Genomic DNA, 72,089 nt, shown 5'->3' on the forward strand with positions numbered 1-72,089 from the left:
CATCCTGAGTAACAGAGGCTTGTTTTTGCACAAGATCCGTTGGAGGAGACTCAGGCTCAGCATCATGGGAGAAGTATTTGAACTGAATTTTGGAGAGTTCAGCATCAATATCTTGAGGAGGGGAATCATCCAGAAGATCAATTTGCTTTTGTGCCTTCTTCTTGAGTCGCTTGAACCTTGTTTCTTTAGGAGGAGATAGGTCAGCATGAATATCCTCCTCGTCAGTATCAACTGTCTCTTCTTCCTCAGTTGGATTCTCATGTTGCTAAACATGATCCTCAACAGCAACATTTTCTTCTTCCTCAATTCTCTGCTCAGCATCAGCCTGATGTTGCTCAACATCTGTAGGTTGTTCCTGCACGGTATTGACTTCTTCCTCAATATGAGTTTCTTGCTCAGCATCCTTGACCGGCTCAGCATGAGTTTGGTCGAGGTCAATTCCATGACCTTTTGGAGGTACAACCCAATCCAAGGGATTTGCTTCAACTGTCTTTGAGGTATGACTCTTCTTCCTTTTCATCAAAGGGGATTTCGGAGTTTCCTCTTTTTCATCCTCAGGCTCTTCTGGCCTCTTTCTTTTCTCTGTCGACTCGGCTTTCTCTTTAGCCTGGTCAGTATCGACATTCTTAGCTCTAGTCATAGCCCGCTTCTTCCTAGGCACTGCGTCAATATCTTTTCCACACGTTGCCAGTGCTTTTCTCTTCGGTTTGTTCTTAGGGGACTCAGCAGGAGCCTCCACTTCTTTCTCAGGCTCATGCTCAGGCACATCTTCCTGTTCAGCTTCATCATTTTCCTCAATCTCTTCAATTTCTTCATATCCTTTCAATGGTTGATTGTATAATAATCCAACCAGTAGAGCTGCTGTGATCTCACTTCCTAAGGTATCAGTTTCAGTTATGGTCTCGATCTGTTTATCCTCGATGATCTTAGTTATTAAGGAACCTAACCGAAGTTTCTTACCTCCTCGCTGGAGCGCACCAACCAGAAATACCGGAAGGTTGAGAGGGGTGTAGGTCAACATGTGCCATTTGAAGCGCTGTTCAAAATTGGAGGCAGAGGAAGCTTAGCTGAGTTTGGGGAAGATGAAGTTGGTCAATATGTAGTGTGCCATCTTCTGGTTTTGCCCCATACACGTGCTGGGTATTTCTCCCTTGTGATTCTTAGGTTTGCAGAACCCCTTGATCTGGTCAAGCCTTTCCTTTGGTACCTTTTCTTTTGTTGTCCTAAACTCCATTCCTTCGTCTGGTAAGTTTAGCAGAGTAGCTAGATAGGCAGGGGTTATGGTGATTTTCTGTCATTTGACCGTGGTCTCCAAGTAGTCAGCATCTTCTTCATCAACAAACATATTGGAATAGAACTCTCTGACCAACCTAGGGTATGTTTTTTCGGTGAGTGAGAAGAGACCGGTCCATTTGTTCTTCTCGATCCAGTCACAGAACGGTTTTTCAGAAGTGACGAATCCTGGAGAGAACCATCTGCATTTTAGAACCTCCAAGTTGTTGACCTTCTTATGGACCTTGATCATGTTCCTTTCTACTGGCTTTGATGAACTGGCGGGGTCAGCTTGAGTGGGTTTGCTAGAGGTTTGGCCAAGCTGAGTGGTGAAGTTAGGGATTTTGTTTTTGCCGGAAGCCATTGTTACAGATGAAGGTTTTAAGGTTTATGGAGAGAGAAGGATTCGATTTCAGAAGATTTTAAGCGTAAAGAGTAATGAGTGGGGATCCTTCCACTACTTATAGGGTCTTGAATCATTCCTAATTAATGAACTAGCCGTTTTCTTCTTGGGACTTTAATCGACAAAGATTCTGCCATTTATGACAGGTTTGGCGCATGGGTATTCATTATTACTTGCGTTTTTCTAGGTATGATTTGTTACACGTGTCATTGTTCATTAGTACAAGTGGGCTTTTACTCAGTTTGCCAGAATATGAATCGTTTATGATACTGAGTATTTAATTCTATGTAGACGGATTTTCTATCTCTTAGTAACTCAACATACGTTAACCACTCAGCATGTACATCTACTCAGTATAAGGTGATTACTCAATATGTTCATCTACTCAGCACAAACTATTTTCTCAACATTTGTATCTACTCAGCATAGATTATTAAGCTCAATGTGCAGTAGTTACTAGATTGATATCAGTCAGCATGACAATCACTCAACATTTATTCAAACATTTAGAATTATTGAAGAGGATTAGACATACCGATAGCTTCCCTTAGTATGTTAAATTGCTCACGAGCCAAAGGCTTGGTGAAGATATCTGCAAGTTGTTCATTTGTTGGCACATAGGTCAGCTTGATCTCACCTTTTAGTACGTGATCTCTGATGAAGTGATGCCTTATGCTGACATGCTTCATACTGCTGTGTTGAATAGGATTCTTGGATAGATCAATGGCACTCTTGTTGTCACATTTGATCTCTATTGTCTCAGTTCTTACTCCATAATCCTCAAGCTGTTGCTTTATCCATAGGACTTGAGCTACACAGCTTCCAGCAGCAACGTACTCAGCTTCAGTTGTAGACAGAGCAATTAATGACTGCTTCTTGCTGAACCAGGATACTAGACAGCTTCCAAGGAAATGGCATCCTCCTGAAGTACTCTTACGTTCTAGCTTATCCCGTCCATAGTCAGCATCAGTGTATCCTATGAGTGTGAAGTCATTTGAGGCTGGATACCACAAACCTACATCAACTGAGCTCTGCAAATATCTAAAAATTCTTTTTACAGCAATTAAGTGAGATTCCCTTGGGTCAGCTTGATATCTTGCACAATAACATACCGAGTACTGTATATCAGGTCTACTAGCAGTGAGATAAAATAAGGAGCCTATCATACCTCGATAAAGTTTACTATCTATTGACTTACTTTTCTCATCTTTGCATAGGACAGTATCAGTACCCATAAGGGTTGATATGGGCTTACAATCTTCCATATCGAATTTCTTTAACATCTCCTTGGTGTACTTGGACTGACTAATGAAGATGCCATTCTTACCTTGCTTGATCTGAAGTCCAAGGAAGAAGCTGAGTTCTCCCATCATAGACATTTCGAACTCAGTCTGCATCTGTTTGCTAAACTCTTGACACAAAGATTCGTCAGTAGCACCAAATATTATGTCATCTACATAGATTTGTGCAAGTAGGGTATGTTTACCCTTTTTCTTAATGAACAAGGTTGTGTCAGCTTTTCCTCTGACATAATTCCTGGTCAGCAGGAAGTTGGTCAACCTTTCATACCAAGCTTTTGGAGCTTGCTTCAGGCCATATAAGGCCTTCTTGAGTTTATAAACGTGGTTTGGAAATTTTGGATCTTCAAAACCCGGAGGTTGATTAACATATACCTCTTCGTTTATAAAGCCATTAAGAAATGCACTTTTAACATCCATTTGATACAACTTAAAGTTCATGAAACTAGCATATGCACACAATATACGTATAGCTTCTAACCTAGCAACTGGTGCAAAAGTTTCACCATAATCAATGCCCTCCTACTGACTATAGCCTTGGGCTACAAGTCGGGCTTTGTTCCTAACTACATTTCCATGCTCATCTAGTTTGTTTTTAAAAACCCACTTAGTTCCTATGGATTTTTGATTCCTAGGTTTAGGTACTAAATCTCATACCTCATTTCTCGTGAATTGGTCAAGCTCTTCTTGCATAGCATTGATCCAATACTCATCATGCTCAGCATCAGCAAAGTTCTTTGGTTCATTAACTGATACGAAAGCAACGTTGCTAAGGAATTTCCTAAGCTGGTCTCTAGTCATTACTTTGTTGTTGGCATCATCAAGGATGGACTTTTTTGAATGTCCTTTTGGAATTTTTATCTCCTTGGGTAATGTTGAGTTGTTTGGAACAAGTGTTTCTACAATCTCTGCAGGGACATATTGGTCAGCAAAGGTAATTTCAGTTTCGATTTTACCTTTGGTCAGCTCTTGTGCTGATGGCTCAGCACCTCCAATTGGGTCAGTATGAGCTGAGTTCGGCTCGTCCTTCATGGGTTGAGTTGTCTTACCTGCAGGGTCAGTTTCATCGAAATCTACATGGACTGACTCTTCTACAACTTGGGTTCTTTTATTATAAATTCTATATGCTTTGCTGTTTGTTGAGTACCCTAAAAAGATTGCTTCGTCAGCTTTGGCATCAAATTTTGCCAAATTGTCTTTTGTATTGAGTATGAAACATTTACACCCAAAGGCACGAAAGTAGCCAATGTTGGGCTTTCGTCCTTTCCAAAGTTCATAGGGAGTTTTCTTTAATATGGGTCTAACTAAAACCCTATTCAATATATAACATGCTGTGTTGACAGCTTCTCCCTAAAAATACTTTGGAAGCCTATTTTCACTCAGCATTGTCTTGGCAATTTCTACTATTGTCCTATTTTTCCTTTCAACAACTCCATTCTGTTGAGGAGTTCTAGGGGCAGAGAAATTGTGGTCAATACCATTGGTTTCACAGAATTCATCAAACATTTGGTTTTTGAATTCTCCACCATTATCACTTCTAATGTGAGCTACTCTAAGGTCTTTGTCATTTTCAAGCTTTTTGACTAATGTAGTAAACATCTCAAATGTTTCATCTTTGCTACTCAGCAAGATGATCCAAGTATACCTAGAGAAATCATCTACAATAACTAAGGAAAATTTCTTACCTCCCATGCTGAGTGGCTGGATAGGTCCGAAAAGATCCAAATGTAGTAATTCCAATGGTCTTTTGGTTGAGACAACCTTTTTGCTATGAAAAGACTTTTTGGTTTGTTTACCTTGCTGACAAGCATTACAAAGTTGATCTTTTTCATACTTTAATTTGGGTAATCCCTCAACTAATTGCTTTCTAGCTAGTTTGGCAAGGAGGTCCATGCTGACATGCCCAAGTCTCCTATGCCATAGCCAGGAGTTGTCCTCTTTAGATACTAAGCATATATTATTTGAAAATTGTTTTTCTAAACTCAACATATAAACATTTTCTACACGAGGGGCTGTTAAAATCAAATCGTTTGTTTTTCCCTCGAGTATTTGACATTGAGTATCATCAAATATAACCTTTCTTCCACTCTTGCAAAGCTGAGCTACACTTAGAAGATTATATTTGAGACCCTTAACTAAGGAGACTAACTCAATTCTAAGGTTACCTCCGATAGTTCCTGAGCCAACTATCTTACCCTTCTTGTTGTCTCCAAAGCTTACACTACCTCCTCGTTTAAGCTCTAGTGTGATGAACTGAGTTTCATCACCTGTCATGTGTCTTGAGCATGCGCTGTCTATGTACCAAAGTTTTGACTTCTCCACGCATGTCAAGCTGACCTGCATTTTAAACTATTCATCTTTAGGTACCCAATTCCTTTTGGGTCCTTTCTTGTTAGTATAAACAGATGCAGAGTCATATTTTAGTTTGTGACGGCATACTTTTGTAGTATGGCCACTTTTACCACAAAAGCCACACTGAGTTACCTTTTGAGGGTGATGTTGAGTGTGGTCAGCATTGTTGTGCTGAGCATGCTAGCATACCTTGGTAGTATGACCTTTCTTACCACAGAAGTCACATTGGACAGTCTGTTTGTTATGCCAGCACACAGCTTTTGTGTGTCCTTTCTTCCCACAACAGCTACATTGAGTAAACTGTTTATGCTGACCAGTACCTGAGTACTCAGCATGGAGTTTATTCTTAGTTGAACCTTTTATTTGGTTCTGTAAGGTGGTGACGTCCTTTTTCAGTTTCTTTGAATCTGATTGGACTTCCAAGACAAACTTGTGCATAACTTCTATGTTGCTATGTAATGTTGAGTTGTCTTGGAGGAGATATCGAAGATCACTCAGTTTGACCTCCTCAATCTCGTCGCAGCGCCTGTTGAGTGCCTTAATCTTTTTGTTACACTTCTTAGTTAGTGTATATAAGTCACTCAGGGCATTTACCATTTCGTTTCTAAGCAAAAGTAAGGATGTTACCTCATTGTTGTTTTCCTCCTGCTCAGAATCTCCAGAGAGGTCAGCTTGCTCAGATTGAGATTGGTCAGCTCCATCATCTGCCATGAAACATATATTGGCTGTTTCATTTTGCTCAGTTTCAGATGATGTTGACTCATCACTGTCACTCCACGTGGCCACCATTGCCTTTTTGCTTCCATTCTTATCTTTCTTCAGATTAGGACAGCTTGACCTAATATGCCCAGTTTGATGGCACTCATAACATGTGACAGGCTTGGAGCTGTCCTTTTTGTATCTGGTGTCACTGGACTTAGCTTTATATCTGTCTCCTCTCTTGTATGGCCGCTTACTATTTCTTTCATTTCTTCTGAACAACTTTTTCATTTTTCTAGTAAACATGGCCATTTCCTCATCATCAGTTGACTCAGCTTCTGTGGAGTCAGCTTTCATCACTAGTGATTTCTGTTTCTTATCCTCAGATTTTTCTTTAGCTTTAAAGTTTTTCATGGAAATTTCATGTGTCAGCAAGGAACCGATCAGCTCATCATATTTGTATGTGGTCAGGTCCTGAGCTTCCTCTACAGCTGTCTTCTTAGCTTGCCAGCTTTTGGGAAGACTTCGTAAGATTTTCTTCACTTGTTCTTCTTCAGTGAAGTTCTTCCCGAGTCTTTTGAGCTCATTTCTTATGTTGGTAAACCTGGCATTCATTGCTGAGATGTCCTCATTGTCATTCATCTCAAACAGTTCATACAATCGCATGTGCTGGTTTACTTTGGACTCCTTGACCTTGCTTGTGCCTTCATAAGTCACTTCCAGCTTCTTCCAGATCTTCTGTGCTGACTCACAACCTGAAATCTTATTGTATTCTGCAGCATCTAGAGCACAGTGAAGCATATTGATAGCCGAAGCATTATTTTGCAATTTTCTGAGGTCATCTTCTATCCACTCAGTTTCACTCTTGACAACTTTCTCATTATCAACAGTTTTGTAAGGTATATGTGGACCTTGAACTATTGCAAGCCATGCACTCATGTTTGTGGCTTGAATAAAGTTCTTCATCCTATTCTTCCAGAATGTATAATTAGATCCAAAGAATAGGGGAGGCCGACTAATTGATAATCCCTCAGGGAGTATCTGTGTTGTTTGGTTCCCTAGAAGGAAACGAGTGCTGTTTTCAGCCATTTATCGGGATCAGCTCAAGATTGTTAAATCTTTGAGTAGTGAGCTTTTAGCTCTGATACCACTTGTTGGTCCCTAGTAATTAGTTCCAAGGGGGGATAGGAACTAATGTAACTTTTTCGCTTTTAATTATGCTGACTTAATGTTATTTTAAGAGTTTGTTAACTCAGCGTGTTGGTCAGCACGACCGATTGATTTGTCAGACAGTTTTAGTTCTATGCTGACTAAGACTGCTTGACATGAGAGTTGGGAATTGACTCTTGAGAGGTCAGCTTCCAACTCAGCACTCAGATTTACTCAGTTTCAGTTTTAACAATTTATATGCTGAGTAAATATTACAAGCAACACATGCACATATATATATTGAGATAAAGAGTTTAGAAGTTACTCAGCACGACTTATCCTGGTTCGGCCTTTCTGCCTACGTCCAGTCCCCAGTTCCTCCTGGGATTTTCAATCCAATACTGAGCTCTTTCAAGGTAGAGCACAAACCCTTTACAAGGCAGTGAGTATGCAAGAGTATGTCCTCTATTCGTCTACTCAGCTCCTACTAAGTACTACAACCCAGCACTTAGATTTTTCTACCACTGAATGCTTACAACCAAGCACTCAGCATACACTCTCAATATTACAATTGATAAACTTGTTCTTTCTCAACAGAAGAACACTTTAGATGATTACACAACAATCAATCTAGCATTTACACAAAGAATAGGAGATTTGGTGTAAGATCTTTGTATTTGAGTGCTTTTTAAGATTTCTCTCTTGGATTTTTCTTCTTTGTAATTCGGCTGTGATCCAAGGTTCTTGATTGTCCTTTTATAGATGGAAATCTATAGATGGATCATTTGAATTGTTTTAGCCGTTAACACCAAAACGGCTCTTTTAGGGAACATCTTCTGGTCAACTTCAGACTGTACAGGCCATTCCCTTTCTCTGTTTTCTTCAGGCGTTAGGCTTTGTCTTCTTGCGTCAGACTTGTCTTTTTGTGTAGTTGTCTTTTACCAATAATCCATTGACCCATGTTTCTTGGAATTAGTCTTCTGTGTATTTTCGAGGCTTCAATTATTGGTGCAGAAGATTTGCAGACTTTGTCCTTTAGTGAACGGATCCTTCATGCTATCCTGACTGTCACTCAGCTTTATTCGTTATCTTCGAATGTTCAACTTCCATGCTGAGTTCCTTCTTAGTCAGCTCCATTCTGTTTATACAATTCTTAAGGAGTCTTCTAATTTAGTCAGCTTCGTTCTGGCAACTTTGAAGGAGACTTCTGATACTGAGTTCTACTCCACTCAGCTTCTATTCTTTCATGCTGAGTTTCGTTCCACTCAGCTTGGCTTATGCTGACTTTTGTCCTGTCTAACTTAGTATGTATATTTTTGCACTCAATATTGAACAAACACATTAGTACAATTAAATCAAAGCATTTAAATTTAATTGCCTCTTAATCATGGATGATTTTGTCAAATCAAAATCTTGTGGAAAGGTGTTTCAACACTTGCATCTTCACTGATATCTCTATCAATCTCGAAACCTCGAAGCAGACATGTTAGATGGTTGTGTCAAAGGTTTTCTTAAACTGAAATGCAGCTTTGATCTTAATGCAAGAAAGAAAGTTCCTTTAGGACGCTATCAGTTCTAGTAAATCTTAGGAACTTAAGAACACACGAAAGTTGACTTAAGTGGACATTAAAGCTGATACTTTGACTTCATTGGTATTATCACTGATTTATTGGATTATTTTATGACTTTGCACAACCTGTTTGGCAGTGCCTAGCCTGTTCTATCCTTTAAACTGTCTTCTATTTGTAATATCCTAACTGTCCACACTCAAACAATCAATCCTACTAAGAAGATACCTTTACACACACACTCTGTTCAGCAACGATATTCTCATATCATTTTGATCTCAATCCTTGTGGATACAATACTTGACTTATCACTTTATTACTTGTATCTAGTACACTTGCTAGAATCACATCTGAGGAAAACACCCTCTCCTTATGCTCTTTCTTCTCCATATCCTCCTGCTCTCTCTTCTCCCTCTCCTCCTGCTCTTTCTTTTCCCTAGCATCCTGCTCTTTCTTCTCTCTATCCTCCTGCTCTCTCTTTTCCCCATCCTCCTGCTCTCTCTTTTCCCTAGCCTCATGCTCTCTCTTCTCCCTCTCCTCATGCTCTCTCTTCTCCCTCGCCTCCTGCTCTTTCTTCTCCCTCGCCTCCTGCTCTTTCTTCTTCCTATCTTCCTACTCTTTCTTCTCATTCTCCTCCATCTCTTTTCCTCCAATCTCCAAATTATACATATGAACCTCCCCCTCATACATCCCACGTTCCACATCCCGTTGTGACTTCAGTTCATGCACATCACGTTCTACAACGGACAATCTATTTACAAAGGCATTCATTTTCCTCTCTTGCTGACCAAACTGTTTAGTTATCATCTTCTCTTGCTCAGCAAACTTGTCATTCATTTTCTTCTCGTGCTCAAGAAACATCCTCCTCAGTAGTCGTTTCAAACCAAATTGTTTATTCTTCTGGACAGGTACTCTAGGAGAGACAATGAAGGCATTTTCATCATTATCAGTCTCAGATTCACTGTCATCCTCTACATCAACATCTCCCCCTTCATATGTACCCAATCCCTCATGTTCCTCCTTTTCCATGCCTTCATCCTCTTGCTCCCCTTTCCCCTCTTCTTCCACCTCTTTCCTCTTTGCAACCTCTTGCCCCTTTTCCTCCTCTTTCCCTTTTTCCTTCTCTTGCCCCTTTTCCTCCTCTTGACCCTTTTCCAAATCGGTAAACACTTGGTCATAATTACACGGCAGACCATCCACATGGTTTACTAGATGTTTATACCATGAGCTTTCTTTCTCCATGTCTTCAGCTGTAAGTTGCGTGGCATTTGGTTTTATACCCGACTAAAAATACAAATGTACAAATAAACAAGTCAGTCATATGTATAGCACAATGGTGACACATATAGGCACAATGATTGGTCAACTTACTTCAAAAATGGCTAGAACTTTGGGCAATTTAGCGATACCGGTCCTTTTCCATCGTAGCCATCATGGGATGCGAGTGCCTTTCTTCTCATACCATGCGTGGGTGGCATCCCATACTTCCAACAACCAAGCCTGCAACAAAGTTCCAATTCATTATTTATGCCTATTACCAACATTTCTAGTATACAGAATATACATACATCATACCTGAAATACGTGTGCAAAACCATATAGGTTGTATGAGACACTGTTAGTCCTAAAATTCTCCCTATAGGCGACCAATTGATCAATTCGGTCTTTTCCACCAATTATCCCATTAACAAGAGACTTGTAGGTCACATCCCAGGCACAAACACCCCACGGGAACTCGTTAAACAATATTGGAAATTCAGCAAGTTCCAACACCCAAGGAAGAGCTTTTTTCGCAGCAGTGTTATCCAACACACAGCCAATGACAAAATACAACATGGCACATGAAACTGCATCCTGATCAGATTCATCATTCCAATCAGTTTGCAGCATAATTGTTTCCACGTCTTTAAAGGTTGGTGTAGGGATGCCTGGGAAAAACTTATTCCTAAATCTATATGGCTTATTTATCGCACTAAACCTTTCGGTAAATGCTTCCATGTCTCCAAACCGTAACCCACTTAGGAGTCCAAACTCCCAATCCCCAAATCTTAACTCAACACCTCTAACTTTGAAGCAAAGCTCTCTGGGTTTGAGGTCTTCACGTATGATCTCCCTTGTTAAAAGGGTATGACAGAGGACTCCTGCAAATACTGTATTGGTCATATCCAAATACTGCCCGAAGCAACTCTTCCTAAATAGATTTACTTAGTTTGGTGTTAAAAACTCCTTTATATGTTTTGCTGCTTCTAGGCTACACCTAACTGTGATGACGCTTTCCGTTCCAAATGCCTTTTTGTATTTATATTCAGATTTCTTCTTGGCTTTCTTCTTCGAAAGAGAGCCATGCTCATCTCTCTTCCTCTTGTCTACACGATCATGCTGAAAAATATTGTAGACATATCATCAGGGAACATACAATTAAGCTAATTATAACGTTGAGCTAGAATGAGCTAGCGTATGCTAAAATAAGAGAGTTATCGACAATTAGCTCGACGATATGAATGTTCTATCGGTAATAGATCGTCGATATGAATGTTCTATCGACAATAGATCGTCGATATGAATGTTCTATCGGCAATAGATCGTCGATATGGATGTTCTATCGGCCATTCATCTGTCTATATCTATGTACTATCTACAATTAGGTTGCCGATGAACATACACATCGACGAATTTCAACCAAACCGAATGACTTCCTAACACCAGACGAACCCAGATAAACCATAACACCAGAAAAGTAAACGAAATGAAACGAAATATTCCTTCTCAAACACAACAAATGTACATACAATACAAGAATGTAAAGTCAAGTTATTTACCCTCTTTTTCGTCCTTCCTTCTGAATTCGATTCGTTGTTTGAGCTTCATATTCTCGCCATGTCCACTCGAAGTAACAGAGATTCGCCGGATGAAATGTACAGAATCGGGCAATGAATCGCCGGAAAGTTAGAGAGATGAATAGCGGGGTGTTAGGTTAGAGAGATTATTGTTCGAATGTTAAAGAGCGGGAGCGGAGTGTTAGAGAGGAGGGCAAGGTTGGAATTTTGTTAATGAAATGTGTTAGTTTTGGTGAGTTTCTCAAAATGAGTTAGAAAAGAAAACTAGCCCCTTAAAAGGTGCTAGTTTTGTAATTGTCCCTATATTTAATTAATGAAATTAATAAACATATGTTGATGAATTGAAAAAATTAAAAACTCAAGGAGCGGAGTGGCAAAAGAACCTCCAATAAACCATCACTCCATTCTCAACCATCATTACATCTACATTGATGCTTGCTAATTATGGAGATCATTGTGGAAGTAAAAAAAAATGCTAGGATCAATCACTCCATCTCCAAATTTCACTGAGCTATCAGCCACAATGTCTCTTTGATTTTATTGATAAACTCATATAGATTAGTGCATGTATATGTTATGGATCCTAAGCAACCCAAACCTTTGCAAGTTTATAAACGGTTCTCACATGGTAGAAAGAAGAATTTTGTTAATTAATTTTCAGTTATTTGTGTCTATATTTCAGTTTGTAGGCAGTTTCTTTGTAATAACTGTAAATAAGCAGTTTCCTTGTAATAACTGTAAACAAGCAGTTATATGTATTTTGGGTTGAATTAAATGCAGAGGAAAAAAGGAAGAATACATAAGTTCCATTCCATCAAGTAAAATTCAGAGATCTGAGGTTCTCACTTTAATTGATCCTCAATATTTAGAATCATAGGTTCTAAAGGTAGAAAACCTAAAGAAGGTAGAGTTACCTGGTTCTAGACCCATAACTAGATCACTAACTCAGGACCATAACAGTATAATCTAAGCATGCACTCGTGAACTTAACATTTTATCTAATGTCAACTAGTCTAAATGCAAACCTTAGAAAATCTTTGAAGACCCACTTCAATCCCTTGCAGATTAAATTGAGAATAAAAAAAGCATCATGTGCGCACAAAACTTTTTTTTATCTCAAATCCACTCTTCTCTGGTTCACCTTCTGATTCTCTTCCATCCGAAGCAATCTCCATTAAATCTCATCAAATTCATTTTCATCTTTGTGTCAAATTTTTAGTAAGTTCATTCTAATTTTTCCCTCTCTTTTTTTACTTTTTTTTTATTTTAAGGAAATAAAAACATAGAACTAACGGAGCTAACAGAGGGATATAATTAACTCTTTATTTTTTCTTCCCCAACAAAGTTCGCAGTAATCTCCTCAAACAATAAAATATCCATTGGTCTTTGTGTAGTCCAAATGGATATTGAATCATAAACAGAAGCATAAATATAGTACCTTAGAACCAAAAATGCATCTCTGTTCAAATGGTTCAAGAATGCCCCCGAGTCAAATGAATCCTTAGGCTTCTTTCTATTGGGATCTTTCTGTTTTTTCTTGGGGAGATTTTTTTGTGGGAAATCTTTGTTCACGTTTTTGCACTTGAACCAACCTTCCAAGCCTGCTTTCTCCCACGCGGCTTGTGTTTGCATTGTCTGGCGTTTTCTTTGACAAATGAGCGGGACAACGTTCCAATGAGGAACTGCTATGAATTTCAGTAGCCTCTTTCCTCTGTTGAGGTTGATTAAGCACCAACAGATGTGCATTTTCTTCTAAAACAATTTGGAATTGTTTAAAGCATAAATTAATGTCATCAACATCATCTAAATGTTTAAAGCAATATGACATTCTACTTATAAACTCATGTTGTTTCCTTTGTGTCAAATTCCCAAAAAAGTATGTTTAGATAGTTCCTTCGCTGAGCACAACAGAATGAAGAGAAATTTGTATCATTTAAAATCCCAATTCTTTTCGAATAAAAGGAACGAGAAAAGCCAAAATCTTCCTACTCTAAAAAGAAGTCCTATAGAAAACTACTCTTCTTTATATAGAATTTTGATCCTTTTGATTATTCTCTTCATAGTAAACTGATGGGAGGATGCAAGTAAAAGCAAAATATAGAGAGGTCCTGCGTCAGGTCAGGAGGAAATTCTATCGTATCAGAAAGCTACGAGGAACCATCCAGGAAGAGTTGCATAATCGGGCTCAACAGATAACATTCTAAATGGATACAACTCTCAAACACCATACTGAAGCAATTAACTTGGCTTTGGGTAAAACGATGCTGACTCTACTGCAGGCGTCCCCTTCGACGGCCTATCTGCTACTTAGTCAACAGGCTCTGGTCCCGGATCAAGAAGGTTATCTACTGGAATTGCACCTAGATATGCGTACAAAGGAATACTCATGGCATTGTGCGCCATGGCCTTGACTGGAGAAATTTGCCCTGTGTTAACAAGCGTTTTTTCTGCATCCTGAGACACAACAAAACTTGGATTCACCATTAAATTCATGATTGAGTGTTGGCATCATTTATGGTCTCACTGAGCATGTCAAAATTGTTTCGTCTTTTTTTAATCGAATTGCGAGCGTGCCAATAATTTTGTAGAAAAATTACAAAATTATGAAATCTAAAATCTGACTTCTAATCAAGGATTGTTAAAAGCTTAAAGAATGAAAAAAATTAAAGGTTCACAATTAAATCTACAAGATTAAGATCAATTAAAGGAAATGATATCGAATTGAAATTGAAAGAAATGCTTGAAAGCTTGAAATTGAATGATTACAAATATATCCATAGCAATTCGATAGAGATGCTACCTATGCGGGAAGGAGGAATACTTATCGCTTTGTGAAAGATGGTATTTGGTATGTACTTACACCTATGGTAGGAGAGCCAAAGACCAAGAGGAAAGCCACTTTGCTTGTTCCTCCTACTCACAAGGCGTTTATAAATGAGTGTGAGGAAAGTCAAATGGTCTATATAGTTATGGTTAAGGCTAGTGGGAAGTCTAGTGAATAGAAAGAGGAAAAGTGGGAAGTGCTAGAAGAAGTGGGGCAGATTCTTGAAGAATACAGTCATCTCTTTCCGAAAGATTTGCCTCACGGATTTCCACATTTACAGGAAATTAAGCACCATGTCAACCTAGGGCTGGAGGCTAGTTTGCCTAGTCTTCCTCATTATCGGATGAGCTCAAAAGAGCGTGAGATTATGAGGGAGAAAGTGGAAGAGTTAGTAAAGATACGGTATGTGAGAATGAGCATGAGCCCATGTTCGGTTCTGGCTTTGCTAACGCTAAAGAAAGATGGTTCATGACGGATGTGTGTCGATGGTAGGGTCATTAATAAGGTTACCATTCAGTACAAGTTTCCCATACCAAGGCTTGATAACATGCTAGACCAACTTAGTGGCTCTAAGGTTTTCTCCAAGATTGACTTAAGGAGTGAGTATCATCAAATCTGAATTAGATTCGGGGATGAATGGAAGACGGCTTTTAAGATGCGGCATAGATTGTATGAGAGGTTGGTGATGCCTTTCAGAATGAAAAAAGCACCTAACACCTTCATGAGGCTAATAAACAAAGTACTTCGGCCCATGATTGGTAAATTCATGGTGGTTTACTTTGACGATATACTCATCTATAGCAAGACCTTGGAAGACCATGTTGAACATTTGAAAGTGGTATTAGATTTGTTGAGAGAAAATCAGTTGTACACTAACTTCAAGAAGTGCGGTTTTGTCATGGAGAGCCTAGTGTTCCTTGGGTATGTTGTGAGTGGAGACAGTTTCCGGGTTGATGAAGAGAAAGTAAGGGTTGTACGGGAGTGGCAGACCCCAAGGAATATTGGTGACTTTAGAAGCTTTCATGGGTTGCTACCTTCTATAGACGGTTCATACGAAACTTTAGAGCCATTATGGAACCGCTAACCGAATGCTTGAAGAAAGGAAAGGGCTTCAAATAGGGAGATGAACAAGAGGGTAGCCATGCTTGGTCAAAGAAAAGCTAAGTACGGCTCCGATATTAGATTTTCCAGATTTTGATAAGTTGTTTGAAGTCAAGTGTGATGCAAGTGGAGTAGGAGTTGGAGTAGGAATTGAAAGAGTGATGAGTGTCGAATTCACCAAAAATAAATACCTACTCTTGGAACTAGAAAACTGTAGTAAATGTGGAGTAGGATCGAATCCACAGAGACTGGTCGAATTATAACTTTTTGAAACTAACAATTAAAAGTAAAAAGGGGGGTTTGGTTTGTGGAATGAATTGAATATAAGATAACAAGTAAAAATTAAATATCAATAATTAAATAAATGAGAAATATGTATGAGAAAGATTCTAGCCAGAGATTAGGTTTGAGTCTTGAATTGAACAAATTGATCATCGATCACAGAAAATATAAGTTTCAACCCTTCAAATAAATTAGCTATGGTTATTAAAAAGCATTAACAACCTATCTCTTCTTACAGTTTAGATAATCATGAAACGTTCACTAATTACCTCTAATCAATCAAACAGTTCTAAACAAGCTTTAGAATTTAATTTGATTGAAAGCATTAAATATAAAAGAGATGCTAATTCTACTCAACAATCACACAAGCAGGATTATTTAAAGCATATCAATCTCAATTCACAACATATGTTAAAAGTTTGTCCACAATCAACTATATTATTTGCTACTTATATCAGATGATTTAAACGATTACGTATTTAAACATCTAATTAGCAAAACGATTGCAAGTAAATAATTAAATCAAGGATTCAATTAAATCACGCAATACAAATAAGAACATAATGGAAATCAATTACTTGAAATAGATGAAAAAGATGAAGTAAAGAATGATCTCACAATTCCATTGTTCAAGACCTAAATCCTCTAGCTAGAAGGTAGAAATTAGTTCACCATGGAAGAGAGAATACACAAGAAAGATGACGAAGCTTGAAGAAGAATTGATGTTTCTGCACAAAAAGATGTCGATGATGAAAGATTATGATCCCTGATTCTCTGTTTGTCTTTTAAAACGTAAAATCCCCACTCTTCCCACTCTTCCCACCTTCCACGTTTTTCTAGCTGGAGAGAAACTAAATAACTCCCTCTAAAAATCTAATAATAAAATCCTATATAGAATTAAACTCCTACTAGGATTCTATAATATAAAATCCTAATAGAATTAAATCCTATAATAATGTCTTAACATATTTAAAACTAATAATAAAAGTTACAAAGAGTAAAAATCTTAAAATAGAAGTCTTCTAAGCAAAACCCAACTCCCAAATTCGTACTGGTCCTTACCCATGGGCACGAGTTAGGACGAATCAGCTTTTTAGTGCATAATTTCCTTTTTCAGCATGGCCTAAGCCATGGGCATGGGTTAGGACCTGACAAATTTCTCCAATTTCACTTTAAGCTCCATAAGATTAGCATTTTAATCTCCAATTTGAATTGAATCTCCAAAAACACCTATAAAACACAAAACAAGATAAATAAGCACTAATAAAGTAAAACTAACATTAAACTAAAGAGAATTAAGATATAAAGATGTATATAAATATGGACACATCAAAGAGGGTCTATTTAAAGAGTGTCGACGAACTCCAGACCGAGTAATAAAAAAAATTTATAAAAAAATAAATAAAATGAGAAGATTATGTTAGAAAAAGGTATATATTTGACTATTAACTTTAGTAGAGGGACCATAAAGTTAAATAGAAATAAAATTGAAGGATTCTGTAATTATATATTTTTTGGGTAAATAATTATAAGGTCCCTATATTTTTACCTAATACACTAGTTAGTCCCTCTGTTTTTACAAATAAATATATAAGCCCTCACTTTTTATTTTCGTCAACTCCTTAGTCCTTATGTTCGAGTCAATGGTCAAACTATACTAAAGAAATTTTAAAATACCAAAATTACAATTTAGTCTATGTTTTAATAATAAACATATTATATTTTTTCTATTTTATGTTTTTTTTTCTCCTTTTTCTACATAATCATAATCTCTCCTATATTAAGTAATTAATTTATTAAATTTTATATAATTATAGTTTAATAACGTAAAATTTATTGACTAAAAAAATAAATAAATAATATTTCAAAATTTATTAAAATAGAAGTAAAACTATACAAAATTATAAAAAGTAACCTTTATTTGTCTCTAATAAATTTTATGAATCAAAAACTAGAATCTAATTTTTTTAAGTCATCGAAAATTCAAAATAGTATTAATGTTGGTATTAAAATATTATATTAAAAAATAAAAAATAAGAGAATAAATAATATATTTTTTTTATGATACATTAATTTTGGTGTATATATTTCAAAAATATCATTATAGATTAAATTTGAAACTAAAAGATAATTTTTTATGTATATAACTAGGGGCAATTTTGTACTTTAATCTAAAAAACAAATGAAAAAATTAAATAGTTGATTAAAACAAAACTTCAGAACCCTAAATGATGGACTAACTAATTTGTTATGTAGGCCTACAGGAGGCACATCATGTTGGTCCCGTGTGATTAGTTCCAAGGGAGGGGGGGGGGGGTTAGGAACTAATATAACTTTTTCTTTATTTAATTAAGCTGACTTAAAATATTTTCTTAAGTTTGTTAACTCAGCTTTGGTTTTGCAGGCCAATCCTGTCGTCTGTATTTCCACAGTCGTCAGACTTGTCTTCTTCTTGTAGAGTTTCGTCTTCTTGTGCCATTTGTCTTTTAGCTGAAGAACAATTGACCCATGCATCTCGAAATTGGCTTTTGCGTAATTCCAAGGTTCTGGATTGGTGCTGACAGTTGTCGGAGCTTGTCTTTTAAAAACGGATCATTCATGCTGTCCTGAAGATTACTCAGCTTAATCTTGATAGTCGTTGTCTTTGATTGTTGTCAATCCATATACTGAGTTCTCTTTTACTCAGCTTCCATGGTCAGATTCGTTCTGCCAGACATAGTTCTTAAGAAGACTTTTCTACTTTTGATACTGAGTTTCGTTCCACTCAGCTTCGTTGATGAGCTTGATCGTTAAGCTTCTGTTCTGAAGATAACTTATCTTCTTTCATGCTGAGTTCCACTCTACCCAGCTTGTGCTGTGATCTTATGCTGACTTCGTCCTGTCTTACTTTTTATTTCTATTTGTGTTTATATTTATACTCAACATTGAACAAACATATTAGTACAATTAAATCAAAGCACTTAAATTTAATTGTCCCTTAATCATGGATTAACTTAAATAATTTTGTCAAATCAAAATCATGTGGAAAGGTGTTTCAACAAACTCCTCCATTTTGATGTTGGCAAAATATTTAATTGATGGAACTCAGCATTGAGATTTCCCATGATTGAAATTCTTTTTATGCTTCTGAAATTACTCCCCCATAAGGGTTGCATTTATTGACTTGACTTAACTCTAAACCTTCTAATATTTAATTGAGTAAAGTTAAGGCATGCTTATGCTGACTTAGTTCAGTTCTAGACCTTCCAAGATCTAATTCAGATGAGCCTAGGTCAGCTTTCAAAAGAGGTCAATATGTGAAATATGTTTTGACTCAGTTTTGATACATGGTTAGTTTGATAACAGAGTTATGGGAAAACTTTTTTCAGAGCAAGTGTATCAAGTCTAATGTGTACTGAGTATATTCCTTTTTCCTTTGTTTGTTTGCTCAATTTAGACAGATCAGCATAAAGCATAATACGTAAGTGAGCATCACATAAGATTAATCAATTTGGAATAAAAGATGCATAATTTTATAGATAGTCAGCAAGACAAAATACACAAAACAGATACAAGTCAAGAATGAAAGCTAGCAAACTAGCCAAACTATTTCTTCCTATTGACTTGGGCATGGGCAGTATTGACTTTGCCTTTTCCTTTTTTTTTTGCTACTGACTACCAGATGCTTCTCCTGTGTGCTGAGTTCTATCAGCTTGTTCTTTCTCCCCCGTTTTGCCACCATCGGGCAGAGGAGGAATGAAAGTGTCGTTGAGAGCAGCACGAGTTAATCTGACTTAATACGCTTTGAGCCTTTTCGTGCTTTCCCTTAGACTATCAAAAACTGGAATACCATCGTCCAAGGTATCACGGGGAATTCGGATAGAGGCACTGAGCATACTCAATATATATTCTTGAGATTTTCCTACCCATGTAATAGTGTCAGTTAGCATGGTGATGCGCCTCCCGTAAAGGAGACTCACTAAGGGATAAGTGTACCCCGTCGTTATCAAGTAATAAAATTCTGGATAAGTCCAGGTATCGTCCACAGGATTTATTTCTGCAAGTATCGAGCTACTTGGTCTCAGGTGTTATCTAGGCTTTGGGGGTTTTGAGTTTGGTTTTTCTTAAGTTAATCTACTCCTAGGTTGAATTATACTACTCCTAGCTAAGTTATCTAATTCTAACTAAGTTATTCTACGCCTAATTAAGTTACTCTACCCCTAATTAAGTTAAACTACTCCTAAGTGATCTTTTACTAATGCAATTGTCCGAATGAACATGAGGGGATACGATGATAATGAAAATAGATTGTTTAGACAACGGAATTAAAACCTAATCTAAGTCACTTGTGTCCGAGGCGATTAACCCTACCTATCCTCCTGAGGTCCCTAGTTCGTGATTCCCTCGTAAGGCCGAAACTAGCTCTAAGGCTCAGTAATTTGGGCTTAATCTTCTATAGGGTCGTCAATCCTATAGGCACTGACTAGGTCAGATTCAGCTCGCAATATGTGCCAACTTAATTTTGGGATTATCGAATGAGTTAAACCAATCAGACAAAGCGTAAGACAAAGATTAAAGAAATAAAACAATTGAAGAAACAGAACTATAATATATATCAAAGATGGAAAGTATTGTCACGAAGATACAATGAGCCTAGGATTCATAACATGGATCAGAGGCTAGACAGAATATAAAAGAAGAAAAATCCCTTTCAGGGAACCTGTCTACCAATGCAGGCGTCTTCCTAGGACTTAAGGATGGAGCTTAAGCAATCCTCGGTGAGCGGAGCTTCGAAGGTGTCTTCAATGGAGGTTTGAAGGATATGGAGGAGGTGGAGAGGATTTCTCAAGGTGAAAGCTAAGAAAATTACAAAGATAAAAGATGTCTAATTTACATTGGAAAAATCCTATTTATAGGCGCGGCTCGGGCCATTTTCTTGACCTATTTCGTGTCCTTATGTAGGTAGGAAGTCGTGGGGAAGGTCGTGGAGGCGGCGAGTAGGCTCCCTGCTCGCCCGAGCAGGCCTCTGAGGGCCTGCTCGGTGAGCTGGCATAGCCAGCTCGCTGAGCTGGCCTAAATAGGCCAGTTCGTCGAGCAGTCTTGCCCGGCACGCCTCTGCGCGGTCGCCGAATGCCAAAAGTGTGTTTTTCGCCCGAACTTATCCCTGTGCATGCACAAAAACTCCAGATAGCATTAGTCCAAAGGCTAAATTGACCCGCCAATCGCTTATTTTAAGCAAACGCTTCGTTTGGTGCGACTTTTGACGGATCAATTAGCTTCAAAAGATAACGGAATTATAATATGCATGTCATTTTGGCCGTATTTGCCTAAATTGATCATAAAACGAGCCTAAACAACGAAAAGTGAATAAAACATTTCCAATTTCTAACTAACTCACACAAAAGCATTTAAATGCGAGAATTGCTCGCTTATTAACTAAGTAATGCTAAAAACCGTCCTAAAACCGTACCCAAAGATAGGGGTTTTTGACCCCTATCAAACCTCCTCGCACTTAAAACTTTACTTGTCCCCAAGTAAACTAAAAAACTAAACCCGTAATCACAAGCAAGCTAGAAAACCTCCCGGTTTGACTAGGTGCTTGACACAATTTCGAGCATCTGTAATTACATGCATTCGGAAATACAAAGTAGAGACACGATATCCAAAAGCCGCATTTCAATTATCATAGGTCATATGTTTTAAGAAAAATGACACATGTTCAATTAAACGAGCTTAAGGGGATCGCTAAGTAAAACACCTCACCATAGGTAGTTCACTCATTTCACACAATTTTGGTGGCTAAAGTGTTTACTCTCGGCTTATGTCCTTACTTAGGGTTACGTTGATTTTGCATGTTCATCCGAGTTCCTCTACTATGCTATATGACTCCGATGATATAAAAAAACAGCCTCGAATTGGGGTTGTAATGTGGTTAGAGGGTTAAAGGTACAACAAAGGTTAATAGTTCTAGCGCTAGAAAAACAAAGTTAAAATGGCTTTAGCGAGTATGAAGTGACTGAGCTTTTTATTCGTTATATTTTTTTTCTTTTTGGGACGTTTTGATTTTAAGAACTGGAGAATGAAGTTCTCCCTTTTTGTTCGTCTATTTTCTTTTCTTTTTCTGTTTTTCTCTTTTTTTTTGGATAGTATTGCTCAATCACTTCTTAGCCTTTTGGCTTGCTACTATAATGCCATAAACAAAGACAAAGCGCTAGAAGAAAACAAAGGCTCAATGTGAGCTTTGCAAAACCTCGGGTTAAGTAACAAACCAAGTGATGGTTTGCAAAAATTGGGTTAGAACGAAAGAAAAATCTACAAACTACAAAATACAGGCTCAAAGGGGCTTCCTAGAGTGGATGAAAAAGAGAAAATAAGGTAAAGAAAAGGGTTAAATTCTAATGAGGCTGATTTCATCATCTACCATCTCAAATCATTGTATGTAGGTTCAACACAGTATTAGGTGCAAAATCTGTAATCTTTCCACAAGTCAAAGCATTCACACAAAAATGTCAAGAAAAAGAGCTTTTTGATGTTCGCTCTTGGGCTCAAATTCAACTCACAATTCTTTGGGTTTCAATTTTGTGTTTACTAGTTCTCCCCAAACTCAAGTTTAACATCACATGCCTTCAATTCTTAAGTTATCTACCTAAGTAATGATTTTAGCATTTCTTCAAAAGTAGGGTCTAAATGCAAACTTTAGCTCATGCTTTTACAGATACAAGGATTGTGTCCTACACCTAAACTAGTTGTCATGCAATCTTAGATTCGGTTCTCAGCCCTCAAGGACAAATAACGAAGTTTAGATTCGAAGGAGGTTCACGGTTTTAGGTCCTAAACATGCAAAAACATAAATAAAACCCGAAAACATTTAAACTAAACTAAACACGACGCAACAAAAATTTAAAAATTATACAAATTTTTGTAAGTTTGTCTACCCCTCCTCCTCGCACTTAAATCATGCAATAAGTTCCAACATTGCATATAAAACAATAAAACACATGTGAAAGAAGTTAGGGTGGAGAAGACAACTTACTAACCAAAGTTAAAAACAGAAATCTATAATTGAATTAAAAAGAAAAACAAACCTAGAAAAAGTTTAATCCAAACTTGGGTTGCCTCCCAAGAAGCGCTACTTTATAGTCGGTTAGCTCGACATGGAGTTCCTTCCTAGATGTAAGCTTCTACTCGCGTTAGGAACTCGAACTCCTTGAGAAATAACCCGTACCTACAAAACGGATTAAGTGCCTCTAATAAGTTTAATGAAAACAGGAGGTCGAATTTAAACATATTATGAAAAAGTTTGGTTTGCTCCCTTTTGGATTCTCTTGGTAGGTCGAAGAGAATGAAAACTTCTGAGCATGAAGCAAACCTAAACTTTTCTAATTTTTGAGGAAAAGGTAGTTGAGATACACAAGTTTTGATTTGATCTTTTATCTCTATCACATGATTTAGAATTTCAGATTTTGAACCGGGGTTGCTTACCGCTTCCGGTTCCTCACTTACCTCGAGTGATGCATGTGATAGTGGACTTGGTTCTACCTTTTTGTCATTCCTCAAAGAGATGGCTTGAGCTGATTCACTTTGTGGGATTTCTATGTTTTCCTTTATACCTGGGAGAGCATCTCAGGATTGCTCTTGCATCTCGGGATTGCTCTTGCATCTCATGGTTTATTTGAGCCAATTGGTTGCTCAAGTCCTTGCAAACCTCCTCGTTGATTGTAAGTCGGGCTGATATTCCTTTCAAAAGGGACAACACCTCATCTCGTGAGCTAGAGGGTTGTGGAGGAACTTGGCTTGCTTGTTCGTAAGGGAACATTCCCAATTCGTTTTCCCTGTGCTTATTAACAAACCTATTTGGAGGCCTCAACATGTTAGGGTTCCCGTAGGACAGGTTTGAGTTTTGAGGTCTCCTTCAATCACTACCATAAAAGCTATAAGAATTGGGGTTAGAATTATACCTTTGGTGATTACCCACAAAACTTACACTTTCATTGGTGTTGAGGCTCAGTTTCGCCATCAAGATATCCATTTTCTTATTTAAGTCGGCCATGGAGGGATTGGGAGCCTCATTCTCCAGGACATGAATGTATTGTCTTGATGGGATTGTAAACTTTTGAGCTTGCCACTCGACTCTTTCTTGCCAATTCATTGATCAGAGAATGCTGAGAAAAAGTGAAGTTCTAGCACAAAAGTTGATAAGTAAAAGTATATAGTTATGAACAAAGATATGAACTAGTATAGAAGATATAAAGAATTATATATAAACAGGTATAGACGATATAAACAAAGGATATTCACAAAGGAATGCCTAAACTAACAAATCGACCTTTGGTTCGATATTGCAGAAGAAATAAATCCCCGTCAACGGCGGCAAAAACTTGATGCGCCTCCCGTAAAGGAGACTCACTAAGGGATAAGTGTACCCCGTCGTTATCAAGTAATAAAATTCTGGATAAGTCCAGGTATCGTCCACAGGATTTATTTCTGCAAGTATCAAGCTACTTGGTCTCAGGTGTTATCTAGGCTTTGGGGGTTTTGAGTTTGGTTTTTCTTAAGTTAATCTGCTCCTAGGTTGAATTATACTACTCCTAGCTAAGTTATCTAATTCTAACTAAGTTATTCTACGCCTAATTAAGTTACTCTACCCCTAATTAAGTTAAACTACTCCTAAGTGATCTTTTACCAATGCAATTGTCCGAAGGAACATGAGGGGATACGATGATAATGAAAATAGATTGTTTAGACAACGGAATTAAAACCTAATCTAAGTCACTTGTGTCCGAGGCGATTAACCCTACCTATCCTCCTGAGGTCCCTAGTTCGTGATTCCCTCGTAAGGCCGAAACTAGCTCTAAGGCTCAGCAATTTGGGCTTAATCTTCTATAGGGTCGTCAATCCTATAGGCACTGACTAGGTCAGATTCAGCTCGCAATATGTGCCAACTTAATTTTGGGATTATCGAATGAGTTAAACCAATCAGACAAAGCGTAAGACAAAGATTAAAGCAATAAAACAATTGAAGAAACAGAACTATAATATATATCAAAGATGGAAAGTATTGTCATGAAGATACAATGAGCCTAGGATTCATAACATGGATCAGAGGCTAGACAGAATATAAAAGAAGAAAAATCCTCGGTGAGCGGAGCTTCGAAGGTGTCTTCAATGGAGGTTTGAAGGATATGGAGGAGGTGGAGAGGATTTCTCAAGGTGAAAGCTAAGAAAATTACAAAGATAAAAGATGTCTAATTTACATTGGAAAAATCCTATTTATAGGCGTGGCTCGGGCCCTTTTCTTGACCTATTTCGTGTCCTTATGCAGGTAGGAAGTCGTGGGGCCGGTCGTGGAGTCATGGGGGCGGAATTGGTCTTTTTGACCAATTCTCCCAGGTCTGCTCGCCGAGCAGGGCGAGCAGGCACTGCTCGTCGCGAGCAGGCTCCCTGCTCGCCCGAGCAGGCCTCTGAGGGCCTGATCGGTGAGCTGGCCTAAATAGGCCAGTTCGTCGAGCAGTCTTGCCCAGCACGCATCTACGCGGTCGTCGAATGCCAAAAGTGTGTTTTTCGCCCGAACTTATCCCTGCGCATGCACAAAAACTCCAGATAGCATTAGTCCAAAGGCTAAATTGACCCGCCAATCGCTTATTTTGAGCAAACGCTTTGTTTGGTGCGACTTTTGACGGATCAATTAGCTTCAAAAGATAACGGAATTATAATATGCATGCCATTTTGGCCGTATTTGCCTAAATTGATCATAAAACGAGCCTAAACAACGAAAAGTAAATAAAACATTTCCAATTTCTAACTAACTCACACAAAAGCATTTAAATGCGAGAATTGCTTGCTTATTAACTAAGTAACGCTAAAAACCGTCCTAAAACCGTACCCAAAGATAGGGGTTTTTGACCCCTATCACATGGCATAAGCTTGATGGTACATCTTAAGCAAAGCCAAATCATAAAACTGACGTTGAGCATTCGTGTGGCCCACATGTTTGTAGGTGGCTCTGGAGTATTGCAATATTTCGTTCGTCTTGAGTTGATCAGTTTCCATTTCCTCCTTACTTAAGTTGAGTAGACGGACAGCTTCGCTAATTTGTTCGACCGAACATTGAGAAGTTGAGGAGATTAGCTCGCGAGTGCCGGTCAGCTCAGAGTTCAACTTGGTAAAATGTTGATTCAACTCAGCAGAGGTAGCATAGCCCGTGTTGACTACAGAAAGAGCATTAATTTGGCCTTGAAGGGAATCCATATGATTCACCATCATTAACTGCAGTTCGGCCAGCTTGACGATGGATTCTTGTTTGGGTTGCTGTGTTTGGACCGTTGCCATTAGACTTACCAGATCTTTGAGACCTTTGATCTCATTTAGGAGCTGAGTGACAGACGAGATTTGTGGTGACTCAATATTTGCAGACCCAGCAGCATCGGCATGAGAATTGTTCAAATCCTGAAGAATAGTTTGAGCGGAGTCAATAATGCGACGCCCGGACTCAGTAGCATGAAGATAGACATATGTTGCCTCAGGAATTGGCTCAGTTGCCGGAATTCGAGTGGAACCGGAGGGGCCAGGTTGGTCAACAGCTGGGCTTTTATTTAGGTCAGCTGCAAGAACTGACTTCTCAATATTCTGCGATATTGGAGTGGAAGGAGGCGGATCAGCAGAGATATTTACCTGCTCAATGTTGGTTTGAGTTGGTGCAGGAGGAGTCAACTCACTTTGAGAAGGATTTTCCTTTGCATGCTTTTCACTTTGAGCAGGTGGGACTTCGAGCTCTTGCTCGGCAGGGATTGGATTTTCTGGAGTCTTGGCTTGTTCCTCAGGATGAGTAACAGAGGCTTGCTTTTTCTCGAGTTCTCGTGGAGAAGGCTTAGTGGGATTGGAGAAGAATTGGAACTGCATGTCGGAGAGATTAGTGATAGGATCTCGCAGAGGAGAATCACCCAAAAGATCAATAACTGGCGACTTCCGAGCCTTTTTCTTAAGTCTTCTCAATTTCTTAGCCTTTGGAGGAGAGGGCTCAACTCGAATAGAATCAAGAGACTCAGAAGGTGAATTTACCCCTAGATCAGGATGTTCCTTTGTTGTTGGCTCAGCTTGTTCTTCAACCAGCTCAGTGTTAACTGTCTCATGTTGCTCAACATTTGCTCTCTCCTCAACATCAAACTGTCCTCCGAGCTTACCCAACTCTTCTTCATCTTGGTCAGCAGGGATTTTCTCAAGATCAATTTCTTGACTTTTGGCGAAATGCGAATCATCGGAGATCACGAAACCAAGAGGGGCAGCATCAATAGGACTTATCTCCGAAGATTTTTTTTTCTTTTTCTGCAATGGTTGCTCTGGAGTTTCCTCACTCTCTTCTTCAGGCTCATCTTGCCTTTTTCATTGCTTTGCTGACTTAGGTGTGTCCTGAGTTTGCTCAGCATCAACTTTCTTCCCCTTTGATACAAACCTGATTTTCTTTGGAACAACATCAACATCTTTGGAACAGGTTTGAATTGCTTTCCTCTTCTTCTCTCGCTTGGCTTGGTCAGCAGGTTCAGCCACGACGTTCTTCCCTTCCTTGGGTTGCACATCCTGTACATCATTAACTTCTTCCTTATTTTCCTCGATGACCTCTTTTCCCTTCTTAGACTTGAGGGTTTGGTCGTATACTAACCCAAATAGCAGAGCCGCTGTGATTTCAGTTCCCCAAGACTCAGTCTCATTAATCAAGTCTATTTGATGATCTTCAAGGATTCTGGTAATGAGGGACCCCAACCTGAGTTTCCCAGTACTTCGTTGAAGTGCACCAATAAGAAACACCGGCATGTTGAGTGGTTGATAGGTCAGCATGTGCCAGATGAAGCACTGTTCGAAGTTTGAAGCTGATGATGCTGAGTTGATTTTTGGGAAGATAAAGTTAGTCAGGAGGTAGTGAGCCATATTTTGATTCTGACCCATACATGTACTAGCTATTACCCCTTTGTGGTCCGCCGGCTTACAAAACGTCACTGTGTGATCAAGTTTCTCCTTTGTAGTCCTGAATTCTTTCCCTTTGGCTGGCAGGTTTAGCAGGGTTGCTAGATAAGCTGGGGTAATCATTATTTTTTGGCTTTTGACATGGGTTACCAGATGGTCAGCATCTTCTTCGTCAACATAGAGGTTGGAGTAGAATTCCCTTACTAACCTAGGGTAGGCTTTACCAGGAAGGGAGAAGAGTCCAGTCCATTCATTTTTTGAGATCCACTCACAAAACGGTTGCTCAGCCGTTACGAAGCTCGGAGAGAACCACCGACAGCGAAGTACCTCATGGTTCTTAACGCTTTTATAAACTTTAAGGAAAATCTTTTCGTTGGGCTGCTTGTCCTTCTTTTTCTTCTTCTTTTTCGAAGAGGTTGCGAGGTCAGCTTGAGGGCTCTTGCTTGAAGTTTGGTCATGCTGACCTTGTCCTTTGGTGGGAGTCTCGCTATATTCCTGTTGAGGAGGAGATTTAGGGTTTTCATCGGAGTGGTTTTTGTCGTAATCACCACCGGAGATATTGTGAGAGTCCGACATGATTTTCTCAGAGGTTTTCGAGAGGTTTTGGAATTTAGAGAGCGAGAGATTTGAATGCCAAAGAATTCGAGTGTAAAGAGAGTTAAGTGGGAAATCTTCCACTATTTATAGAGGTTCGAATTGATCCTATACGTTGAACTAGCCGTTTTACCTCGAGATGATTAATCGACAAAGATCCTGGCATTTATGACACATTCGGCGCATATGTTTTCTGATTATTTCTTACGTCATCCTAGGTGGCTATTTAATACGCGTGCTAGCATTTAATGGTGGAAGTGGGATTTACTCAGTTTGTTAGAATACTGAACGTTTTGTGGTAATGAGTGCACTTTTTTACATAGAGGGTTTTCATACTACTTTAGTAACTCATCCTAAGATAATCACTCAGCATGTATGTCTTACTCAGCATGTAGAAGTTACTAAATTAGCACAAGTCACTCAGCATGGTAATCACTCAGCATTCAATTAAGCACATAGTATTATTGAAGAGGATTAGACATACCAATAGCTTCCCTTAGTATGTTGAATTGCTCACGAGCCAGAGGCTTAGTGAAGATATCCGCAAGCTGTTCATCTATTGGTACATAGGTCAGCTTGATCTCACCCTTGAGTACATGATCTCGAATGAAGTGATGCCTTATGCTGACATGCTTCATCCTGTTGTGTTGGATTGGATTTTTGGATAGGTCAATAGCGCTTTTGTTATCATATTTGACTTCAATTGTTTCTATTTTGACTCCGTAATCCTCAAGATGTTGCTTAATCCATAGGACTTGAGCCACACAGCTTCCAGCAGCAATGTACTCAGCTTCAGTTGTAGACAGGGCAACTGATGACTGCTTCTTGCTGAACCAAGATACTAGACAGCTTCTAAGGAAGTGACATCCTCCCGAAGTGCTCTTATGCTCTAGCTTATCTCATCCATAGTCAGCATCAGTGTATCCAATGAGTGTGAAGTCATTTGAATTTGGATACCATAAACCTGCATTAACCGAGCTCTGCAAATATCTAAAAATTCGTTTTACAGCTACAAGGTGAGATTCCCCAGGGTCAGCTTGATATATAGCGCAATAGCATATTGAGTACTGAATATCAGGTCTACTAGCAGTAAGATAGAGTAAAGAGCCAATCATACCTCGATATAACTTACTATCTACTGACTTACCTTTCTCATCCGTGCATAGGAAAGTGTCAGTACCCATTGGGGTTGATATGGGTTTACAATCTTCCATATCGAACTTTTTGAGCATTTCCTTGGCGTACTTGGACTGACTAATAAAGGTGCCATTCTTACCTTGCTTGATTTGAAGTCTAAGGAAGAAGTTGAGTTCGCCCATCATAGACATCTCGAACTCAGTTTGCATCTATTTACTAAATTCTTTGCACATAGACTCGTCAGTAGCACCAAAGATTATATCATCTACGTAAATTTGTGCTAGCAATGTATTTTTACCCATTCTCTTAATGAACAAGGTTGTATCAGCTTTGCCTCTGACATAGTTCCTGGTCAGTAAGAAGTTGTTCAACCTCTCATACCAAGCACGTGGTGCTTGCTTTAGGCCATACAGGGCCTTCTTGAGTTTATAAACCTGGTTTGGAAATTTTGGATCTGCAAACCCTGGAGGCTGACTAACATATACCTCTTCGTTTATAAAGCCATTAAGAAAAGCACTTTTAACATCCATTTGATATAGTTTAAAGTTCATATAGCTAGCATATGCACACAATATATGTATAGCCTCTAACCTGGCAACAGGAGCAAAGGTCTCACCATAGTCAATGCCCTCTTGTTGACTATAGCCCTGGGCTACAAGTCGGGCTTTGTTTATGACTATGTTGCCTTGCTCGTCCAGTTTATTTCTAAAGACCCACTTAGTTCCTATGGTCTTTTGATTCCTAGGTTTTGGTACTAAATCCCATACCTCATTTCTCGTGAATTGATCAAGCTCCTCTTGCATAGCATTGATCCAGTAGTCATCGTGCTCAACATCGGCGAAGTTCTTTGGCTCATTTACTGAGACGAATGCAACATTTCCGAGATACTTTCTAAGATGATCTCTTGTCATCAGCTTGTTGTCAGCGGCATCAAGAATGGACTTCTTTGAATGTCCTCTTGGAATTTTTATTTCTTTAGGTAATGTTGAGTTGTTTGGAATAGGTGTTTCTACAATATCTTTAGGAATAAATTGGTCAGCAAAGATAATTTCGGGTTCGTGTTTACCTTTGGTCAGTCCTTGTACTGATGACTCAGTAGCTCCTGTTTGGTCAGCGGAAGCTGAGCTCGGTTCATCTTCGCCGGACTGAGTTGTCTTTCCTGCAGGGTCAGTTTCATCGAACTCTATATGGACAGACTCTTCAACAACTTGAGTTCGTTTATTATACACTGTATATGCTTTACTGTTAGTTGAGTACCCTAAAAAGATCGCTTCGTCAGCTTTAGCATCAGATTTAGCAAGGTTATCTTTTGTGTTGAATATAAAACACTTACACCCAAAGGCACGAAAGTAGCCAGTGTTGGGCTTTCACCCTTTCCAAAGTTCGTATGAGGTTTTCTTAAGAATAGGCCTAACTAAAGCCCTATTGAGTATGTAGCATGCTTTGTGGACAGCTTTACCCCAGAAATACTTTGGAAGCTTATTTTCACTCAGCATAGTCCTAGCAATTTCGACAATTGTTCTGTTCTTCCTTTCAACCACCTCATTTTGTTGGGGCATTCTAGGAGCAGAGAAATTGTGGTCAATACCACCAGCTTCATAGAATTCGTCAAACTGTTGGTTTTTGAATTCTCCACCATTGTCGCTTTTAATATGAGCTACTTTTAGGTCTTTGTCATTTTCAAGCCTTTTAATCAATGTGGTGAACATCTCAAATGCTTCATCCTTGCTACTCAGCAAGATGATCCGAGTATACCGAGAGAAATCATATACAATGACTAAGGAGAATTTCTTACCGCCCAAGCTGAGTGGCTGGACAGGTCCGAAAAGGTCCAGATGTAGTAATTCCAATGGTCTTTTGGTTGAGACAATGTTTTTACTTTGAAAAGACTTTTTCGTTTGTTTACCTTGCTGACAAGCATTACATAATTGATCTTTTTCAAATTTCAATTTGGGCAATCCCTCAATTAGTTGCTTTCTAACTAATTTGGCTAGGAGGTCCATGCTTACATGACCAAGTCTCCTATGCCATAGCCAGGAGTTATCCTCTTTAGACACTAAGCATATAATTTTTTAAAACTGTTTTTCTAAACTCAATATATATACATTGTCAACACGAGGGGCAGTTAAAATCAAATTATTTGTTTTTCCCTCGAGTATTCGACACTGAGTAGCATCAAATATAACCTGTCTACCGCTATCACAAAGCTGAGCTACGCTCAATAGGTTATATTTGAGATCCTTAACTAAGGAGACTGACTCAATGGTGGGGTTACCTCCGATAGTACCTGATCCTACTATCTTACCCTTCTTATTGTCTCCAAAGCTTACGTTTCCACCTCGTTTAAGCTCAAGTGTGATGAACTGAGTTTCATCACCAGTCATGTGCCTCGAGCATGCGCTATCAATATACCATAGTTTCGATTTTCCCACGCATCTCAGGCTCACCTGCATTTTAAATCACTCATCTTTAGGTACCCAATTCTTTTTGGGTCCTCGTTTGTTAGCATAGACAGGTGCAAAGTCATGTTTTAATTTGTGACGATATACTTTGATGGTGTGGCCTTGTTTACCACAGAAGTCACAGTAAGTTACCCTTTTTGGGTGACTTTGTTGTTGGTCAGCACCATTGTGCTGAGCATGCCAACATACCTTAGTGGTATGTCCTTTCTTTCCGCAGAAGTCACATTGGACAATCCGCTTGTTGTACCAACACACCTCTGTTGTGTGTCCCCTTTTCTCACAACAGTCACACTGAGTGAACTGTCTGCGCTGACCTATACCTGAGTACTCAACATGGGACTTGTTTGAACCTTTTATTTGGTTCTGAAGGTTTGTGACATCCTTTCTCAGTTTCTTTGAATCTGATTGGACCTCCAAGACAAACTTGTGCATAATTTCCATGTTGCTATGCAAAGTTGAGTTGTCTTAGAGAAGATATCGGAGGCCACTAAGTTTGACCTCTTCAATCTCGTCACACCGCCTGTTAAGTGCCTTTATTTTCTTGTTACACTTTTTAGTTAGTGTATATAAATCACTCAGGGCGTTAATCATTTATTTTCTAAGAAAATGTAAGGATGTTACTGTTGAAACACCTTTCCACAAGATTTTGATTTGACAAAATCATCCATGATTAAGAGGGAATTAAATTTAGATGCTTTGATTTAATTGTACTAATATGTTTGTTAAATATTGAGTGCAAAAATATATAAAGTAAAGACAGGATAAAAGTTAGCACAAACGAAGCTGAGTAGAACGGAACTCAGCATGACAGAATGGAAGCTGAGTGGAGTAAAAATCAGAAGCAAAACGAAGCTGACTAACGATTGAAGAATTCTTCAGAAGTGATTAAATAGAACGGAGCTAACCTTAGAAGTACTCAGCATGAACGATGAACATTCGAAAAGAACAAACGAAGCTGAGTAACAGTCAGGATAGCATGAAGGATCCGTTCACTAAAAGACGAAGTCTGCCAATCTTCTGCACCAATAATTGGAACCTCGAAGACACCTAAAAGACTAATTCCAAGAGTCATGGGATGATGGATTATTGAAAAAGACAGCTGACACAAACAGACAAACCAGGTGCTAGAAGACAAACCTGACGCCTGAAGAAAACAGAGAAAAGGAATGGCGGTGCAGTCTGAAGCTATCCAGAAATTGTTCCCCAAAAAGAGCCATTTTGACATTAACGGTTAAGACATTTCAAACGATCAAATCTATAGATTTCCTTCTATAAAAGGACAATCGAAAAACTGGAAATCATAAGCAAGCATCGAAAGAAAAATACAAGAGAGAAAGTTTCAAAAGCACTCAAATACAAAAAGAATCTTACACCGACTTTTCCATTCTATGTGTAAATGCTAGATTGATTTGTAATCATCTAAAGTGTTCTTTAGTTCAAAAAGAACAAGTCTGTGATCAATAGGAATATTGAGAGTGAAAAGCTGAGTGCTTGGTTGTAAGCATTTCAGAGGTAGAGAAATCTAGGTGCTGGGTTGTAGCACTTAGTAGGAGTTGAGTAGACGAATAGAGGAAGGTACTCTTGCATATTCAACTGCCTTGTAATTGTTTGTGCTCTACCTTTAAAGAGCTCAGTATTGGATTCAAAAAGCCTGGAGGACTCTGGGGACTGGACGTAGGCAGAGAGGTCGAACCAGGATAAGTGATACTGAGTAATCTCTAAACTCTCTCTTATAATTGCATGTGTTGTTTGCTTTATTTACTCAGCATATAAATTGCCTAAGCTGATCCTGAGTAAGTAAGTGGTGCTGAGTCAGAAGCTGACCTCCAAGAGTGTCAATTCCTAACTCTCAAGGAAACAACTTTGGTCAACATCTGACTAAAGCTGTCCTGTGATATATCTCACCAAGCTGACCAAAGACTGAGTTAATAAACTCTCAAAATAACATCCAGTCAGCTCAATTAAAACGCGAAAAAGTTATATTAGTTCCTAACCCCCCCCCCTTGGAACTAATTACCAGGGACCAACAATTACCTCATTTGAGTATTCCTCCTGTTCAGATTCTTCAGAAGAGGTCAGCATGCTCAGATCGAGTGTGGTCAGCAGCGTCATCGGCCATGAAGCATATGTTTGTTGACTCGGTGGCATCAGCTTCAGATGATGTTGACTCATCGTTGTCACTCCATGTGGCCACCATTGCCTTTTTGCTTCCCTTCTTTTCTTTCTTTAGATTAGGGCAGCTTGACTTAATGTGCCCAGTTTGATGGCACTCAAAGCATGTGACAGACTTGGAGCTGTCCTTTTTGTATTTGTCACTAGACTCAGCTTTGTACCTATTACCTCTTCTGAATGGCCTCTTGCTGTTCTTTTCATTCTTTCTGAACAGCTTCTTCATCTTCCTTGTGAACATGGCCATTTCCTCATCATCAGATGAGTCAGCTTTAGTTGAGTCAGCTTTCATGACAAGTGATTTTTGTTTCTTGTCTTCTGACTTTTCTTTTGCTTCAAAATTTTTCATAGAGATCTCATGAGTCAGCAGAGATCCGATCAGCTCGTCATATTTATATGTGGTCAAGTCTTGAGCCTCCTCCACGGCAGTTTTCTTAGCTTGCCAACTCTTTGGTAAGCTTCTTAGGATTTTCTTCACCTGCTCTTCTTCAGTGAAGTTCTTGCCGAGCCTCTTTAGCTCATTTATGATGTTGGTGAATCTAGCGTTCATTTCGGAGATGTCCTCATTGTCGTTCATCTCGAACAGCTCGTATAATCTCATATGCTGGTTCACCTTTGATTCCTTGACCTTGCTTGTTCCTTCATAGGTTACTTCAAGCTTTTTCCAAATCTCCTGTGCTGACTCGCAACCTGAAATCTTATTGTATTCTGCAGCATCTAACGCACAATGAAGCATATTGATAGCCGAAGCATTATTTTGTAATTTTTTAAGGTCATCTTCTGACCACTCAGTTTCACTCTTAACAACTTTCTCATTGTTAACAGTTTTATAAGGCACATATGGGCCTTGAACTATTGCAAGCCATGCACTCATGTTTATGGCTTGAATAAATTTCTTCATCTTATTCTTCCAGAACGTATAATTAGATCCAAAGAATAGGGGAGGCCGACTAATTGATAATCCCTCTGGGAGTATCTGTGTTGTTTGGTTCCAGGGAAGGAAACGAGTGCTGTTCTCAACCATTTATCGGGATCAGCTCAAGATTGTTAAATCTTTGAGTAGTGAGCTATATGGCTCTGATACCACTTGTTGGTCCCGTGTGATTAGTTCCAAGGGGGGTTAGGAACTAATATAACTTTTTCTTTATTTCATTAAGCTGACTTAAAATATTTTCTTAAGTTTGTTAACTCAGCTTTGGTTTTGCAGGCCAATCCTGTCGTCTGTATTTCCACAGTCGTCAGACTTGTTTTCTTCTTGCAGGTTTCGTCTTCTTGTGCCAGTTTGTCTTTTAGCTGAAGAATAGTTGACCCATGCATCTCGAAATTGGCTTTTGCGTAATTCCAAGGTTCTGGATTGGTGCAGACAGTTGTCGGAGCTTGTCTTTTAGCAAACGGATCATTCATGCTGTCCTGAAGATTACTCAGCTTGATCTTGATAGTCGTTGTCTTTGATTGTTGTCAATCCATATACTGAGTTCTCTTTTACTCAGCTTCCATGGTCAGCTTCGTTCTGCCAGACATAGTTCTCAAGAAGACTTTTCTATTTTTGATACTGAGTTTCGTTCCACTCAGCTTCGTTGATGAGCTTGATCGTTAAGCTTCTGTTCTAAAGATAACTTATCTTCTTTCATGCTGAGTTCCACTCTACTCAGCTTGTGCTGTGATCTTATGCTGACTTCGTCCTGTCTTACTTTTTATTTCTATTTGTGTTTATATTTATACTCAACATTGAACAAACATATTAGTACAATTAAATCAAAGCACTTAAATTTAATTGTCCCTTAATCATGGATTAACTTAAATAATTTTGTCAAATCAAAATCATGTGGAAAGGTGTTTCAACACATCACACTCGTGATGACCCAAAGAAAATGACCCTGCGAAATTCGTCATCCAGTCAGCAGGCTGATTACCTTCACGAAACGTATGAATCAGACTCAGTTCCCAATCTCGACTCATGTACTCCCTGCATCTCGTTAACAACCATGCTAATCGGTGGTGCCTTCCAGTGTCCTCATGTATCATTGCCAGGACAGTCTGTGAATCAAGCTCCACTTGGACCCTTCTATAACCTCTATCCTAAGCCATTTTAAGCCCAAAATAAAAACTCCATAGCTCAGCTAATACTGTCGTACAAAGGCCGAGATTAACCATGAATCCACATCTCCAGCGTCTCTGCTCATCCCTGATTAAGCCTCCAGCAGATGCTTGGCCTGGATTCCCTTTACTAGCACCATCAGTATTTACCTTAATCTAAGACGAATTCGGAGGGTACCATCGAATCCAAATATCCATACTTTTAGCACATGCAGCATTAACTAGCAAAAGTCGTGCATTTATGACTTCCTTTGTTCGAGCCATGACGAATACCGCTTTATCTCGTACCCACTCTGCATCTCCAAACACCAATTGACAGCGCCATTTTCAAATCCACCACAAGCACATTGAGAACAGACATGACCAGGGGATACCATCATATACAGACGTATACGTTAAGTATTCCCAACGCCAAATTTTGCAATCCGTAATGAAAAACCGGGTGCAATGAGTAATTGGAATGAATTTGAGCCATATTTCTGCCGTTTTTGGACAATCGCGTAGAACATGTATTTGACTCTCTGCTTCTCCACACTCAATACATTCCAAACTATCCGTAAGGTGACGTGCCTTCCGATTTTCATTACACAGCAGTCCATTATATCCAGTTAACCATATGAAGCTGCGAACTGGCGCCATACCACTGTCCATAATCTGGCCGATGACCTAACTTCCATACAAGGAGTACCGTTGCTGCTCATATCAACATGGTTTTTTATTAAATCAAAACCAATAGTAATATTGTAGGTCGTTAATTAGTTTCTTTTCTTTGTTTTGTTTGGGTTTTTATCCTCCTTCGATTAAAAAAAAACTAATTTATTATGTAAAAATACGAAAACTTTATAATTATTTCTTTATTTATATAAAAATATATATATCTTCATTAGATAAAAAAAACCAAATATAATAAAAAAACTTTACAAAATCCACAATCCTCGATAAAATGAAAATAACTACAAAATAAATAGATTCAGTGATGTAATATATAAACAAAATATAAATATACTAGTAATATTTAAATGAGTTCTCGTAGCTGCTTTTTTTTAATTAAATTTTAAAAAACATCCGTGATAAATAAAGAACAAATGCATAATCCGATAAATAGATACGAGCCCATACCGTATTTCCTGAAGTCTGACCGACTCAGACTCAGCCCCTCGAAAATATCGCCTTACCTTTCGCTTTCCGATATATATCTCTTCGCGCTCCCACCTTCACACAAAGAGGGAGTGTCCATTTTCTCGATCTTTTTCTTCTCTCTCCCCATCTCCGGCCACTGAGCTTTTTCCTGATATAGTAGGTGATTGGTTACAAACCTTAATCATACATTTATATCCATTAAACAAACAAATGCATTAACTACTTCCTCTTCTTCGGTAATTTTTATTCTCTGTCATTAACATTTCCTCTTCCGTTTGCTTTTGCATTTGCATTTGATTCTCGTTTTTTTGCTGTTCAAGAGGATATTAGATACCTAAACTGGAAAATATATGCAATTTCTGGGAAATTTCTGTTTGTTGGTTGTTGTTTGCTTTCCTCTCGAATTGTACAAGAGATTTTTCCAGGTCTTTTTGGATTATTTCTGATGGAATTTGTCTCGTGTTTAAAGCTTTTAACGAAAAGTAGCGAATTGAAAAGCGGGTTTTTATTACTTGGTTGTTTTTCACCTGCTTTCAACATTTTGGGCCTATTGTTGATGTTTTGTTTGGGGTTCAAGTATTTGCAAATTACTTGGCAAGGGAAGGGTTTCATTCAGTTTTTCTATGAGATTAGAGGGAAATCAGGTGATGAAAATAATGGTTTATGTTCCAAATTGACATTTAATGAAGTTTTTGATTCAAAATTCATACCTTGTTGGTTTAATTCATTGAAATTCCTGGAGAATTCAAAATCAGGAATTGAGGGTAAAATGTTGGTAGCCAGAGAGGCTGAGGATCCAAACGATGATGACGATGCGGGAAGCAATTTGTGTGTTGAAGATGAGGAATTTGATGTGATGGCATTGCGGAGATTGGTTAAAATTGAGAGGTATAAAGCAGAAATGGCTAATTTAGAACTTGAGAAGGAGAGAATGGCTTCTTCATCAGCAGCTAATGAGGCAATGGCAATGATTTCGAGGCTTCAAAATGAAAAAAGCTCCATAGAGATTCAAGCTAATCAGTTTCGTAGAATGGCAGAGCAGCAACAAGCATATGATAAAGAAGTGATTCAGTCATGGCAAGAAATGATTATGAGATATGAATCTGAAAGGGATGAGTTAGTGGAAAACTTGAGATTTTGTGAACATTTGTTGAAGCTGTTCATGAGGACTAATGAATATGATGGATTTGAAGACTTTGATCTCAATTTGAATCTTGATGCTGATACCACCGGTGAAGATGAAGATGATGATGACGACCTTGAATGTATTAGTTGAGGATTCTTCACTGATGTAAGCTCTCAATTACATTTTCATGATATATTCTATGTAAATTCTGTCTCAATTTGCATTTAGTTTAGCTGATTAGAGTAAATTAACCTTTCTGTCCTCCTAAATGTATATTGTTTTACTGTTATGTAAATGATACAAGTGAAAGTTGGATATCACTTTCCAGGAGATTTACTCTACCCCTTGAAGATATGAAAGAGAATTTTTTTCAATAGCAAAATTGAAATGTCTTTTCTCACATAATCTCTAATTTTATTGCATTATTCCTAGAGTCGGAGATGTGGCTAACACCCCAGCCACTGGGGGTTATTCCGGCCCCCCTGTGGCCGCTGCTGACAAAAGGCCAATAATTTTTTTTGTGCATTTTCTTTCCCACCCCACCTTAGCTTTTAGAGACTAGTTCCGCCGCTGATAGTGATTATGTGTTTGCTATATGATTGAAGCTTTGGTAAAATAATACTGAGCATAAAGTGAACAGTTGATCATTGTATTCCACTTTCCTTTTCATGTTTGTTTTCTCCTTGTTTATTCTATTTAGATTGGACGTTGTTTTACTATGATTATTTGTGCGATTACCTTATCTCGAACACCCCGATTAACTATTATTCAATTTGTTTTAGAAAAGTGATGAATTTATGTTTTGTGTCACTTGAGTCTTAACTACGTCCTTTTTTCGGCCAAGTCTTGACATGGCATTCATAGAGTCGATACAAACGACACAAGCAAGGATGTCGATACGTCCTGAATGATTATTGTCGCATTGGAGTGAATAGGACCGACAATGACAGGTAGCAATGAGGACTTGATATGGTCGTTGTTGAATTTGATGTGATGTTAGTAAGAAGTGCGATTTCTCGGTATGACTTGACTGAAAAAGAATAGTTGTGACTTTTTTGGCACAAAAATGAAAACCTGCTTTTATGTTATTGTTAGGAACTTAAAAGATACAAATTCATTAACTAGCTTTTTATGGTATTAGTTCATAATTTCATGTCCATGGTCTAGAATGGATCATTTCTAGTATTGAAACTAGAGTTAAAGCAGAGGCAAGATGGGAGGCAACTAAGGCTCAAAAAAATATGACAAAAACGGTTAGTGCACAAAAACAGAACATTGGCTGTATAGAAGTGACGGATCCAGGATTCATTGACAGAAAGTGTTTGGGGGTGTTCTCAGTAATCTATAGGTGCTTTTATGGAAGCTTGGATTCCCAATGTAAGGCCTGATGAATATGTTGTGCCCACAATCTCAGCACTTGGTATGGCTGAGATTGTGGGCACTTGCAGCAGAAAAAAGTGAAATGTCTGATTGGTTGAATGTTGGTACCACTTCAACCTCTCTATGTTCAATTATCAGCTTTTGCTTTTGTTCCCCTTTTGCCAGCAGCATATTGATTCTATCATTTATTTTATTCAAGGATAAGTTGCAAAAATATTTCTAATATTTATAGTTATGAGCAATTTTATTCCTAACGTTGGCAGTTAAGAACAATTTTACTCTAAACATTGACAAGTTGGATTGGTTTGAAAAATAATTTATCAAACTGCCATAAAATTTTGTTATCTATACTTCACTTATACGTTATTTTATCACTTATTAATAACAGATTACAAACATAGATGTGAAATTTTTTAAAAAGAAAAATTTTAAAATTCACTTTTGTACGAGTTGGACAAAAAAAGTCAAATATTTCATCAAATTTAAAAATATTAATCTTCTATTCTATTATTAAATTATAAAAAATATGAAATATTTTTTTAGAACCATTTGATATGCAATTGGTACGGAATAAGGAACAAAATATCAATGTTTTATAATAATGTCTGAAATTGAGCTAATTTGCCAGCGTTAGGATATAAAGTTGTTATTGGATCAACGTTAAAGGTAAAATTGCACGGTTTAAATGTTAGGTATAAAATTGCTTTTGGCAGTAAATATTATTAGTATTTTTTTTTTTTTTTTTTTTTTTGCACATTATCCCTTTATTTTATTATTGCAATGAAAAGACTGAACTATTAAAAATATAGAAAAATATAAAAATAAACCAGGTGGTTTGGGTCAGTTTCAAATATAGACTATGTGGTTCAAAAGTTGACAAACAGGTATTTTGATGTTCATTCTGTTAGCAAACATAATCCAAATTGACTAACAGTGTTAAAAAAAGTTAAAAGCCAAAGGGAAAAAATTTAATTTTGTCTTTATATTTATTTATTTTTATAAATTAACTTTCTTATTATCTAATTATCACAAACAAATCTCAAAAAAATAAAAATCAAATACAAAATTAACTCTTTTTCCTTTGATTTTTTTAACACGATTAGTCAATTTGGACTATGTTTGCTAACAGAATGAACCTCAAAATATATGTTTACCAACTTTTAAACTATATAATTTATGTTTAAAAATTTTCCAAACCACATAATTTATTTTATACTTCACATTTGAACGGGGATTTGCAACTTACAAATCTTCTAACCTAAATGGGTCCCAAGCGTCAATTAACATTCTATTTTTTAAATTTTTTTTATTACTGTTGAATATAGGAAAATAAGAAAAAAAAATCATATTTGTTAAACTTTTTCATTTGTTTATTTGTATGTTTTGTTTTGTATTACCAATACATTTTAATATGTTTTTTTCTAATTTGTATTTATTTATAGTAAGAGAGGTATATATATTAATGTAAATAATTTTAATTAAAAAATAGAAATTTAAAAAAAATATATATATTAAAAGTAAATTAGTTAAAATTATCTCTGACAACAAGACCTTAAGGTTGGGTAGCCATAATTTAGTGAAAGACATTAGAAGTTTATGTTCTTCCTTCGACACCATCAACTCTGGGTATGTCTTCAGGGAGTAGAACAGGGTTGCAGACCGCCTCGCTGCTGAGGGCTATGTGAGGATGTTGGGAGTCTCTACTTTTTCGTCTCCTTCGGGTTTTCTCTTATCTTTACTTTCGGATGATCTTGTTAGGGTTAGTTAGTTTGTTTGTTTCTCTTTTCTTTTCCTACTAAAAAAAAGTAAATTAGTTATTTTAATAGTCTCATTAATATTGTATTAGTTTTGATGGAAGATCTTAAACGATATATAAAAAAACGGAGTATTATTTAATTCAATTGATTTATATTGTCACATGACAGTTAACCTTTTCTATTTTTTTGCTGTCACCTTACATATACGTGATTGCCACATGGCTTTTACGTTATACAGACATAGTTCTTTCTAATATGGTTATCGCATCACTATTTCAGTAATTCGTTATCTGAATTTGTTATAATGATTTTATTGAAATAAAAAAACAAAACGTGAATGAATTTATTTTCAGGCTAGGGCTATTTTCAGAACTTCAAGAACCTCTTGTTCTTCCAATATATATTTTTATTTTTATACTCCATATTTCATCGTTGTTCCCATTTAATTTCAGATCTTTGTTCAGTTCAGCTACGATCGATTTTCTAATGGATGTCATTATTAAACTTGATCTATAATGTAATTGCACAACTTAGTAAGAAGTAAGTTTCTATACAAAGAAAAATAAGTTTACGTCTGGAAAATTCAAACGTTCTTCATGTCTGAAAATTTCGAGAATTTAAAAATAATAAAGAAGAGAAAAAAAAAGAAGAGAAAGGAGGAAGATGAGAATGGAAGAAGGGGTAAATTACACCTATGGCCATTGAACTTCAATTCTTAACGGTATGACTACTGAACTTTACACTTTTTAACGATGATCGTCACTCAATGCCCCCAAAATGTCTGTTGACGGTCTTAAAATAAAAAATTCGAATAGTTAATGATATTCTAAGGAATTTTAATTCTTGATAATTTTCATTTAGAGGTCATTTAGGCGTTGTTTGGTTAGAAGAGATAGAGTTGGTTTTTAGAGAGAGAAAGCTCCAGAAAAATATGATTTTAGAAAATAAAAAATGTGAGTTCATGGTAAATGTCATTCCGAACAACTTTAATTCTTCAATATTTTCATTTTGAGATCATTAATGATCATTTTGATGAGTTAGTTAAAGTTAAATATCTACTGGTGTTAAAAAATGTAAAATTCAGTAGTTATACCGTTGAAAATTGAATTTCAATGGTTAAATGTTAAAATAGATAAAGCTCAGTGGCTACAGATGTAATTTATCTATGGCAGAAGAAGGAGAAAGAGAAAGAAAAGTAAATAAAAAAATAAAAAAAAAGTCAAAAAAAATTGTTTTCTGTAATATCCCTATACCACATCACATAGTTATAGATTCCATCAATTTGTCTTAATTTTGTTAACGGCATAACTATAGAATTGTGTTTGAAAAAAAAATTATACTCGAATTAAACGATAAGGTAGTTGTTTGTAATTAACCAATAGTCGGATATAAAATAAATAACGAAATAGAAAAAAACATACATTCACCTGTTTGCTGAATATGGTAATTTTGGTCTTTCATTAGATTTGGAAAAGTTCATAAGCCAAACACGGAATCGTCGTTCTAAACCAGCCGACCACATTTCATTTCTCCGGGCCGGAAGTTGGTAACCTTTTCGAAGTGATACAGATCACAGTGCCATAGACAACCAAAACCCCTGTACCTGTCGATGCCGGTCATATGACTGTCGTCGTTTCTCCGACCTGTCGCTGTCTCAGGTAAGCTTCCTTTCCTTCTGAACTCTATGTCTCTATGTGTGTTCTGAAAGGAGAAGAAATTTGAATGTCAATTCGGTAAATACTTTGTTGGTTAATGATTTTTGCACAGAAGTTTACAGAGAGCATATCTGTAATGAGTCAAACTCAAAATTCTTTTTCAAAATTTTGTCTAAAGCTGTTAGGTCTTCAAATTTTTGCCTATTCAATGTAGTGCTTAATCTTTTAAAAGTGTGAACTGAATGAAAAATTGTTGACCAGCATGCACTGTTGTTTGAATATTGAAAAAATGCAGGAAATGTAGAAAAATTAACTTTGAAAGATGTGGAGTAAAAAGTGCAATGGACATTTCTGATTTTGTTGCTTCCCATTTTGTCTAGCTATTGATCTTTGGCAAATGTGTCCTCTATTTTTGTTGAAAATAACGAACAAATTTGTTCACTATCTTACAGGGAGGGCTAGGAGACTAGTAATCTTTGTCTAAAGAAAGTGAATTGTTTGATGAGAACATAAAGGCTCCTCCCAGGTATGTTATGGTTAGTCTTATGCTTGATTTATATATAATTCCATGCTAGTCCACTGAGGCGGATTTAGGGGGTCCGTTGACTACGGCCAAGTAGATTTTTTTTAAGAAATTTAATTTGCGGACAGAAGTTTTGTGGGTAATTAAGATCAGCATGGAAATTTCAGTCAGTGATTGCGAAATTTAATTTCCACACCAATTTGGACGTAGCTGGTGGGTTTACAGGTGGATTAACTTAATATTGTTCCATCTGTTGATCCCCTGAGTGTCATGTTCTAGCTCCGCCACTGCTAGTCCATCTGAAAACTGAAAATAGCTATTTTATTAGAAGGAATCTACATAATCTTCTCATTAAGTACAACCCATATTGGTTAAATGCATCGGTTGTTCTTGAACTTTCTGATTAGTTTCAAATTTTATCATAAAATTGTAATTTGGGTTACAAACCCTTAAACTTTAATTGAGTTGTACTCAAATCTGTGTAGCCGCAATCGTTACGCTGAAGTTTCTAGTTTTGTCTAAAATTTATATTTTAGTTAAGAGTTGTTAAGTCATAGTGAGAGAAAACTTTGAAAGATAAAGGTGAAAATTTATGGGTCGAAATAAAAAGCCTCTATTTTACCATTCTGGCGAAAAAATGACCTGATTTGTGTTTTAAGGATTTTAAGTACAACTAAATTACTAATTTAGGATTTTGTGAAACAAAAAGAAGTTATATGAATTTTTTGAAGCTAGTTAAAAAGTTCAAGTCCATAGGTTTAGTTGATCCCAACCTGCTTTTGTAAACAAAGATGATATTAGTGGTACAAAGAAATTGTAATTAGTTTATGATTCTTTTGAAAAATTTGTTTGAATTGCAGAATATGGAAATACTCATTAGGATAGGTAATTTTACAATTGAGATTTGCTCAATTTATATAAATCTCAGGCAATTATGGATGGTGGTTATGAGTTCGATGCTCCTAGATTTAATTTTACATGGGGTTGAGTTCATGTTCGCATTTATATCTCCCTTTGGCACTAAAAAATAAGAAAAGAGAATATGAAAATGCATTGAAAAGCTTATCCGAAAGCATTATTACAGAATATATCAATTGCTTATGAACTATCTAACTAATAGCCTTGGAGAAGTTAAGGGATATAAGAAAAACCAAAATAAAATAAGAGAAACGGTGATGAGACTTTCATTATATGAACTATGTCTTATCAAATAGGGTATTGCAAATGCTTAAGATAATTAATGAAGCAGATATAGATTCTTAATGCAGGTTTACTTCATGTGTTAATGATGGACATCGAAAGTAGTGGAGAGTTTAGTGAACCCCCACAAATGCTTCCACCTCAAAATGGAACTTTTGTGGACCGCGAAGAACTTATACAACATGTTGGGGACTTTGCTGTATCCCAGGGATACGTGGTGACTATTAAGCAGTCTAAGAGAGACAGAGTAGTAATTCTTGGCTGTGACAGGGGAGGTGTATATCGTAATAGGCGGAAGGCTGCTGAAGAATCACCTGCTGATCATTGCCGCAAAAGGAAAACAGGTTCTCGGCTTACAAATTGTCCTTTTGAAGTTGTGGGTAAGAAAGATGATGGGCTGTGGGTTCTTACCGTAAAAAATGGAACTCACAACCATGAGCCACTAAAGGACATTTCAGAGCATCCTACTGCTCGCCGGTTCTCAGAAACAGAAATTCAGTTAATCAAAGAGATGACAGAAGCTGGATTAAAACCTCGCCAAATTTTGAAGAGATTGAGACAAAGCAACCCTGATCTGTTATCCACTCCAAAGCATGTGTACAATGTTAAAGCAAAACTGCGACAAGGAAACTTGACAGGTGGAGCCATTTCTCCAATATTTTGATTATCAAGCATTTTTTCTTCATTCCCTCTTTTGTTTTTAACCTTGTTGCTAATCTACTTCCAAATGGTCTAAGTTTTGTAGCATTGGACCAACATAACCTAGAATATCTCCAGTTTGTCACTGTAAAATTTCTGTTATATGAATACAATAATTTCAGACCACATGAACATTTACAGATCTTTAATGTTATTGATGACATCAAGTACTTACGAACACCTTCATTTGTAAGTGTCAGCTATTAATATGAAGTGGATCTTTAACTATCAGCTTGAGCTTTTAGCTAAAACGGTTCCATATTAATATGAAGTGGACCTTTAACTATCATCTTGAGCTTTTAGCTAAAACGGTTCCATGACAGTAAGAATGTTGTGTTGTAATTGTTTGTGGTTGAAAAATTGTGTTTCAGATGTTTTTCATGAGGTCTAAAAGTGAGCAGCTACTGCTAGTAGGAGCAAAAGAAAGAGAAGTGGGCCAAAAATGGTGAACTTTGATGATGAATCCTGAATAAGTTCTTAGGCTCTCTAATGGGAAGGGATTGCTTATCCTTTGTTATCCTTCCTTGAGATTTTTTCCCTCTCTCTTAGATCTCAACAATGCATCTGGTGCAATTTTTATGTCTAAACTTCTTTCCTGTTGTTTGAAAGACCTCCCTTCTCTGTACAGCCATGTAATTTGAAGATGAAATCTGCATACAGAGCTTTTAGAGTGCTTTCTTTGGCAAAATCTTGGCAAGACTGAAAAATGCTTTTGTATTACCCAATGTATTGTGGATTCTCCTTGAAGTGTGTAATTACTCATTGTTATTGAGCTCACTAAGTTCCATGTGATGCCATAATTACTGATAACTCACCTATACGAATTTTCGCAGCTAACTCCAAGGTTTATGTTCTGATTCTACGTTACTTGTATGCATATCCTGATCTAATGAGGTGACAAATTGATGAATTTTTTTATGTCAAGTGCCCTGGGAGTAGATAACTAAAATACTACATGAAGATATGTTTTCATATTCTTGAATTGTGTGGCAATGAATTGTTATTGTTAGGTTCGTCGAAGATTTTAAACATTCTTTCTCCTGGTAAATGTTAATACTTATTATTATTATTATTTTTATTTTTAATTTACTGCAGTGAGACATTTCAGGTCACTGAGACCTGAAAAAACTGCTGCAAGGAACAATTATCTCTTGGTTAATGAGTCATCTTGGAGGCAGCACTACCCGATGGTATGTTCTAATGTAATTTTTATATGCCTTTGATCAGAAAAATTTGTTGCAAATGCTAAGATGAGAGAGGGAAAAAAATACTTATAGAGTGTCAGCTAGTCTTTCTTTCTCTTTCTCTATGTGTTCCTTGTTAGGAATCCTTGTGCTTATGCTGCAATTTAACTTATTGACTAATGTGCGCCAGAGGGTTCCTAATCTCATTGGAGGTAAATTTGTTGATTCACAATCTTTTGCATCAATGGATGTTATAAATCCTGTAAGTTTGGATAATTCCCTCTCAGGTTCATCTTTATTTCTTTCACGTTACAAATTTTATGATTATTTAGTTTCACCCACCCGTTATTCATTGATATTTGATAGGCAACACAAGAAGTTGTTTCTCAAGTTCCTTTTACTACAAATGAGGAATTCAGAGCTGCAGTATTTGCAGCAAAACGGGCATTCCCATCATGGAGAAACGCACCAATTTCCACCCGTCAACGTATCATGTTCAAGTTCCAAGAGCTGATACGGAGGGACATTGTAAAGTTCTGGATATTGACTACTTTATCTTATATTTGGTTCATATTAGTTAAATTTGTGATTTCCCCAGGATAAACTGGCTGCAACCATCACTGCAGAACATGGAAAGGCTTTAAAAGATGCATATACTGATGTATCACGAGGATTAGGTTAGTGTCCTTTATTTGCATGGACAATTTCAATTGTGATGCTTGTGTTCTAGAAAGTCTTTGGTGTTCCTTCGTAGAGGTGGTGGAACATGCTTGTGGATTGGCAACTCTGCAAATTGGAGAATTTGTTTCCAATGTGTCTAACGGGATTGATACCTATAGCATTAGAGAGCCACTTGGCGTTTGTGCAGGAATTTGCCCATTTGAGTTTCCAGCTACGATCCCACTATGGGTAAGTTTATTTGCGATCTTTATGTTATTACTTGTCCATCAATGTGACCCAAATTATTAATCTTTTGAGAATGCAATGCATATGACTGTCATTTTCAATAATTAATAATAAGGAGAACTAAACTATATGGAGCAGATAACATGATTTGAATCTAGTGATCTGTTGTGCTTCTTAGGTTCTCTGCTTTTATTTATTTATTTATTATGGTTAAATTTAGGGAGTTACCAATCTCATAAAGGTAATTGTAAGAGGATCATGTGATTTAATCATATATTTTCTTTTTTCCATATTTGGTTGTAAGCAGATGTTTCCTATTGCTGTCACATGTGGTAATACTTTTATCCTAAAGCCATCAGAGAAGGATCCAGGTGATGCTTGCCATATTTCTAATTATAAAGTATATGCAGTGTTGCTATACATCTTTTTATCAGTATTTTATCCAATTCATGACAATGAACTAGGCGGTTGAAATAAATATGAATAAGAGTTTGTTGAATTGCAAATGTACCCTTTGGCCTTTGGTATCCAGCTTTTACAGTTCATATGTTGTTGAAGCATTTGAGAAATTTAGTTATGCGTCATATGTTAATTATATCACATCTTTATTAGCTTACCATGTCAAGCTTGACGTCTTACCTTGTAGCAGCCAATGGACTATTTCCTTTTACTCCTATACTTCTTTTACCTTTTTCTGTGGATTGTGGGATGCTCCCATCTTGTATTAGTTCCTCAAGTTTCATCATCTCCATCTCAAACAGCAGTTTCCATAATATGGAGCTGTATAAAGACATTTGAAATCTTTCATGGAAGCGTCATTTTTTTGAATTTTCTTCGAATAGTTACGATTTATTATTCTCTTTCAAATTCGAGTTTCCAAAATTTGATCTCTCCAATATTCCCACTCGTTCAAAGAAGACTGGTTCTTATTTCATGCATTCACACTTGAGTAGCATTTTATCTATATACTCAAATCAAATATTAAATGAGTTAGAGAGATGCATTTTCAAATCAATTCAATTGCACCATCAAAAGCAATTGATAGTAATATCTATTTGAACTGAAAAAAGTACTACATTTATATCTTTTGTCCAATTTTCCTGCTTAATGTGTAAGCAGATTTTTATGCAAATTTTAGGTATACAGATAATGTTACCTGTTGCTAGGTTGAGCTCTCTCCAGCTTTTGTTTTCTCTTTCTCTCTCTTTTGGTTTAGCAAATTCTTTTAATCTATTTACATATTCTCCCTCCTAAGAATTTTATCCCCAAGGGTAATAGAAAGAACAAAAATAATTAAATATATGATATTTCAGTTGTCAAGCCAAGCTTGGAATCAATCATGTGAAATTTTACGTCTGTCTTTTCTATTATCTTGCTACTTGGTTTTATATCACACATATAAGACATCACATATATTGTCTGATGTTACTGCAGGAGCTTCTTTGATGCTAGCCGAGTTAGCTATGGAGGCTGGTTTGCCTAATGGTGTCTTGAATATTGTTCATGGCACCAATGTGAGTTTTCAATTTTGGAATTATGAAGTTTGCTTCCACTTTAAGTTTTCACCGATAGTGGGTTTCACTTGAAGAATTAACTGGTTTCCTTTCTTATAATGTGAGAATGCTACAAAGATTATGTACAACTCATATCATTATTACTTCCAAATTATCATTTGAACTTGCACAAGAGCATTTAATTTTTTTTTAGAATTCTGGCACCAACAATAAAATTTGCTCAGAATTTGTTACGGCTGAAACCTTTTTGTTTTCTTTTTGGTGTTTGCCTTTTTGGGGACATATTTGTCTATTTGCTTCTGAATTTTTTTATATTTTTTATATTTTTCATTTGTCACATCTCATTTTTAGTATCCTGGCGGTGCAGGACGTTCTTAATGCCATATGTGATGATGATGATATTAAAGCTATTTCATTTGTTGGTCCAAATTCAGTAAGTCATTTCTTGTTGTGGAACTTTCACAAGTTACCAAATAAATGCCTATCTGGTGCATATACAAATTGTAACATTTAGTAATTCCATACAAAGTTTGCTGCAAGACTTTGGAGCAGTGACTAATTATATTTATATTCGTTGGAGTTCTACCTATGGGAATAAAAAACTACTATTTGCATGTTTTTGAGTCCCCGGGCTGCACACACAGATGCTATGTTGATCAAAGACAAGGCATTATTTGCTTCTTTTTTTCTTCACATTTTTTTTATGCTTAAAGTGAGATTGGCAGCACTAGTCGCCTCGTAAGCCTACATATTTTCATCTGCATTATATTTTTTTGTACGAAATATATATATATATATTTATATATTTTATTTATATCATTTATGCATATATCAGAAGGAGAGGGCGAGCCTTGGCGCAACGGTAAAACGTTGTTGCCGTGTGACCAGAGGTCACGGGTTCGAGTCTTAGGAGCGGCCTCTTGCCAATTAAATTGGCAAGGGAAGGCTTGCCCCCAATACACCCTTGTGGTGGGACCCCTCCCCGGACCCTCGCTCAGCGGGGACGCGTAATGCGACCGGGCCGCCCTTTTTTTTTTATGCATATATCAGAAGGGTGCTTCTATTCAACATGTTTACATTTTCTGTCATTTCCTTGAGTCCTGTTATTCTTATCAGGCTTTGGTTTTCTGATTTGGTGTTGAATTTAGCAATCAACAACACTTGTCCTTGTTTTTCTTTTAGGCTGGTGCTTATGTCTCTGCTAAGGCATCTGCTAAAGGAAAACGCATTCAGGTAGCTTATATTGATGTAATATTGATATATTTCCACTTCTATTTTATTAGATGGATAGTTTCTAAAAGTGAAATGGTGGATAAATTTCACTAGCTGACTGGTTTCTCGCAGTCCAACATTGGAGCAAAAAATCATGCAGTTGTCATGCCTGATGCAAGCATGGAAGCTACTTTAAACGCTTTAGTTGCTTCTGGCTTTGGTGGTGCAGGACAAAAGTGCACGGCTCTAAGCACAGTTGTCTTTGTTGGAGGCGCAAGTTCATGGTATCTTATATGTGATTAATTTCCTTTGTTATTTTGTACTGTAATTATAGGCTTGAATTTACGAGCCTTCATGTGGCAATTTCAATACGGTTTGTTTTCACCTTTATTAATTGTCTCTAATTTAATCAGCCACAATTCTTACAATAGTAGTTGGCCTAGATGCTTTCACCCTTTTGATAAATGCTTTGTGGAGAATTATGTTGTGTAAGTTGCTTGCTGGCATTTCAATTTGTCACGCCTGGTGTTTTAACTTTTAAGAAGAGCAGCCTTAAAATTTTGAAGGCTGCTCATCGTATCAATAGGCAATGTGTGCCATAGAATATTTTTTAGTTCTGGGTTTGAATTATTGAGACACCTTTAATATAATATTCGTGTTGTGTTACATTGAATTTTCCTTAATTTTTTTTTTGTTTCTATGTGTTTTAGACGCATGAATTGAAATGAAAATGTTTAGACTCTTAAAGAACAAGCCAAAGAGAACCATTCCTATGGAGAGGGGCTTAGAGTGGAAATATGAATAAGAGAATACGCTCCTTTCTTTTCTTTCCTGCCACATCTTAGAATGTATAGTAATACTGTTTGTGAAAGATTAAGTTGTAGTTCAGCTTCTAAAGAATGGGTTTCCGACATGCTTTTCCAGGGAAGAGAAACTAGTAGAGTCTGCAAAAGCACTTAAAGTAACTGCTGGAACAGAACCTGATGCAGAGCTTGGTCCAGTCATTAGTAAGCAGGTGTGCCTATTTATATCAAAGTTTATGCTATCACTGTATTGTGAATTTTAATTCTAATAAAAGGTTTGAAACTTGAGCAATTGACATTAAACAATTTTAATCATGAGAAACCACAATATTCTTTTGTTTATTAGAGAGAAACCAATTGCAACTGGTGTTAAAAAGATTCATGGCAGCTGTTAAACACTTTGCATTCTCCATACATGCATGTCCTTATTATGCTTTTATAAGCTTTAAATAGTCTTTCTCAAACAGGCAAAAGAACAGATATGCATGCTAATACAATCGAGCGTTGAAAGTGGTGCAAGACTAGTTCTCGATGGAAGAAACATTCTGGTATCTGGTTTTAATTTGTGTAATAATCGTTTTTGTCATTTACTGCTATAAGTTCCTTCACGTACTTTTTGAATGAACTCCCACAACCATCCCTCCCCACTACATGATGTATTTTGGTTCTCAACCACTAGTTGCTAGCATCTGTTATTTTAGGGCAGTGAATCAATCCACTACAAGTTTTTAAATTTCAGGTAAGAGTTGGTAATATCATTTGTCTGAAGTGGGAAGTGGTTTAGTCTGACACGGGCTAAATTGCTTCTCTAATTGGTAATCATACAAAATGAAAATCCGTAGACGGAGAAAATAGAGTTTCTATCTCTGATTGGTCATTTGGTTAACCTCGATGCGGACTAAATTGCTTCTCTAATTGGTAATCATATAGAATGAAAATCAGTAGACCGAAAAAGTAGAGTTTCTATCTCTGATTGGTCAAGCGGTTTGAAGTTTGTAAATGGCGATGGAATTATGCTGATCAGAGTTAATTTAAATCGTAAGAATGATGGCTGTGTCAGCGTTTAGACTTTAGGAGAATAAGATTCATGATCCTAGTGGTTAATGATGTGGAAGATCGAAGGCTCATTTTTTGATGCAGCATGACTTCATAATAAAGAATGGCTGATTTTGTTGAAGAGAAGGATGGAAACCCAGGAAGAGGTTAGCCTGCTAACAAAAGAATTTGCCTATTAGAAAATTGTTTTTGGATGGGTCCTTGTATTACAGACAAGTTATTGTGTGGGCCTGGAGATTGTGATGCTAAATGAGCAATATAATGAAGCCAAAAGTATGAAGTATCTCATCAGTTTTGGTCGCAATTCTCTACAGGGATGGTTATCTCACAATATATGCTGCTCTTGTTATAAGCTGGACCGGAACGTTTTTAAACTCTGTTGTGAGAATGGATGGATCTTGCATCCTAGATTGAATATATTGCACTCTATTTCAACAAACAACGTTCAGAGAAAAAAAGACCAAATGGTCTACAGGTGTTCTTTTACTCCTTTTTGCCACACTATAACTTTATTGAGGTTGGCTTGAGTAGAAAGGGTTACTAGTTGTTTAAGCTAGGTCCAAAGTTTGATTGTTAGTATAGGCAGTAGATCTAAAATTGAGAGGAAGGCTGCCAAAGGATGCTTGATCGACCACAAACAGATTAATCAGATCCACAATATATATATATATTCCTGGCCAGGTTTTGCTGTTGCTGCATAGTTTTGAGTAGTAAGAATGCTTGCTCATAATTATTTTTTTGCTAGACTTTTGGAGGATCAATGCCATTTATTTTGTGGTGTTACCAGGTACCAGGGTACGAGAATGGAAACTTTGTTGGTCCCACCATTTTATGTGATGTCACTGTGAACATGGAGTGCTACAAGGTAGTTTTTGTTAACTGCTTAGAAATGATCTTGGTTGGTTTTGTAAACTTTTCCATATCATAAACTTCATAGCACTCCATTTTGTCTTGTGCAGGAGGAAATTTTTGGCCCGGTTCTTCTTTGTATGCAAGCAGATACCATTGAAGAGGCCATAAACATTGTTAATGGAAATAAGTATGCCCATTTTTTATTTCTTTTTACCTCCTTAAAAGGGAAATGTCATGAAGTAGTATCTCATGTTTTTTATAACGATCTCGCAGATACAGTAATGGAGCTTCTATATTTACTACATCTGGTGCAGCTGCAAGGAAATTTCAGACAGAGGTTGAAGTTGGGCAGGTAACATAACTCTAAGTAGCATGCAGTGCAGCTACATTTAGCCTTTGTACTGTAATGTTTCGTAAAATTTGGCCCTTGGTAGACAGTTCCATTTGCAATATATTACATGCACGGTTACAGAATTGGAGAAAATAGCTTGATCGTGTGCTGGTGTATGTAATGAATGAAACCTTAACAAAATCGTTTGTCAAGGGCTAAATTTTCTGTCAAGGTTCAGATTTTACGAAAAATTGAAGTGCAGCCAAATGCGTCAAAATTGAAGTACACGTGCCAGTACACGGTGGAAATTTTTAGCATTTGCCTGTTGAAACCTCCTGTAAGTTTGTTTCTGTACTGTAATTCCTCTGATTGTTGTTGGAAAACTCGATCTGCTGCAGGTTGGTATTAATGTTCCCATCTCAGTCCCATTGCCATTCTCTTCTTTTATTAGCTCGAAGCCATCTTTTGCTGGAGATGTCAACTTTGATGGTAATTATATATTATATCCTCTAAAATTTGCTATTTGCCTTTTGATTGAAAATTGAAAATTGAAAATTGAGAATGAATTCGAATTACTGCAGGAAAAGCCGGAATTCAATTTTACACCAACCTAAAAACAGTGACTCAACAATGGAGAGATATAGAAAGTGAAGACATGTTAACTGTACCATTGCCAGGCTCTTAGTGAATACAGTGTATATTAATTTATTCAAGATGGGAGAGAGGGGCATAGAAAGAGATTACCGGCTTGTTTGCATTTCTGTGTTGGATCAACGACACCGAAAATGGAAATAATGACATGGTCTCAGAATCCTTGGTGCGTACGACATGTATGCGCCTTCTGTGAGTTTATGAGAGGAGGAAAGATATGGCATCATGGTAAGAATATAAACATCTGATCTCATAGGTTAGATTAGGAGCATAACATGTTGATAGAGTTGAGCAAATTGTGTTACTTTTTAGAGGTAGCGTTAGAGCTGATATTGTGGATAGAATGAAATTCATATAAATTTGTTGTGAAACACAAAAAATCTTTTGCTTACTTGTTTATTTTCCTTTTAAAAAATAAATTTATTTTCTTGATATTCGTTTTATGTCATTTAAGCAGCATTGGGTTCGAATCACATCCGGGTCTGGTGGGGATTTTTCTTTCTTTTTTAATGTAAGCGCATTGCGCAAATTTTTTTTTAAAAAAAAAGTTAAGCAGCATTGACAAAGTTGGTTTTTAGTAATTAGTGGCACTTATGAAATATGTATCTGGAGTTGGAAGATTTAGTATAGTTAAGTTTAGTTATATTTGTAGATTAAACAGCACAAAATCTGTATTGTACTATGATGTTTGGTTTGCTGATGTGGCAAACTAACTCATACATTTTACTTGTAATTATCACATTATCTTTTAATACGATGAAATTCTGTTTTCTCTCTTCTTTTAGTTTTTCTATTTATACGAGATGGTATTAGAGCTTATGGAAACATAGATAGATCTGATTTCACCATATGATTTCACCATTCTTTTTCGCAAATGACGGAGAAAAATCGACTCCACTTTTGTCCTTTTCACAAATACTACAATAACAATAATAGAGCCTTAGTCCCGAAATGATTCGGGGTCGGTTAACATAAACTATCATATAAAACCATGAAATCAAGTAGTGTCAGCGATACAAATTCTTCCCCTCCGTTCTGTCCTATCACTACCATATTTTCTTCAATCTCTAATAAACTCATATCACTCTCGATCACCTTCCTCCAAGTTTGTTTAGGTCTTCCCCTACCTCTCACCATTACATCCCTTTGTCACTCTTCCGTTCTCTTAACCGGCACATCAATCGCTCTTTGTCTTGCATGGCAAACTACCTTAGTCGGTTTTCTCTCATTTTATTCTCAATAGATGTAACCCCTACTTTTGTCCTAATTATTTCATTACTCACCCAATCCTTTCTCGTATGACCGCACATTCATCTCAACATATGCATTTCCACCACCGACATCTTATGAATGTGACAATGTTTCACTGTCCAACACTCCGTACCATAATTAGATATGGTGTAATTGATTTTTATTTTTTATTTTGTGGTTTTTTTTGTGTTAATTAGATAATAAGGGGGTTATATTTATAAAGTAAATAAATATAAGGGCCAAATTAACTATTTTCCCTTTGACTTTTAACACCGTTAGTCAATTTGGTATGTGTTTGCTAACGGACCTCAAAGTACAATTTTGCAAACTTTTAAACCACATAGGTGTTGTTCGAAAATAGGTGTAACCATAAGGTTTATTTTTGTACTTTTTCCAATTTTAAAACTAAAAATAAAAAAAATGTAAAAATGTTATAATTTTTCTTAGAACCTAGCATTGAACTAATAAAAAAATCAAATATATCCCATTACGTGTTAGGTTTGTTCAAAATTCAAAATTTTAATATTTTGGACCTCCCTAAATCCAAATTTCTAATTTTTTTTTGGCTTCTTAGGCCTCCTTATCCAAATTATTAATTTTTTTTTGCCTGATATCTGAAATCAATTTGTTAAATTTTTTTACATGGTCAGCCCTCCCTAAATCCAATTTTTTTTACATGTTAGGACTATTAAATGAAATCTAGGTTTATTTTAAGAAATTGTACATTAATACTTAAAATTGGTTCTTGGTCATTCAAATTATAACACGCATATATATATATATAACAAGTTTGATTTAGCAATTTTTTTCCCAAACGTACATGTAAAATCGGCCCCCCAACCGAGTAATCCTATATTCGCCACTAGTTTGTCTTATTTGCAAATAAAAGTATGTGGTTTAAAAATTTACAAATAGAAGTATATGATATATTTTTTTACAAAACAAAATATTTGGAATTACATTATTAAGTTCTGATGACAATCAAGAGCATTTTTATTTTTTTTAGTTACATTTATATATTGGCATAATAGAGAGTCCGAAATCAAATTGCAATGGTATAAAATGAACTTAAATATCAATTTAGTTTATAAATTATCAAATTAATAAAAAACGTAAAATATCCACTATATAATTATTGTTTCGATTTAAAAAGTTGTTTTTTGGAGGTGTGTTTTATTGATATGTAAAAATAATTTTTTTTTAAAAGATAAAAATGCATTTGATTGTAATCAGAACTTAACTGTGTAATTATAATACTTTGTTTTGCAAATAGAATATACCAAAAACATTTATTTGCAAACTTTTAAACTACATGCCTCTATTTATATATTGGGCAAACCACGATCATTTTTCTCATATTTTTCCGTTTTATTAATATACGCCCTATCCGAAATACTAAACATTTTATTTACTTTATTATAATCAAACTTTTAAATGTCCGTTTGTTTTCATTTTTCGGAACTGCCTTTTGCATTTTAATTCTAAACATGCGACAAAAAGTGTTTGATAAAAAAATCAAATGGTTGCTTTTAACAAAAAAAAAAAAAATCAACTAATATTTGTTATTTATGTGTAACAACAAACAATTTTTTTGATTAAAGATTGGTTACCGAGGAAAGCGACGGACATCCCAGCCAGGCTGGCACCCCCGCGCAGGACCCCGAACCCTTTATTAAAAGCATAACGCAAAAAGGAAGAAAAGAATAAAGAACAAAGAATTAAGCAAATACAGGAATTAAGAAAAGCGATAATTAGCGCCTCCCCTAACATCCCTAAGGTGAACCGAACTGCAAAAGCTTGGCACCGAGTCCCACCATTGAAAACCTGTCATTGTACGGCCAAAATTTGCAAGAGTGTCTGCCACAGCATTCCCCTCTTTGAAGACGTGAGAAACAACCACTCGAATAGACTGCATAAGGCTGATGCACTTCAGCCAGTCCTGTTTAATCACCCACGGGACAGCACTAGACTTGGATCGGAAAACATGAACGACAAAGGTGGAGTCACTCTCCAGCCAAACATTACTCCAGCCTCGATCAATAGCCAGACGCACGGCTCTAATAGCTGATGTTAGTTCCGCAAGATAAGCAAACTGGCAATCTAGCGAAAAAGCAAAACCACCCAACCAACTACCAGAAGAAGATCTGATCACACCACCGCAGCCAGCTCTGCCCCTCGCAACCGAGGCATCTGTGTTGATCTTGATCCAATGCTCGGGCGGCCTCTGCCAGCAGACCGTAATGATCCGAGGAGCACAAGGAAAGCGCCTTACAGCGCCCAGCTCAGAAAGAATATGGAGTTCAACAGCAGAGTTCCAAACGTGACCCCCTACCAAACCCGAGGAGTCTTTAATGCCTCGCCATATCCGTCTTAAGGCTATCGAGACGCAAGGGGATTCACCCTCAAAAATAATTTGATTGCGAGTAAACCAGATAGCCCAAACACTGTTAACCACCGCAGCAGCCCAAAGCTCTGAAATCCGAGAACTAAAGCGGAACTGAGCAGCAGATTCCACCAATTCCCGAACCGTAGAAACCGTAGGAAGCCGACGGCCAAACAACGAGGAAACGCCTTTCCAAATTTCCTGAGCAAACCGACAGCTAATGAAGATATGACTCACAGACTCGTTATCTAATTGACACAAGGGGCAGTGAGAAACAAGCACACAACCCCGCTTCCTGAGTTGATCAAATGTAGGTAAATAACCGAGCACCGCCCGCCAGCAAGTTAGCGAGTGAGCCGGGGGAATTGACGCACGCCAAATGAAGCGAGACCAATTTTTAACATCTGTCTGCGGGTGCAACCATGCATAGAATAGTTTAACAGACAATACACCACCTACCGCCGGCTTCCAAACACAGATATTAGCACCGTCAGTCCCACGATCAACCGCCCGAATTCTGATCTGAACATCCTCATCCATGTCTGGCAAATTCCAATAATTACCATGGAAATAATCATCCACCAATTCATTCCGACCCCTACGCTGACTGGGAGATAAACCCACTTGATCAGCCACCGGGGGCTCAATCCAAGCGTCAAACCAGAAACTAAGACTCGAGGGAGAGCCAATCCACCAGAAACAATGGTCCCGAATGACGGCATAGACCGATCTAATAGACGTCCAAATTGACGAATTAAAAATCCAGCTACGAGGGTTCCCCGACCTGCTGATAAATCTAGATCTTAACACTCGGAAGCACAACAATTTATCCTGAAGCAAGCCCCAAGCTAATTTGCCCATGAGAGCTCTGTTCAATGTGATTAGCTCTTTAGTCCCAAGACCTCCTTCTGCAAGCTTTTGGCAGCAAAGCCGCCAGGGAACAGAGACCAATTTCCTAGCAGAAATAGATCCAGTCCAAACAAATTTCTCATACAGCATCTCAATCTAGCAATTAAAGCGGCAGGCCATTTATACACAATAAAGGAATGCATAAAACTACCAGTAATTACCGAGTTCACTACGGCCACCCTCCCAGCCATGGACAAGCAACTGCCTTTCCATCTACTAAACTTCGCCACGATGTTGTCCGCCAAGTCAGAAAGCTGTCTGGTTTTAGGGGCGCCATAGAAAAGCGGAACCCCAAGGTATCGAAAGGGGATATAGCCTCTATTTATTCCCATGATATCTCCTAAAAGGTTCCCGCGCCTAGGAGAAACCGAAGGGCTCAGAAACAGCTCAGATTTGTGCCAATTCACTTTCTGACCCGATATGGAACCATAGATTTCGAAAATACTGTTGAGTCTGTGCATATTACGGCTGGTGCCCTGCAAAACAAAAGGATGTCATCTGCATATAACAGGTGGGTCGGGAAAGCCATTGAGTTTGTATAGATCATCGGATCCAATAGCCCATTCTCACTCAAGAAGAGAATCCAGCGACTGAGGAAGTCTTCAGCAAGCCCAAAGAGGATTGGTGCCAAAGGGTCACCTTGTCTGACACCCCTAGAGCAACTAAAGTAGCCACTGACATAACCCTTGTTTAAGATGGAAATACGAGCGGCTGACAAGTAATAACAAACAATTAACTATAACATTAAACAAATGAATCAAATGGGCCTAAGATTCAATTTGGTTCACATGTTTGATGTTGATATTAGCTGTTGTTTATTGTTACTGATAGGTAGTAGATATTAATTGATTTGTTTCAAAATTTCAAAATATTTATGTTAACACGAAAAAATGTAAACAATTCCAAATAATACTATCCTATTCCCTTTTAGAGGAGCATTGGAGAAGCATACAAAGAATAAAAATATTTTTTATCAGAAAAAGACAACAATAGTAATTTTGTAATTGAAAATAATGGATAAGATAGCATCGTCAGCTCTAACTTCGTAAAACATTAAATTATATTATCATTACTGATTTTATTGTCAAAATTGATAGAAACTCCCGAACTTAATTTGCTGGCAATGACGATGGTATTAGGTGGCAATCAAACGAGATTCCTTTTTTTTTGTTTATCTGTTCTATCTTTTTTTTCCTTTCAAAATATTTTCCAATTGCAGCTTCCAGATTAAAAAAGGGATAAATATAAAATTTAATTCTAACGTTTTTTTAGTGAAGTGTGATTTAGTCTTATTGTAATTATCTGGTTCGGAATGAATATCACTTAGGTAGAAGATTTGAGCAAGGAGCGAAACTAAGGGACGACGACAGGGACACGAATGAATTGAATCCAATATATACATACATGTTTTAAAACCGTGAGGTCCAATGAGTTAGATTTGGACTAGACTGGACAATATCTACATGATATTGGTCAGAATGTTACACTTGGTGTATAAAATTGTCCAAATTTAACCATAACTTTTCAAAGGAATATCAATTTTAGCTCTATGTTATTGAAAATTTGTAAAAACTTATTTGACTGTTATTTAAATGTCACGTCAAACATTCAAAACAAGTTTATCGATAAATTGAACTAATTTCATATATTTTTTTATCGGTTATTTATAACTATATTAATAATAAAAATCTCTACTTTATTAACAATCCCAATAAAAAATAAAACTGGGTTCACTTCTAAGATGTTTGGGTTTTTTTTTTTTTTTGCTTTAGTTTTCTTAGCGGTATTTAGTAGTTATACTCCAAATAGTGAGAAAATATAACTTATTAATCTGAAAACTTCTGAAGGATTATATAAAACCATCTTAAAATATTTTGTAGAAAAACCTAGTTCTTATCTCCACAAGGAATTCCAACATCAAATTGTTTCTAATTTATGGAGGAATAAATAAATTTTAAAATGAGAAATATATTAAATTTTATTTATATATCAATGTTTTTTTTTTTTTTGGTAAGAAGGGAAGAAAAAAAACAAACAAACAAAAACCTAACCCGGGATCAGTCTAGGAAGACTGACCCCAATCCTATCCTCAAGAAGAGAAGGTAACAGAAAAGAAGGAGGAACGGAAAGGGTAGAAACACCTAACATCCCCCCATGCCCAGCAGCTGCCAAGCGATCCGCCACGCGGTTTTGCTCCCTATAAATATGGGAGAAGGTAAGAGAATCGAAGGCAGGACGAAGCCTCAAGATGGCTTTAATGAGATTCTGACTCTTAAGACAAACAGCCTGTCTATCCGAAATCCTGTTGATAGCCTCCAAATTGTCAGACTCCACCGAAAGTCTTTTAACACCCATGCGAATGGCGAGTTTAATGCCAGACAAGATCCCCCAGAGCTCTGCAGTAAAGGAGGAGCCCGTACCTAAGTTATGGGTAAACCCAGCCAGCCAGGCGCCACCAGCATCCCGAAGAACTCCACCAGCAGCAATTCTGCCATTACTAAGGCAGGAGCCATCCGTATTCAACTTGACAACCCCTTCCCTGGGCTTCCTCCAACCAACTAACTGGACCTCTTTAACCGGGGAGGGGTGAACCAGGGGCTCTCCTTCAAAACTCTTTGTAATAACAGAGAGTTTTTTCGAGAAGTAAAACCGGAGGTCAGGAATAAAGACAGTCTTCTCAGCAAATAACTCTTCATTCCTCCATTTCCACATTTGGTGACAAATAATAGCGAAGAGAATAGCCCCGTGCTCCATACTGGCCAACAAATTCCCATTAACGCCTTCAGAGAACCAGTCAATATCAGAGAACCCCATAAAGGAAGGAAGGATGTGGTGAGGAAGGACCCCTTCCCAAACCTTTCTACTATTCGGGCAATCCCTCAAAGCATGGCACAAGGTTTCCACATGGCCGCTGCATCTGCTACAGGCACCAGATACAGCCAAGTGCCTTCTGTGTCTATCTGCATTCGTGAGGAGCCTGTCTTTGACTCCCAGCCATAGGAAACTCCTAATGCGGTAGGGGACTTTGAGGGCCCAAATGGACTTCCAAATTTCCAAAGGAGGATTAGCCCTATTAGGGGTAAAAGCTTCATAGGCCGATTTGCAAGAATAAGAACCATTATTAGTCAAGGCCCAGCAGTGTCTGTCCTTATCCTCCTCCTGATTACTAATCTTCACACCTCTAATATTAAGGAGGGTCTCCAGGCTAAGAAAGGAGTCGAACTTAGACCAGATCCAGTCTCCCTCCGAGTCCACCACATCAGCAATTCTCCAGGAGAGGAGATCATTCGGCGGAGGGGCGATGCACACCTCAATCAACGGTTTGTCACCAATCCAGGTGTCATACCAGAAACTAATAGATCTCCCATTACCCACCTCCAAGCCAATCCCCGTACAGAACTCAGCAAAAACAGCACTAAGCCCTTTCCAGAGGAAGGAACAGCTGACAACCCTCTCCTTCGGGCCACCAAAGATTCTATCTTTCCTATACTTGCCGCACAGAAGACGAACCCAAAGGGAGGAGGGGGATTGCCACATTCTCCAAAGAAGCTTCATTAACAGGACTTTATTATTGTCCTTAGCTTGCCTTATACCAAGACCCCCCCTGCTCTTAGGCTGGCAGGCTTCCTTCCAAGGGACCAGGTGAATCTTCCTCCCATCCCCAGACTCTCCCCACAGAAAACGCCGATTAATTTTATCAAGGTCGTTGAGGACCGGCTCAGGGAGCATTTATATATCAATGTTAATTTAGAAAAATAATAATATAAACATTTATATTAGTTATTATTTTGAATTTTTGTAAAATTTTCGATGTTAATTTTATTGATAAATCATATATTTATATTAATTGTTTTACAATAACTTTTTATAAATTTACAAGACACTAGCTATTCCTTTTATAGATATTTTTTAATTTTTTTTTAATAATACATAACGCATGTACATTAATGGCTTTCTTTTTTGGTAGAAAAGGAAAAGAAAAACGAACAACAAAAACTACCCAGGAATTAGCCTAGGGAAGCTAACCCCAATCCTATCTTTTAAGAGAAGAGGAGAGATGAAACTAGGGGAAACAGGAAGGGTAGTAACGCCTAACGTCCCTTCATGGCCCGCCGCCGCCAAGCGATCAGCAACACGATTCTGCTCTCTAAAAATGTGTCTGAACTCTACGAACTCAAAGGAGGAGCAAAACCTTTTAATAGCTTTGATGAGGTTGCGACTGTTAAGACCCATAGAATGATTCTCAGAAATCATTTTGATTGCTTCCAAATTATCAGACTCCACAGAGAGCCTCTTAACACCCAGCCTTTTAGCAAGATTGATTCCAGTAAGAATAACCCAGAGCTCCGCAGAAAAGGAAGAACCCAACCCTAAATTCTGGGAGAACCCAGAAAGCCAGGCGCCCCCTGCATCTCTAAGCACACCTCCAGCCGCAATCTTACCGTTACTGAGGCAGGAACCATCAGTATTCAGCTTCACAACCCCCTCTCTTGGCCTGCTCCATCCCACGAAATGGACATCACAACACTGAGAGGCTCTGGCAAGGGACTCTCCTTTGAAACTATCGATAATAGAGAAAAGTTTTTTCGAGAAGAAATCAGCTAAGTTTGTCATAAAAACAGTTTTATCTCCAAAAATCTCATCGTTTCTCTATTTCCAAACTTGGTGACAGATAATAGCAAAGAAAATGTCATCATACTCCATGTATGGAAGCAACATTAATGGCTTTCTAGTATTATTTAAGTTGCCTTTTTATTTTGTGAGTAGATATAAATTTATTTATTGATGCAATTAATTTAAGGATAATAAAAAAAATTAGGTAAAATTAAATACGTTTCTTAATTATTGTATATTCACTTTAAAAGATATCCTATTCCATTTTATAAGTCATTCTAGCAAGTTGTTTTTTTTTTCTAAATATAAATCGTTTTAGTTTTCTAAGAATTTAGGCATAAATTTTTCTTTTTATCTTAGATTATATGTTTGTGAACATTCTAATGCTTATTCTTTAACCATTTATACGCGGAAATTTTTTTTAGTAATCAATATAAATTTATTAATTAAAGTTTATATTAACTGTCTTTTTTAATTTAAGTAAAATACTATTTAGAAAAGTTAAATTGCTGAGGTGACGCGTTGACTTCGGATTGACCTGTCATAATTATTGATGAAGGCTACGATCAGGTAGTTCTGGAATCGGATTCACTAACGGTTGCCAATGATAGTGAGTTCGGTGACATTATACAACATTGCAAATCTCTTCTTAACCTTAATAACGGTTTCTCGGTCCATTTTGACAGGAGATTAGCTAACGGTTTAGCTGACGCTTTTATCCGGTTATCCCGTTTACATACTATTTCTTTTATTTATGATGTTATTTCGGATGTTATTCCCCTAGTCTGTTGACTCCTTGCCCGATTGTGGCTCATTAATGCATTTTCATTTCAAAAAAAAAAAATCTTCAAAACGTTTTAATGTATAAATAGGACTACAGCCCCGATCACATGGACCCTAAGGTCCATGGTCATTAACCATTGGATCTGACTCTCTATGATCCAATGGTTTATAAAAAAAAGTAGATTTATTCGAAAAAGTCACTTTACTCTTTTTATTTTTTTTAAAGACAAAATAAACTAAATTCCCTAAATTAAAGGAATAATATGCTTAGGAAGAGAGATCCAGATTGGGATCGATCGAGAAGAGAAAAGTGTAACGAAGAGAGACACAATCACCACCACAATAAGATTTTTCCTGAAAGTAAGCTAATTGAAGAATTGTGGATTCTTGCATTGTGATTTCAAGTTCCGGAGAATTTCAGAGAGAAGAGAGAGATCTTAGAGAGAGAAAACTACGATGAGAAACATTATTTTCTGGAATTAGTTAATTGAAGAATTTCATGCACAATCCTTATGATTGGCGGCCGGAAGTTTGGCCATCTCCGCACCGAGGTCGATTTAGGGGATTTCTGGACATTCTCGATTTGAATGATCTTGGATTAAAGATAGATCAAAACTTGAAGGAGGTTAATAATTCTCAAGCCGGAGCCGTTTTTGTTGAGGTGGCTGGAGGCGGTGCTCAATAGATGGTTTGTTTGGATAAATTTAATTTCCTGTTTGTGTGTTCTATTTTAGCCAATATGAAAAAGAAATGCAAATAGGTCCCTATTCTGTTCTTTTGAATAAAACTTGTGTTTTCTGTAGACAATGGTATTATCATATATCCGCTGTTGCAAATTTGAATTCCTTGAAAAATTACATTATTTAGTCCCAAACTGGTCTTCCTTTACACAAATGCTCTAATCATATCATATATTGTGCTTGAGTTGATCTTTGTTACTCTTTTCTCTGTTTGAAATACTCACTCATGGCCTCGAAGTTCAAGAACATATCCATCTTAGAAAAACTTTTCATGTGAATGGGAGCCACAAAGTCTTGATATGGTGTTTCAATTTTGACATATTGATATTCAATTATTTGCTAAGTCTAAAGATATATATATTGTTGAGAAACATATAAGATTTTCTTGTTGAAAATGTTTCCAGAAATGTCAAAACTATGCTAGCCATTATATTATATTTATTCTATGTAGTTATTCTTTGTGGTTATTCTTTGTCAAAACCTCATCAAAATTGTACTTATGAGTTTTTTTTTTGTTTTCTATTTCTACCTCTCTAGCCTTTCCTTCCTATAGACAAATATCGGTTAAATCAGTACTGCAAATTGCTTCTGATCTTCATGCTCATTGATAGTCATTGCCACTTCTGAAAACAAGAACATCAATGCCAAATTGGTGAGCTTATGATTGTTTTCATGTTTTGATTATGCTTGTAGCTTGTATACTGTGTGATGGTAATTTATTCTTCTGGTCTATGGTGAAAGAAAGCATGAAATTGTAACTGAATGTGGTTGGACTAGTGATAGATAAGATAGTAGATAGAAGAAGGTCGCCCATAAAACGCGGGTCGCCGGGAGATAGATAGGTAGGTAGCAATTGATGGGACGAATAATAATAAGAGGAAGATATGGGGGGAAATAAAATAGTGAAAAATCTAAATAGATGTATATGTCTATTTTGATATGAATAAATCTAATAGGAAATGATTTGGCTCTAATTATATTATTATGGAAACAGGCAGGCAGAGGTAGTATTGTATGCCTGAAATGCATTAGTGACAATAATGGAGATATGCACAGACTCATACTCAGACTCAGAGTCGGGCTCAGACTGGTTCAGAATCAATTCAGAATGCTTGCAAGGGAACAATAATAGCCATTGCTTATGCACTTCAGATTTATGGTATCTGCATCATGTTTTCACTCTAGCTGACTAGATTAACCACACTCCTCTTTCCAATTTTGAGGCTTTTTTTCTCTTTCTTTTTAATTTGAATCTGAATTTTTGATGTGAGATTGGGGAAAATGCTAGAATGGAGTCTGTCCATGATGCAAGAAAATACTGCAAAATCTTTCTTTGTTTTTCATGATGCTCTGGTCATATATGATCCTTCATATGGTATTGTCCATGATAGTTTATATGTAATGTACATACTTCATAATGCTTTGGTTATGTCGTTCTCTGATAAATATTTGGCTGTGTCATGTTATGCAAAAAGGTCTTCTTACTAATTAAAATTCAAATAACTGTGTGGCTTGCTCCTTTGATTGATTCAAATTATGATGCTTTATGCTGTGTCCCAAAACCTGAATATATTTTTCAAAACTTCTATGTTTCAAAAGTTACTAGACTTGCACTTTTGAGGAATGAATACTTATTCATTAGAAATGTCACCAATGTCTATTCTAGCTTGTCTCTTAGAACAACTTTTGGACTTAAAATGCTTTATTTTTTCAATGGGTTTTCAGTTGATTTAAAGGTTAGTTAGTTGGTAAAATGACTGGCTTCAATTAAATGGTAACATTGAATTAAATGTATAATCATTATTTCAAGATGCAAATTTTGTACTTTTACATTATCTCCATGAGAAAATACACTAATAGGTCCTTTTACATCATCTCTTCAATTGAAAAAATGTCCTATAATAAAAAAAATCAAAATTTTGGCTCATGTCATTGGTTAACAGCCTCATCTTCAATAAAATTTCCTCCATGATTATGTTCGGCAAATGAATTGTTCACTTCAGTTTCTACAACATTTGACCTAGCAAATATAGTATAAATCAAGTAAGCTTACCAAGTTAATAAAAAAGGTAATACATATAATAAAAAAGGGAATACATACGCACCTAACCGATGTGCTTGATTTTTTAGTATGTTTAGTACTTCGACATATAGAACAGTGTTTAACTTTTCCCTTCCTATCTCTCCATGAGATTAGTCGTTTTCCACTCCCTTTAGTCTTCACTTGAAAAGGATCCAGATAACGGTTTTCTTGTGAAGTTCCAGCTATGAAGCTTTTTACAGCAGATTGTTTAGTAGAAAGATTTAATTCCTTAACTTGCTCCAATAACCTTTCAAATGATTTTTTTACCAACTCAGTACCTTCAATTGAAATAGCAGCCTCGTCAATTAAGCTAGAAGCAAGTTTGAACATAGTGTTATGTCTTACTATCAATGAACTATCTCCACCATCCTGGCCTTGACATATTTCTTTATGAACTCTTGAAAACCTTGTCCATCTTCTCAAAATATACTCTTTTGGCAACTTCATAATCTGTTTCACTCGTAAAAAAGCCAAAATATGTCTGCAAGGGATACCTTCAAACTCAAACATTCTACAACTACAAGTCACTATGTTTGACACTTTATCATGTACAAGTATTCGCATTCTAAGGTTGTTATTGTACACACTTTTCGTATTGTAAACACCACGAACATCATCCTCGTGTACATCATCAACATAATAGCCATTACTATCATGAAGTTGCACTTGAAAATACCCAAAATATTTTTTAGTGTACAAATTAGCCATTTGGACCTCCATTAGCATCCCTAGCCTTAGAACAGGTGTCTCATTCAAATCTTTATGGTCTTGAACCAATTCTTCATGCCTCTGATGAGCAAGTGCCCTATTAAAACGTGTGATAAAATCCATCAAACTATTTTCTTTACTACAGTAACGCTTAAAGAACGCATGTTCAGATTCAACCCTTTGACTGCTTGACATCCCTGCTGAAAAATACTTCTTAACATATGCAGGAATCCACTTTTCTCGCAACTTGTACATTTTTTCCAACCATTCATTATCTGTTTGTTCACTTTTTTCCAATTCTTCAAACCATCTTTTATCAAATTCTTCTTCACATTCTGAATCCCATATGCACTTCTTAAAGAACTCATAGTAGTTTTTCATAAAAACAATACTAGTTTTCTCAGGAAATTTCTTCAGAATATGCCATATACAATACCTATGAAATGTGGTTGGCAAAACTTGAGCAATTGCCTTTGACATTGCTTGATCTTGGTCAGTGATAATAACATGCGGGGGACCATTAGGCATTGCCTGAAGCCAAGTGTTCAACAACCATACAAATGATTCAAAAGTCTCATCACTTAGAAATGCACACCCAAAACCCGTTGTCTGTCCATGGTGGTTCACGCCTACAAAAGGGGCAAAAATCATCTTGTAACGATTGGTGTTGTATGTCGTATCAAATACAACCACATCACCAAAATTTGAATATGCTTTTCTTGCAATTGAATCGATCCAGAAACATCTCACAAGCCTTTGATCTTCATCAGTGTCAAATTCAAAAAAGAAATCGGGATCCTTCTCTTGCTCAGCTTTGAAGTGCTCATACAAAATGTTTACATCATGTCCCTTTACTTTTTCTCTCTCATCTCGGACCGCATTCCTTAAATCCCTTTCAATACAACCGACAGTTTCATGTCCACCAGCTTGTGATTCAAATAATCCAAATTGTTGGTATAATGGAATGTCCACCTTTTTGAGGTCTTGTATAAGATTCTTTTTAGCTTCTGTAATTTTACGATGTGATGATAATATGTGAACTCTGCTTGGTGTTGTAGGTGGATGATTGTGTTCTTCTATGAAAGTCTTGACAATATAAGAACTTCCATCACGACTTACGGTTAATTTTGCATTGCACCCTGTTCGAATATTCTTACGATCTCTTTCTTCAATTTCATTATTGTTTCTCCATGTCTCATTAGTTTCCCCTTCCTTAAAACATACATATTTTTTCCAAGTAACTATTCCATTTTTTTTATTTTCCTTACTTTTTCTGACGCTAAATCCAGCATTACGTGCATAGTCATTGTAAAATTTGTACACAACATCTAATGAATCAAATTGTTGATCAATTTTTGGTTTCATATCATCTTCAACATCGGGGATAAATGTCTTATTATTATCTTCTTGGAATAAAATCAATTTCTCGGATATGATTTCCATTGAAGTAAAACAGACGGAGAACTGAAGCTGAAGCCGAAACAATGCGATTAAACGATAAAAAAAAAGAGCTCTGATTTATCGAAGTGGTGGATACTGTTTATCTGGTACAAAAAATATAATAAATTAAATAAAAATAGATAATATCAAATGCTGTAGTAGTTAAGAGAGTCAGCATTACTTGAAGTATCAGAACTAATTTTCTCAGGTGAAAATTAAAAGTTCATGTTCTCTTTTTACTGTATTTATTGATTGAATCTCATGTTAAAAAATTAGATCTGAACAAATAAGAAGCCACACACAATAACCATTTAATCTTTACTAATAATAGAATGCCCAAAATCAAGGAAGGATTTGTATATAGGTGCAGCATAAAGCAATTTTCAACAATTATAGCCATCATTATCTTTTATGCAACTATTACTAATTAATTTGCTTCATCAGCCACTGAGTTCTTCATTAAGTAATTACATTCATGTCATACTGCTACACATTAATTCCACTTCCCCTTTTTCTATATCTATCTTTTTTTTTAATTGTTTAAGCTCACAATCATAACTCATAGGCCTGCTTCATTAATTCACTGCGTAGTTAAACACAATTTTGGAAAAATTCAGTTTATTACGTAAAAGACACACATTGTTTGGTTGGCTTATCTATGATCCCAACTCCACACTGTGATAAACAAGTAAAGCAACAACAAATACGGCATAGAGCATCAAACCATCAAACCAGATATGCCCAAATATCGAGTTCCTATTCGAACTGCTAGAATCAACTAATGTGCAGATCAAGAAGAATTTACCAAGCTATTAGAAATTGGCGGTGACCGGAGGTGGACCAGAATTTGTTTCCTTCCGCAATGAATGGTCGTGACTCAAACAACAAGTTTCTATCTAGAATCTGCTTCCTTCTGCAAAGATAGTGACCTGAATCTGCTTCTGTCCACAACGAAATGGGGATTCAAACACTAAATTTTGAAGGGCAATAACAAAGAAGACATGAGACTGTATTTTATTAACCTATGTTCTCGTTCCAGTCGAACAAGGAAGACGACTCCCTCTTGCGTTTCTCTCTCCTAGTTAGTTATTAATTGAGTTTACGTTTTCCATCAGGTTTCCCTTTAATTTAGGGGATTTTAGTTTATTTTGTCTTAAAAAAATAAAAAGAGTAAAGTGACTTTTTCGAATAAATCTACTTTTTTTTATAAACCATTGGATCATAGAGAGTCAGATCCAATGGTTAATGACCATGGACCTTAGGGTCCATGTGATCGGGACTGAATAGGACTATATGCAAGTAAAAAGTGTTTTCTAATATATAAATTAAAGTTCACTTGGTTAAAGTTGCCGGGACATCGGTGACTTGTACTTGTACATGGCAAGGATAAATAATAAATTTTGGATTAAGAATTTTTTTTCATAATATTGCTGCAGAATTTCTAATTTTTAAGAAATGGAGTTTCGTTTTGTAAAGAAATAAAAAACCGTTCACTCTCTTCGAAAGTCACTGATAGTACTAATTGTCGCTATTCTTCCTTCTCTTTCTCTGTTGGAACTTGAAAGAGCGCCATCAATCAGTGAACGAAGGAAGAACTAAGAGATGTTGCTTCAAATTTCAATTCAGCGAGGTATTTTAGTTCTTAAATGATCGAATTTGTTTAAGTTGGAAACGCATACTTGATTTGATTTCTTCCTTCTCTTTTTATCTGTGATCAGTGAGAAATCTGAGGGCTTTGAGGTCTCAGATCCTTGCTTTGGGGACTTCTCAATTCTCTACTGCTGCTCAGCCTTCTTCTAGCCAGCGTAAATCTCTGGTATGGGAATTCTTATATCATAGCTTCAGTTGATGTGTGGTATGTTGTTTGTATTGCGTCCTACTTGTATGCTGAAAAAGTGCGACGGAAATAGATTCAAATTCTTGTTTCTTTGGTTGGAACTTCTATCTGCTGGGATTTATAGAAAGATATTGCTGTAGTAGATTTGTTCTTCCCTAAACTTAGTTTTTTTTAAGGAAATAGTTCCAGTTATGTTTGATAGATTCAAGTTTAGGTTCTTTTCTTTTAAAATATTCGGGAAAACTCATTTCCCAGCCTCTGAACTATTCAATTTCTTTTATTCAGCCTCTCCACTGAACTTTTGTTCTATTCAGACCGTCAATTTGAATAACGTTAAGGTCTGTATGGGGCAATACTAGAATAATTTCAGGGCTTCTTTTACATGCAAATTTGCTCTATTAGGCCCTTAAAAGTCCTCATTATTTAGCTATATTCAAAGCTAAAGGGTTTAATAGAACAGAAGTTCAGTTAAGTGGCTCATAACATAGAGTTGAATATATTCAGTTCACTGACTACTTTGCATTTTGTTCTTTATGTTATACAAATTTGTATGCTCTTAAACAGTCTCATACACAATGCAATTGTTTCATTATAAGCTGATGTTCTGATTGCCATAAGGTTGCTGTACTTAGAATATGAAACGACTTTTATTGATAAATGGTTATTTATGGGATCAGAGGGTTCCAAATCTTATTGGAGGGTCATTCGTTGATTCACAGTCATCTTCAGCCATTGATGTGATAAACCCGGTAAGTGCTTGGATAAAATTTAATTTAATTTTGTTATATTAAACTTGATACTGTAAGTAAGATTTTATTCTTTTACTCTGGTTGATTTAAATTTTTTGGCAATAGGCAACACAAGAAGTTGTTTCACAAGTCCCATTGACTACAAATGAGGAGTTCAAAGCTGCAGTTTCTGCAGCAAAACAGGCTTTTCCATCTTGGCGTAGCACACCAGTTACTACCCGTCAGCGCATGATGCTCAAGCTCCAAGAGCTTATTCGTAGGGATATTGTAAGTTTGTTAGGCTTTTGGTTGCCTTTTAATGGTTGATTTTAACTTTTCAAATATAGAATATTGATTGTGAAAATCTTGCAATCTTCTTGTAGGATAAGCTTGCCATGAATATTACTACTGAACAGGGAAAGACAATTAAGGATGCACATGGT

General features: G+C 36.8%; 3 protein-coding genes across 12 annotated transcripts in view; all 3 read left to right on the top strand.

The window, feature by feature from the left end:
- The first annotated feature begins 37,284 nt into the window (after positions 1 to 37,284).
- On the top strand, positions 37,285 to 38,821 carry LOC136225633 (protein FLOURY 1-like). Its single transcript, XM_066013713.1, has one exon. It carries the CDS (start codon positions 37,767 to 37,769, stop codon positions 38,595 to 38,597), a length of 831 nt encoding a protein of 276 aa, XP_065869785.1. The 5' UTR covers positions 37,285 to 37,766; the 3' UTR covers positions 38,598 to 38,821.
- A 4,177-nt stretch (positions 38,822 to 42,998) lies between these two features.
- Positions 42,999 to 54,604, top strand: LOC136225906 (methylmalonate-semialdehyde dehydrogenase [acylating], mitochondrial-like). 5 transcript variants are annotated; one of them, XM_066014063.1, is made up of 20 exons: positions 43,000 to 43,242; positions 43,692 to 43,765; positions 45,018 to 45,600; positions 46,757 to 46,851; positions 47,036 to 47,107; positions 47,212 to 47,373; positions 47,444 to 47,522; positions 47,600 to 47,754; positions 48,059 to 48,122; positions 49,186 to 49,265; positions 49,633 to 49,698; positions 50,448 to 50,498; positions 50,610 to 50,761; positions 51,402 to 51,492; positions 51,748 to 51,828; positions 53,124 to 53,201; positions 53,296 to 53,375; positions 53,462 to 53,540; positions 53,918 to 54,008; positions 54,101 to 54,604. In XM_066014063.1, the coding sequence occupies exons 3-20, from the start codon at positions 45,048 to 45,050 to the stop codon at positions 54,202 to 54,204; spliced, it is 2,133 nt and encodes a 710-aa protein (XP_065870135.1). In that variant the 5' UTR covers positions 43,000 to 43,242; positions 43,692 to 43,765; positions 45,018 to 45,047; the 3' UTR covers positions 54,205 to 54,604. The 5 variants fall into 5 exon arrangements, 4 of the variants coding, with proteins under 4 accessions (XP_065870135.1, XP_065870134.1, XP_065870136.1 ...); XM_066014062.1 differs by having other exon boundaries at positions 45,031 to 45,600; XM_066014064.1 differs by lacking the exon at positions 51,748 to 51,828 and having other exon boundaries at positions 45,031 to 45,600.
- Positions 54,605 to 70,479: 15,875 nt separating this feature from the next.
- Positions 70,480 to 72,089, top strand: part of LOC136225907 (methylmalonate-semialdehyde dehydrogenase [acylating], mitochondrial) — an 11,334-nt gene continuing 9,724 nt past the window's right edge. For 3 of the 6 annotated variants that reach the window (XM_066014067.1, XM_066014070.1, XM_066014071.1), the window contains exons 1-5: positions 70,481 to 70,711; positions 70,800 to 70,897; positions 71,596 to 71,667; positions 71,773 to 71,934; positions 72,030 to 72,089. The exon at positions 72,030 to 72,089 is cut by the window's right edge and continues 19 nt beyond it. In XM_066014067.1, coding sequence (XP_065870139.1) covers positions 70,684 to 70,711; positions 70,800 to 70,897; positions 71,596 to 71,667; positions 71,773 to 71,934; positions 72,030 to 72,089 — 420 coding nt within the window. In that variant the 5' untranslated portion in view covers positions 70,481 to 70,683. Of the gene's footprint in view, positions 70,712 to 70,799; positions 70,898 to 71,595; positions 71,668 to 71,772; positions 71,935 to 72,029 lie in introns of all 6 variants that reach the window. The other 3 variants (XM_066014069.1, XM_066014068.1, XM_066014072.1) reach the window with 2 other exon arrangements.

The sequence above is a fragment of the Euphorbia lathyris genome, chromosome 4 (genome assembly GCF_963576675.1).
Source record: "Euphorbia lathyris chromosome 4, ddEupLath1.1, whole genome shotgun sequence".
Lineage (NCBI taxonomy): Eukaryota > Viridiplantae > Streptophyta > Magnoliopsida > Malpighiales > Euphorbiaceae > Euphorbia > Euphorbia lathyris.

What these genes read in the sequence shown, in the direction of transcription:
- LOC136225633 (XM_066013713.1), top strand. Translation starts at nt 37,767, where the DNA reads ATGGAATTTGTCTCGTGTTTAAAGCTTTTAACGAAAAGTAGCGAATTG.
- LOC136225906 (XM_066014063.1), top strand. Translation starts at nt 45,048, where the DNA reads ATGATGGACATCGAAAGTAGTGGAGAGTTTAGTGAACCCCCACAAATG. An exon ending in GCCATCAGAGAAGGATCCAG is followed by an intron (nt 48,123 to 49,185) that starts GTGATGCTTGCC and finishes ATGTTACTGCAG; the next exon opens with GAGCTTCTTTGATGCTAGCC. An exon ending in ATATTGTTCATGGCACCAAT is followed by an intron (nt 49,266 to 49,632) that starts GTGAGTTTTCAA and finishes CTGGCGGTGCAG; the next exon opens with GACGTTCTTAATGCCATATG.